The sequence below is a fragment of the Ascaphus truei genome, chromosome 5 (assembly GCF_040206685.1).
Source record: "Ascaphus truei isolate aAscTru1 chromosome 5, aAscTru1.hap1, whole genome shotgun sequence".
Lineage (NCBI taxonomy): Eukaryota > Metazoa > Chordata > Amphibia > Anura > Ascaphidae > Ascaphus > Ascaphus truei.
In genome coordinates this window covers 5,958,902-6,030,990 of record NC_134487.1, presented here as the reverse complement: position 1 = coordinate 6,030,990, position 72,089 = coordinate 5,958,902, and the positions used below count along the sequence as shown (strand labels likewise).

At 45.2% G+C, this 72,089-nt stretch overlaps 2 protein-coding genes across 2 annotated transcripts; both read left to right on the top strand.

Annotated features, from left to right (window-relative positions):
- Window positions 1-32,287: 32,287 nt before the first annotated feature.
- Window positions 32,288-44,019, top strand: LOC142494802 (keratin, type II cytoskeletal cochleal-like). Its single transcript, XM_075599276.1, has 7 exons — window positions 32,288-32,797; window positions 33,498-33,706; window positions 33,876-33,936; window positions 42,249-42,344; window positions 42,975-43,139; window positions 43,256-43,381; window positions 43,777-44,019. Exons 1-7 carry the CDS (start codon window positions 32,378-32,380, stop codon window positions 43,999-44,001), a joined length of 1,302 nt encoding a protein of 433 aa, XP_075455391.1. The 5' UTR covers window positions 32,288-32,377; the 3' UTR covers window positions 44,002-44,019.
- Window positions 44,020-55,232: 11,213 nt separating this feature from the next.
- On the top strand, window positions 55,233-60,340 carry LOC142494801 (keratin, type II cytoskeletal cochleal-like). Its single transcript, XM_075599275.1, has 9 exons — window positions 55,233-55,749; window positions 56,436-56,644; window positions 56,808-56,868; window positions 57,482-57,577; window positions 58,291-58,455; window positions 58,572-58,697; window positions 59,070-59,290; window positions 59,566-59,594; window positions 60,018-60,340. The coding sequence occupies exons 1-9, from the start codon at window positions 55,330-55,332 to the stop codon at window positions 60,203-60,205; spliced, it is 1,515 nt and encodes a 504-aa protein (XP_075455390.1). The 5' UTR covers window positions 55,233-55,329; the 3' UTR covers window positions 60,206-60,340.
- Window positions 60,341-72,089: the final 11,749 nt, after the last annotated feature.

Genomic DNA, 72,089 nt, shown 5'->3' with positions numbered 1-72,089 from the left:
TACTGCCTCTCTTGACGTTCTTGGGCAGATTTGAGGTTTTCCTTAGCAAACCGACCTATCATGTCTAGGCGGTTTCTAAGGTCTATGACATACTGAAGGGTATTCTTGGAGGGGGAGGGCTCCTCCTCCCAGTATTCCTTCAGTAGGTCGAGAATACCCCGAGGTTGGCGTCCATATAGGAGCTCAAACGGGGAGAAGCCTGTGGATGATTGGGGAACTTCTCGTACCGCAAACAACAGGAAAGGGAGAAGTTCATCCCAAGCTCGCTTTTCAATGTCCACAAACTTCCTAAGCATGGTTTTTAAAGTACGGTTAAACCTCTCTACCAATCCATCAGTCTGAGGATGGTAGACTGAGGTCCAGACGGATTTTACCTCCAATAACTTCAGGACATCCTGCATTAACTTTGCCATGAAATTTGTTCCCTGGTCAGTTAACATTACTTGGGGAAGTCCTACCCTAGAGAACAGTTCTAACAGCCTGTGAGCAACCTGTTTAGCAGTGGCTGATCTCAGAGGGAAGGCCTCAGGATATCTGGTGGCATAATCTACCACAACGAGTATAAATTTATGTCCCTTCGCAGAGGGTTCTAAAGGTCTGACCAGATCTACCCCAATTCTCTCGAATGGGACGGCTACCAAGGGCAGAGGAACCAAGGGCGTCGGCTTCTGTCCTTTTTGGCTAGTTAACTGGCATTCAGGACATGTCTCACATAGTTTCATGATGTCACCATGTATGCCTGGCCAGTAAAACCGGGACGAGATGCGGTCCGTGGTTTTATCTCTGCCCAAATGACCACCCCATGGGATGGGGTAGGGTGAACACTGTTTTAATCAACCCTTTAGGGACTAGCATCTGTCGAATGACCTCCCCTGTTTGTGTAACCTTATTCACACGATATAGAATGTCATTCAACAGTTCAAAATGTGGAAACACTTTTACACCCTGGTCATCCATTATCTTGTTGTTGACCTGTACCACCTTCTCATATTGTCTAGCCAGAGCTGGGTCCTCCCTCTGCTTCTGACGGAAGTCAGGAAGATCCAGGTCTGGCAAAATTCCCGTATCTATCTGTTCCCCACCCTGGTCATCCCCGGCCATGACCTGCAGTCCTTTGGGCTGACTAATGTTACCAAGAGTCCCAGACTTTCTTAACCAGTCCTCTTTTTCCGCACGTCTCTGTTTACGTGTCTTTGGGACATGGTGTCTACGGGGAAAAATCTCTGGGGAAAAAGGGAACAAGTCTCCGGGCTTCTCCGGTACCAGAGAAGTAGGCTCCGTAGGAGTAGGGGCCAACAATGTTTCGAGGTAGGGCCAGTCTCGGCCAAGTAGAACAGGAGCAGGTAGCCAGGGAGCAACTCCCACTAGTAGGCTAGCCTCTTGATCCTGGATACGCAGTAGAATGTTCACCGTCGGTTATCTCTTTGTATCCCCATGGATAAGCTCAGTGAATGTTTGTGTGTGGCTAGTGTCCCACACAGCTGAAGCCCGACCCTCCACTCCTTCTCTTGACAAAAAATCAGCATTTCCATGGTCTTTTCCAGGTCTATGCTGAATATCAAAAGAGAAGGGTTGGAGGGCCATATACCACCTGGTCAACCTTGGATTTGTATCCTTCATGGTGTTTAACCACTTCAAGGGCGCATGGTCAGTGACCAGGGTGAAGTGTACTCCGGCGACATAATGTCTCAAGGCCTCAATTGCCCATTTTACAGCGAGGCACTCCTTCTCAAAAACGGAATACCTCACTTCCCTTGGGAACAGCTTCCGGCTCATGAACAGTATGGGGTGTTCAACACCATCAAATTGCTGAGACAGCACTGCTCCCAGTCCTACCTCTGAGGAATTCGTCTGGATGATGAAGGGCTCTTTAAAATCTGGGCTCCGAAGAGCGGGGTCCTCTGACAGGCACTTTTTTAGCATGTCAAAGGCGTCTTGGCACTCCCAAGACCATTTAAATTGGGTCGGGGCACTCCTTTTTGTAAGATCTGTTAGGGGTGCAGATATTTCTGAAAAATTGGGGATAAACCGCCGGTAATACCCTGCTAACACCAAAAGGGAGTGGACCTGTGTCTTTGTCTGTGGGGTGGGGACTTCCTGTATGGCGGCCACCTTGCTAGCTAGTGGCCTTACTATCCCTCCCCCAACGGCATAGCCCAAATAGTTTGTAGTGGATTTACCCAGGGCACATTTTTTTGGATTTGCAGTGAGCCCTGCTTCTCTTAAGGACGTTAGGACTGCCCTTAACCTTTTTATATGAGACTGCCAGTGTCTGCTATAGATGACAATGTCATCCAAGTAGGCCGCGGCATATGCCCTATGGGGTCGTAGTACCTCTTCCATTAACCTTTGGAATGTGGCTGGAGCCCCATGTAACCCAAATGGCATAGTGACGAATTGGTATAACCCGAGAGGGGTGGCGAAGGCAGTTTTGCATTTACTGCACCGACACACTTTATTCGAGCAAATACCCAGTATGTACCTGGCAGATACCTGGAATGCGCCGCTCCTCACCTCCGACAAGCCCCGTTGCGTTTGCCTTCCCAGCCTGGGTTCATGCCTGGCTGACGGGCGGCTGATCTGTTAAATGATAATGATTAGGATTTAATAGGCTGCAATGCTTCGCGTGTCTACCAGATGGCATAAATTCATGAATTGTAATGCAGTATATATATATATATACTGTGCAGTATTGCAGCCAGCGGGAATAAAATGCTTCAATCCCTGCCTGGAAAATACCTCAATGCACTCGGGCAGAAAACAGTCACAAACCTCAATACACCCGGGTATACCCGAATTCGTGGGACTAGCCGAGCTCGAATAAAGTGTGTCGCCAGTGTAGATTCTTCCGCTAGAGGTATCTGCCAATATCCTTTCGTGAGATCTAGGGTAGAGATATACTCTGCTTTACCAAGCGAGTCAAGCAATTCATCCACCCTAGGCATTGGATATGCATCAAATCTGGATACAGCATTTACCTTTCGCAGATCCACGCAAAACCTCACCTTCCCATCTGGTTTAGGGACCAACACGATAGGGCTACACCATTCGCTGTGGGACTCCTCGATCATGCCCAATTCCAACATGTCTATTATCTCCCTCTCTACCAGGTCTTTTCGGCCCTCTGGCAATCTATAGGGACGGGACCGTACTTTTACGCCAGGTTCTGTCTCAATCCTATGGGACACTAAATTAGTCTGCCCTGGCAGCTCCGAAAAAACATCTGGGAACTGGTCACATAATTCTAGTAGGTCTGACCTTTGTTCCATTGTTAACTGCCCTCCCATGGGAACCTGATGGTCATTGTACGTACTACCCTTTGGAAGCTGCGGACCCAAATCCGTCTCTCCTTCCCGAGTGTGGATGAACAGCGATCTCATCGTTTTCCAGGGTTTCAGGAGGTTCACGTGGTAGATTTGTTTACCCTTCCTGGACCCTGGTTGAGAGATCTCATAGTTCACCTCCCCGGTGCGGCGGAGAACTTGGAAAGGACCGTGCCACTTCGCAAGGAGTTTACTCTCTGATGTCGGTAGTAGTAGTATCACTTGGTCCCACGGTTGGAAGACCCTCAAGCGAGCATTTTGGTTGTACTGCCTCTCTTGACGTTCTTGGGCAGATTTGAGGTTTTCCTTAGCAAACCGACCTATCATGTCTAGGCGGTTTCTAAGGTCTATGACATACTGAAGGGTATTCTTGGAGGGGGAGGGCTCCTCCTCCCAGTATTCCTTCAGTAGGTCGAGAATACCCCGAGGTTGGCGTCCATATAGGAGCTCAAACGGGGAGAAGCCTGTGGATGATTGGGGAACTTCTCGTACCGCAAACAACAGGAAAGGGAGAAGTTCATCCCAAGCTCGCTTTTCAATGTCCACAAACTTCCTAAGCATGGTTTTTAAAGTACGGTTAAACCTCTCTACCAATCCATCAGTCTGAGGATGGTAGACTGAGGTCCAGACGGATTTTACCTCCAATAACTTCAGGACATCCTGCATTAACTTTGCCATGAAATTTGTTCCCTGGTCAGTTAACATTACTTGGGGAAGTCCTACCCTAGAGAACAGTTCTAACAGCCTGTGAGCAACCTGTTTAGCAGTGGCTGATCTCAGAGGGAAGGCCTCAGGATATCTGGTGGCATAATCTACCACAACGAGTATAAATTTATGTCCCTTCGCAGAGGGTTCTAAAGGTCTGACCAGATCTACCCCAATTCTCTCGAATGGGACGGCTACCAAGGGCAGAGGAACCAAGGGCATCGGCTTCTGTCCTTTTTGGCTAGTTAACTGGCATTCAGGACATGTCTCACATAGTTTCATGATGTCACCATGTATGCCTGGCCAGTAAAACCGGGACGAGATGCGGTCCGTGGTTTTATCTCTGCCCAAATGACCACCCCATGGGATGGGGTAGGGTGAACACCGTTTTAATCAACCCTTTAGGGACTAGCATCTGTCGAATGACCTCCCCTGTTTGTGTAACCTTATTCACACGATATAGAATGTCATTCAACAGTTCAAAATGTGGAAACACTTTTACACCCTGTTCATCCATTATCTTGTTGTTGACCTGTACCACCTTCTCATATTGTCTAGCCAGAGCTGGGTCCTCCCTCTGCTTCTGACGGAAGTCAGGAAGATCCAGGTCTGGCAAAATTCCCGTATCTATCTGTTCCCCACCCTGGTCATCCCCGGCCATGACCTGCAGTCCTTTGGGCTGACTAATGTTACCAAGAGTCCCAGACTTTCTTAACCAGTCCTCTTTTTCCGCACGTCTCTGTTTACGTGTCTTTGGGACATGGTGTCTACGGGGAAAAATCTCTGGGGAAAAAGGGAACAAGTCTCCGGGCTTCTCCGGTACCAGAGAAGTAGGCTCCGTAGGAGTAGGGGCCAACAATGTTTCGAGGTAGGGCCAGTCTCGGCCAAGTAGAACAGGAGCAGGTAGCCAGGGAGCAACTCCCACTAGTAGGCTAGCCTCTTGATCCTGGATACGCAGTAGAATGTTCACCGTCGGTTATCTCTTTGTATCCCCATGGATAAGCTCAGTGAATGTTTGTGTGTGGCTAGTGTCCCACACAGCTGAAGCCCGACCCTCCACTCCTTCTCTTGACAAAAAATCAGCATTTCCATGGTCTTTTCCAGGTCTATGCTGAATATCAAAAGAGAAGGGTTGGAGGGCCATATACCACCTGGTCAACCTTGGATTTGTATCCTTCATGGTGTTTAACCACTTCAAGGGCGCATGGTCAGTGACCAGGGTGAAGTGTACTCCGGCGACATAATGTCTCAAGGCCTCAATTGCCCATTTTACAGCGAGACACTCCTTCTCAAAAACGGAATACCTCACTTCCCTTGGGAACAGCTTCCGGCTCATGAACAGTATGGGGTGTTCAACACCATCAAATTGCTGAGACAGCACTGCTCCCAGTCCTACCTCTGAGGCATTCGTCTGGATGATGAAGGGCTCTTTAAAATCTGGGCTCCGAAGAGCGGGGTCCTCTGACAGGCACTTTTTTAGCATGTCAAAGGCGTCTTGGCACTCCCAAGACCATTTAAATTGGGTCGGGGCACTCCTTTTTGTAAGATCTGTTAGGGGTGCAGATATTTCTGAAAAATTGGGGATAAACCGCCGGTAATACCCTGCTAACCCCAAAAGGGAGTGGACCTGTGTCTTTGTCTGTGGGGTGGGGACTTCCTTTATGGCGGCCACCTTGCTAGCTAGTGGCCTTACTATCCCTCCCCCAACGGCATAGCCCAAATAGTTTGTAGTGGATTTACCCAGGGCACATTTTTTTGGATTTGCAGTGAGCCCTGCTTCTCTTAAGGACGTTAGGACTGCCCTTAACCTTTTTATATGAGACTGCCAGTGTCTGCTATAGATGACAATGTCATCCAAGTAGGCCGCGGCATATGCCCTATGGGGTCGTAGTACCTCTTCCATTAACCTTTGGAATGTGGCTGGAGCCCCATGTAACCCAAATGGCATAGTGACGAATTGGTATAACCCGAGAGGGGTGGCGAAGGCAGTTTTGCATTTACTGCACCGACACACTTTATTCGAGCAAATACCCAGTATGTACCTGGCAGATACCTGGAATGCGCCGCTCCTCACCTCTGACAAGCCCCGTTGCGTTTGCCTTCCCAGCCTGGGTTCATGCCTGGCTGACGGGCGGCTGATCTGTTAAATGATAATGATTAGGATTTAATAGGCTGCAATGCTTCGCGTGTCTACCAGATGGCATAAATTCATGAATTGTAATGCAGTATATATATATATACTGTGCAGTATTGCAGCCAACGGGAATAAAATGCTTCAATCCCTGCCTGGAAAATACCTCAATGCACTCGGGCAGAAAACAGTCACAAACCTCAATACACCCGGTTATACCCGAATTCGTGGGACTAGCCGAGCTCGAATAAAGTGTGTCGCCAGTGTAGATTCTTCCGCTAGAGGTATCTGCCAATATCCTTTCGTGAGATCTAGGGTAGAGATATACTCTGCTTTACCAAGCGAGTCAAGCAATTCATCCACCCTAGGCATTGGATATGCATCAAATCTGGATACAGCATTTACCTTTCGCAGATCCACGCAAAACCTCACCTTCCCATCTGGTTTAGGGACCAACACGATAGGGCTACACCATTCGCTGTGGGACTCCTCGATCACGCCCAATTCCAACATGTCTATTATCTCCCTCTCTACCAGGTCTTTTCGGCCCTCTGGCAATCTATAGGGACGGGACCGTACTTTTACGCCAGGTTCTGTCTCAATCCTATGGGACACTAAATTAGTCTGCCCTGGCAGCTCCGAAAAAACATCTGGGAACTGGTCACATAATTCTAGTAGGTCTGACCTTTGTTCCATTGTTAACTGCCCTCCCATGGGAACCTGATGGTCATTGTACGTACTACCCTTTGGAAGCTGCGGACCCAAATCCGTCTCTCCTTCCCGAGTGTGGATGAACAGCGATCTCATCGTTTTCCAGGGTTTCAGGAGGTTCACGTGGTAGATTTGTTTACCCTTCCTGGACCCTGGTTGAGAGATCTCATAGTTCACCTCCCCGGTGCGGCGGAGAACTTGGAAAGGACCGTGCCACTTCGCAAGGAGTTTACTCTCTGATGTCGGTAGTAGTAGTATCACTTGGTCCCACGGTTGGAAGACCCTCAAGCGAGCATTTTGGTTGTACTGCCTCTCTTGACGTTCTTGGGCAGATTTGAGGTTTTCCTTAGCAAACCGACCTATCATGTCTAGGCGGTTTCTAAGGTCTATGACATACTGAAGGGTATTCTTGGAGGGGGAGGGCTCCTCCTCCCAGTATTCCTTCAGTAGGTCGAGAATACCCCGAGGTTGGCGTCCATATAGGAGCTCAAACGGGGAGAAGCCTGTGGATGATTGGGGAACTTCTCGTACCGCAAACAACAGGAAAGGGAGAAGTTCATCCCAAGCTCGCTTTTCAATGTCCACAAACTTCCTAAGCATGGTTTTTAAAGTACGGTTAAACCTCTCTACCAATCCATCAGTCTGAGGATGGTAGACTGAGGTCCAGACGGATTTTACCTCCAATAACTTCAGGACATCCTGCATTAACTTTGCCATGAAATTTGTTCCCTGGTCAGTTAACATTACTTGGGGAAGTCCTACCCTAGAGAACAGTTCTAACAGCCTGTGAGCAACCTGTTTAGCAGTGGCTGATCTCAGAGGGAAGGCCTCAGGATATCTGGTGGCATAATCTACCACAACGAGTATAAATTTATGTCCCTTCGCAGAGGGTTCTAAAGGTCTGACCAGATCTACCCCAATTCTCTCGAATGGGACGGCTACCAAGGGCAGAGGAACCAAGGGCGTCGGCTTCTGTCCTTTTTGGCTAGTTAACTGGCATTCAGGACATGTCTCACATAGTTTCATGATGTCACCATGTATGCCTGGCCAGTAAAACCGGGACGAGATGCGGTCCGTGGTTTTATCTCTGCCCAAATGACCACCCCATGGGATGGGGTAGGGTGAACACTGTTTTAATCAACCCTTTAGGGACTAGCATCTGTCGAATGACCTCCCCTGTTTGTGTAACCTTATTCACACGATATAGAATGTCATTCAACAGTTCAAAATGTGGAAACACTTTTACACCCTGGTCATCCATTATCTTGTTGTTGACCTGTACCACCTTCTCATATTGTCTAGCCAGAGCTGGGTCCTCCCTCTGCTTCTGACGGAAGTCAGGAAGATCCAGGTCTGGCAAAATTCCCGTATCTATCTGTTCCCCACCCTGGTCATCCCCGGCCATGACCTGCAGTCCTTTGGGCTGACTAATGTTACCAAGAGTCCCAGACTTTCTTAACCAGTCCTCTTTTTCCGCACGTCTCTGTTTACGTGTCTTTGGGACATGGTGTCTACGGGGAAAAATCTCTGGGGAAAAAGGGAACAAGTCTCCGGGCTTCTCCGGTACCAGAGAAGTAGGCTCCGTAGGAGTAGGGGCCAACAATGTTTCGAGGTAGGGCCAGTCTCGGCCAAGTAGAACAGGAGCAGGTAGCCAGGGAGCAACTCCCACTAGTAGGCTAGCCTCTTGATCCTGGATACGCAGTAGAATGTTCACCGTCGGTTATCTCTTTGTATCCCCATGGATAAGCTCAGTGAATGTTTGTGTGTGGCTAGTGTCCCACACAGCTGAAGCCCGACCCTCCACTCCTTCTCTTGACAAAAAATCAGCATTTCCATGGTCTTTTCCAGGTCTATGCTGAATATCAAAAGAGAAGGGTTGGAGGGCCATATACCACCTGGTCAACCTTGGATTTGTATCCTTCATGGTGTTTAACCACTTCAAGGGCGCATGGTCAGTGACCAGGGTGAAGTGTACTCCGGCGACATAATGTCTCAAGGCCTCAATTGCCCATTTTACAGCGAGGCACTCCTTCTCAAAAACGGAATACCTCACTTCCCTTGGGAACAGCTTCCGGCTCATGAACAGTATGGGGTGTTCAACACCATCAAATTGCTGAGACAGCACTGCTCCCAGTCCTACCTCTGAGGCATTCGTCTGGATGATGAAGGGCTCTTTAAAATCTGGGCTCCGAAGAGCGGGGTCCTCTGACAGGCACTTTTTTAGCATGTCAAAGGCGTCTTGGCACTCCCAAGACCATTTAAATTGGGTCGGGGCACTCCTTTTTGTAAGATCTGTTAGGGGTGCAGATATTTCTGAAAAATTGGGGATAAACCGCCGGTAATACCCTGCTAACCCCAAAAGGGAGTGGACCTGTGTCTTTGTCTGTGGGGTGGGGACTTCCTTTATGGCGGCCACCTTGCTAGCTAGTGGCCTTACTATCCCTCCCCCAACGGCATAGCCCAAATAGTTTGTAGTGGATTTACCCAGGGCACATTTTTTTGGATTTGCAGTGAGCCCTGCTTCTCTTAAGGACGTTAGGACTGCCCTTAACCTTTTTATATGAGACTGCCAGTGTCTGCTATAGATGACAATGTCATCCAAGTAGGCCGCGGCATATGCCCTATGGGGTCGTAGTACCTCTTCCATTAACCTTTGGAATGTGGCTGGAGCCCCATGTAACCCAAATGGCATAGTGACGAATTGGTATAACCCGAGAGGGGTGGCGAAGGCAGTTTTGCATTTACTGCACCGACACACTTTATTCGAGCAAATACCCAGTATGTACCTGGCAGATACCTGGAATGCGCCGCTCCTCACCTCCGACAAGCCCCGTTGCGTTTGCCTTCCCAGCCTGGGTTCATGCCTGGCTGACGGGCGGCTGATCTGTTAAATGATAATGATTAGGATTTAATAGGCTGCAATGCTTCGCGTGTCTACCAGATGGCATAAATTCATGAATTGTAATGCAGTATATATATATATACTGTGCAGTATTGCAGCCAGCGGGAATAAAATGCTTCAATCCCTGCCTGGAAAATACCTCAATGCACTCGGGCAGAAAACAGTCACAAACCTCAATACACCCGGATATACCCGAATTCGTGGGACTAGCCGAGCTCGAATAAAGTGTGTCGCCAGTGTAGATTCTTCCGCTAGAGGTATCTGCCAATATCCTTTCGTGAGATCTAGGGTAGAGATATACTCTGCTTTACCAAGCGAGTCAAGCAATTCATCCACCCTAGGCATTGGATATGCATCAAATCTGGATACAGCATTTACCTTTCGCAGATCCACGCAAAACCTCACCTTCCCATCTGGTTTAGGGACCAACACGATAGGGCTACACCATTCGCTGTGGGACTCCTCGATCATGCCCAATTCCAACATGTCTATTATCTCCCTCTCTACCAGGTCTTTTCGGCCCTCTGGCAATCTATAGGGACGGGGCCGTACTTTTACGCCAGGTTCTGTCTCAATCCTATGGGACACTAAATTAGTCTGCCCTGGCAGCTCCGAAAAAACATCTGGGAACTGGTCACATAATTCTAGTAGGTCTGACCTTTGTTCCATTGTTAACTGCCCTCCCATGGGAACCTGATGGTCATTGTACGTACTACCCTTTGGAAGCTGCGGACCCAAATCCGTCTCTCCTTCCCGAGTGTGGATGAACAGCGATCTCATCGTTTTCCAGGGTTTCAGGAGGTTCACGTGGTAGATTTGTTTACCCTTCCTGGACCCTGGTTGAGAGATCTCATAGTTCACCTCCCCGGTGCGGCGGAGAACTTGGAAAGGACCGTGCCACTTCGCAAGGAGTTTACTCTCTGATGTCGGTAGTAGTAGTATCACTTGGTCCCACGGTTGGAAGACCCTCAAGCGAGCATTTTGGTTGTACTGCCTCTCTTGACGTTCTTGGGCAGATTTGAGGTTTTCCTTAGCAAACCGACCTATCATGTCTAGGCGGTTTCTAAGGTCTATGACATACTGAAGGGTATTCTTGGAGGGGGAGGGCTCCTCCTCCCAGTATTCCTTCAGTAGGTCGAGAATACCCCGAGGTTGGCGTCCATATAGGAGCTCAAACGGGGAGAAGCCTGTGGATGATTGGGGAACTTCTCGTACCGCAAACAACAGGAAAGGGAGAAGTTCATCCCAAGCTCGCTTTTCAATGTCCACAAACTTCCTAAGCATGGTTTTTAAAGTACGGTTAAACCTCTCTACCAATCCATCAGTCTGAGGATGGTAGACTGAGGTCCAGACGGATTTTACCTCCAATAACTTCAGGACATCCTGCATTAACTTTGCCATGAAATTTGTTCCCTGGTCAGTTAACATTACTTGGGGAAGTCCTACCCTAGAGAACAGTTCTAACAGCCTGTGAGCAACCTGTTTAGCAGTGGCTGATCTCAGAGGGAAGGCCTCAGGATATCTGGTGGCATAATCTACCACAACGAGTATAAATTTATGTCCCTTCGCAGAGGGTTCTAAAGGTCTGACCAGATCTACCCCAATTCTCTCGAATGGGACGGCTACCAAGGGCAGAGGAACCAAGGGCGTCGGCTTCTGTCCTTTTTGGCTAGTTAACTGGCATTCAGGACATGTCTCACATAGTTTCATGATGTCACCATGTATGCCTGGCCAGTAAAACCGGGACGAGATGCGGTCCGTGGTTTTATCTCTGCCCAAATGACCACCCCATGGGATGGGGTAGGGTGAACACTGTTTTAATCAACCCTTTAGGGACTAGCATCTGTCGAATGACCTCCCCTGTTTGTGTAACCTTATTCACACGATATAGAATGTCATTCAACAGTTCAAAATGTGGAAACACTTTTACACCCTGGTCATCCATTATCTTGTTGTTGACCTGTACCACCTTCTCATATTGTCTAGCCAGAGCTGGGTCCTCCCTCTGCTTCTGACGGAAGTCAGGAAGATCCAGGTCTGGCAAAATTCCCGTATCTATCTGTTCCCCACCCTGGTCATCCCCGGCCATGACCTGCAGTCCTTTGGGCTGACTAATGTTACCAAGAGTCCCAGACTTTCTTAACCAGTCCTCTTTTTCCGCACGTCTCTGTTTACGTGTCTTTGGGACATGGTGTCTACGGGGAAAAATCTCTGGGGAAAAAGGGAACAAGTCTCCGGGCTTCTCCGGTACCAGAGAAGTAGGCTCCGTAGGAGTAGGGGCCAACAATGTTTCGAGGTAGGGCCAGTCTCGGCCAAGTAGAACAGGAGCAGGTAGCCAGGGAGCAACTCCCACTAGTAGGCTAGCCTCTTGATCCTGGATACGCAGTAGAATGTTCACCGTCGGTTATCTCTTTGTATCCCCATGGATAAGCTCAGTGAATGTTTGTGTGTGGCTAGTGTCCCACACAGCTGAAGCCCGACCCTCCACTCCTTCTCTTGACAAAAAATCAGCATTTCCATGGTCTTTTCCAGGTCTATGCTGAATATCAAAAGAGAAGGGTTGGAGGGCCATATACCACCTGGTCAACCTTGGATTTGTATCCTTCATGGTGTTTAACCACTTCAAGGGCGCATGGTCAGTGACCAGGGTGAAGTGTACTCCGGCGACATAATGTCTCAAGGCCTCAATTGCCCATTTTACAGCGAGGCACTCCTTCTCAAAAACGGAATACCTCACTTCCCTTGGGAACAGCTTCCGGCTCATGAACAGTATGGGGTGTTCAACACCATCAAATTGCTGAGACAGCACTGCTCCCAGTCCTACCTCTGAGGCATTCGTCTGGATGATGAAGGGCTCTTTAAAATCTGGGCTCCGAAGAGCGGGGTCCTCTGACAGGCACTTTTTTAGCATGTCAAAGGCGTCTTGGCACTCCCAAGACCATTTAAATTGGGTCGGGGCACTCCTTTTTGTAAGATCTGTTAGGGGTGCAGATATTTCTGAAAAATTGGGGATAAACCGCCGGTAATACCCTGCTAACACCAAAAGGGAGTGGACCTGTGTCTTTGTCTGTGGGGTGGGGACTTCCTGTATGGCGGCCACCTTGCTAGCTAGTGGCCTTACTATCCCTCCCCCAACGGCATAGCCCAAATAGTTTGTAGTGGATTTACCCAGGGCACATTTTTTTGGATTTGCAGTGAGCCCTGCTTCTCTTAAGGACGTTAGGACTGCCCTTAACCTTTTTATATGAGACTGCCAGTGTCTGCTATAGATGACAATGTCATCCAAGTAGGCCGCGGCATATGCCCTATGGGGTCGTAGTACCTCTTCCATTAACCTTTGGAATGTGGCTGGAGCCCCATGTAACCCAAATGGCATAGTGACGAATTGGTATAACCCGAGAGGGGTGGCGAAGGCAGTTTTGCATTTACTGCACCGACACACTTTATTCGAGCAAATACCCAGTATGTACCTGGCAGATACCTGGAATGCGCCGCTCCTCACCTCCGACAAGCCCCGTTGCGTTTGCCTTCCCAGCCTGGGTTCATGCCTGGCTGACGGGCGGCTGATCTGTTAAATGATAATGATTAGGATTTAATAGGCTGCAATGCTTCGCGTGTCTACCAGATGGCATAAATTCATGAATTGTAATGCAGTATATATATATATATACTGTGCAGTATTGCAGCCAGCGGGAATAAAATGCTTCAATCCCTGCCTGGAAAATACCTCAATGCACTCGGGCAGAAAACAGTCACAAACCTCAATACACCCGGGTATACCCGAATTCGTGGGACTAGCCGAGCTCGAATAAAGTGTGTCGCCAGTGTAGATTCTTCCGCTAGAGGTATCTGCCAATATCCTTTCGTGAGATCTAGGGTAGAGATATACTCTGCTTTACCAAGCGAGTCAAGCAATTCATCCACCCTAGGCATTGGATATGCATCAAATCTGGATACAGCATTTACCTTTCGCAGATCCACGCAAAACCTCACCTTCCCATCTGGTTTAGGGACCAACACGATAGGGCTACACCATTCGCTGTGGGACTCCTCGATCATGCCCAATTCCAACATGTCTATTATCTCCCTCTCTACCAGGTCTTTTCGGCCCTCTGGCAATCTATAGGGACGGGACCGTACTTTTACGCCAGGTTCTGTCTCAATCCTATGGGACACTAAATTAGTCTGCCCTGGCAGCTCCGAAAAAACATCTGGGAACTGGTCACATAATTCTAGTAGGTCTGACCTTTGTTCCATTGTTAACTGCCCTCCCATGGGAACCTGATGGTCATTGTACGTACTACCCTTTGGAAGCTGCGGACCCAAATCCGTCTCTCCTTCCCGAGTGTGGATGAACAGCGATCTCATCGTTTTCCAGGGTTTCAGGAGGTTCACGTGGTAGATTTGTTTACCCTTCCTGGACCCTGGTTGAGAGATCTCATAGTTCACCTCCCCGGTGCGGCGGAGAACTTGGAAAGGACCGTGCCACTTCGCAAGGAGTTTACTCTCTGATGTCGGTAGTAGTAGTATCACTTGGTCCCACGGTTGGAAGACCCTCAAGCGAGCATTTTGGTTGTACTGCCTCTCTTGACGTTCTTGGGCAGATTTGAGGTTTTCCTTAGCAAACCGACCTATCATGTCTAGGCGGTTTCTAAGGTCTATGACATACTGAAGGGTATTCTTGGAGGGGGAGGGCTCCTCCTCCCAGTATTCCTTCAGTAGGTCGAGAATACCCCGAGGTTGGCGTCCATATAGGAGCTCAAACGGGGAGAAGCCTGTGGATGATTGGGGAACTTCTCGTACCGCAAACAACAGGAAAGGGAGAAGTTCATCCCAAGCTCGCTTTTCAATGTCCACAAACTTCCTAAGCATGGTTTTTAAAGTACGGTTAAACCTCTCTACCAATCCATCAGTCTGAGGATGGTAGACTGAGGTCCAGACGGATTTTACCTCCAATAACTTCAGGACATCCTGCATTAACTTTGCCATGAAATTTGTTCCCTGGTCAGTTAACATTACTTGGGGAAGTCCTACCCTAGAGAACAGTTCTAACAGCCTGTGAGCAACCTGTTTAGCAGTGGCTGATCTCAGAGGGAAGGCCTCAGGATATCTGGTGGCATAATCTACCACAACGAGTATAAATTTATGTCCCTTCGCAGAGGGTTCTAAAGGTCTGACCAGATCTACCCCAATTCTCTCGAATGGGACGGCTACCAAGGGCAGAGGAACCAAGGGCATCGGCTTCTGTCCTTTTTGGCTAGTTAACTGGCATTCAGGACATGTCTCACATAGTTTCATGATGTCACCATGTATGCCTGGCCAGTAAAACCGGGACGAGATGCGGTCCGTGGTTTTATCTCTGCCCAAATGACCACCCCATGGGATGGGGTAGGGTGAACACCGTTTTAATCAACCCTTTAGGGACTAGCATCTGTCGAATGACCTCCCCTGTTTGTGTAACCTTATTCACACGATATAGAATGTCATTCAACAGTTCAAAATGTGGAAACACTTTTACACCCTGTTCATCCATTATCTTGTTGTTGACCTGTACCACCTTCTCATATTGTCTAGCCAGAGCTGGGTCCTCCCTCTGCTTCTGACGGAAGTCAGGAAAATCCAGGTCTGGCAAAATTCCCGTATCTATCTGTTCCCCACCCTGGTCATCCCCGGCCATGACCTGCAGTCCTTTGGGCTGACTAATGTTACCAAGAGTCCCAGACTTTCTTAACCAGTCCTCTTTTTCCGCACGTCTCTGTTTACGTGTCTTTGGGACATGGTGTCTACGGGGAAAAATCTCTGGGGAAAAAGGGAACAAGTCTCCGGGCTTCTCCGGTACCAGAGAAGTAGGCTCCGTAGGAGTAGGGGCCAACAATGTTTCGAGGTAGGGCCAGTCTCGGCCAAGTAGAACAGGAGCAGGTAGCCAGGGAGCAACTCCCACTAGTAGGCTAGCCTCTTGATCCTGGATACGCAGTAGAATGTTCACCGTCGGTTATCTCTTTGTATCCCCATGGATAAGCTCAGTGAATGTTTGTGTGTGGCTAGTGTCCCACACAGCTGAAGCCCGACCCTCCACTCCTTCTCTTGACAAAAAATCAGCATTTCCATGGTCTTTTCCAGGTCTATGCTGAATATCAAAAGAGAAGGGTTGGAGGGCCATATACCACCTGGTCAACCTTGGATTTGTATCCTTCATGGTGTTTAACCACTTCAAGGGCGCATGGTCAGTGACCAGGGTGAAGTGTACTCCGGCGACATAATGTCTCAAGGCCTCAATTGCCCATTTTACAGCGAGACACTCCTTCTCAAAAACGGAATACCTCACTTCCCTTGGGAACAGCTTCCGGCTCATGAACAGTATGGGGTGTTCAACACCATCAAATTGCTGAGACAGCACTGCTCCCAGTCCTACCTCTGAGGCATTCGTCTGGATGATGAAGGGCTCTTTAAAATCTGGGCTCCGAAGAGCGGGGTCCTCTGACAGGCACTTTTTTAGCATGTCAAAGGCGTCTTGGCACTCCCAAGACCATTTAAATTGGGTCGGGGCACTCCTTTTTGTAAGATCTGTTAGGGGTGCAGATATTTCTGAAAAATTGGGGATAAACCGCCGGTAATACCCTGCTAACCCCAAAAGGGAGTGGACCTGTGTCTTTGTCTGTGGGGTGGGGACTTCCTTTATGGCGGCCACCTTGCTAGCTAGTGGCCTTACTATCCCTCCCCCAACGGCATAGCCCAAATAGTTTGTAGTGGATTTACCCAGGGCACATTTTTTTGGATTTGCAGTGAGCCCTGCTTCTCTTAAGGACGTTAGGACTGCCCTTAACCTTTTTATATGAGACTGCCAGTGTCTGCTATAGATGACAATGTCATCCAAGTAGGCCGCGGCATATGCCCTATGGGGTCGTAGTACCTCTTCCATTAACCTTTGGAATGTGGCTGGAGCCCCATGTAACCCAAATGGCATAGTGACGAATTGGTATAACCCGAGAGGGGTGGCGAAGGCAGTTTTGCATTTACTGCACCGACACACTTTATTCGAGCAAATACCCAGTATGTACCTGGCAGATACCTGGAATGCGCCGCTCCTCACCTCTGACAAGCCCCGTTGCGTTTGCCTTCCCAGCCTGGGTTCATGCCTGGCTGACGGGCGGCTGATCTGTTAAATGATAATGATTAGGATTTAATAGGCTGCAATGCTTCGCGTGTCTACCAGATGGCATAAATTCATGAATTGTAATGCAGTATATATATATATACTGTGCAGTATTGCAGCCAACGGGAATAAAATGCTTCAATCCCTGCCTGGAAAATACCTCAATGCACTCGGGCAGAAAACAGTCACAAACCTCAATACACCCGGTTATACCCGAATTCGTGGGACTAGCCGAGCTCGAATAAAGTGTGTCGCCAGTGTAGATTCTTCCGCTAGAGGTATCTGCCAATATCCTTTCGTGAGATCTAGGGTAGAGATATACTCTGCTTTACCAAGCGAGTCAAGCAATTCATCCACCCTAGGCATTGGATATGCATCAAATCTGGATACAGCATTTACCTTTCGCAGATCCACGCAAAACCTCACCTTCCCATCTGGTTTAGGGACCAACACGATAGGGCTACACCATTCGCTGTGGGACTCCTCGATCACGCCCAATTCCAACATGTCTATTATCTCCCTCTCTACCAGGTCTTTTCGGCCCTCTGGCAATCTATAGGGACGGGACCGTACTTTTACGCCAGGTTCTGTCTCAATCCTATGGGACACTAAATTAGTCTGCCCTGGCAGCTCCGAAAAAACATCTGGGAACTGGTCACATAATTCTAGTAGGTCTGACCTTTGTTCCATTGTTAACTGCCCTCCCATGGGAACCTGATGGTCATTGTACGTACTACCCTTTGGAAGCTGCGGACCCAAATCCGTCTCTCCTTCCCGAGTGTGGATGAACAGCGATCTCATCGTTTTCCAGGGTTTCAGGAGGTTCACGTGGTAGATTTGTTTACCCTTCCTGGACCCTGGTTGAGAGATCTCATAGTTCACCTCCCCGGTGCGGCGGAGAACTTGGAAAGGACCGTGCCACTTCGCAAGGAGTTTACTCTCTGATGTCGGTAGTAGTAGTATCACTTGGTCCCACGGTTGGAAGACCCTCAAGCGAGCATTTTGGTTGTACTGCCTCTCTTGACGTTCTTGGGCAGATTTGAGGTTTTCCTTAGCAAACCGACCTATCATGTCTAGGCGGTTTCTAAGGTCTATGACATACTGAAGGGTATTCTTGGAGGGGGAGGGCTCCTCCTCCCAGTATTCCTTCAGTAGGTCGAGAATACCCCGAGGTTGGCGTCCATATAGGAGCTCAAACGGGGAGAAGCCTGTGGATGATTGGGGAACTTCTCGTACCGCAAACAACAGGAAAGGGAGAAGTTCATCCCAAGCTCGCTTTTCAATGTCCACAAACTTCCTAAGCATGGTTTTTAAAGTACGGTTAAACCTCTCTACCAATCCATCAGTCTGAGGATGGTAGACTGAGGTCCAGACGGATTTTACCTCCAATAACTTCAGGACATCCTGCATTAACTTTGCCATGAAATTTGTTCCCTGGTCAGTTAACATTACTTGGGGAAGTCCTACCCTAGAGAACAGTTCTAACAGCCTGTGAGCAACCTGTTTAGCAGTGGCTGATCTCAGAGGGAAGGCCTCAGGATATCTGGTGGCATAATCTACCACAACGAGTATAAATTTATGTCCCTTCGCAGAGGGTTCTAAAGGTCTGACCAGATCTACCCCAATTCTCTCGAATGGGACGGCTACCAAGGGCAGAGGAACCAAGGGCGTCGGCTTCTGTCCTTTTTGGCTAGTTAACTGGCATTCAGGACATGTCTCACATAGTTTCATGATGTCACCATGTATGCCTGGCCAGTAAAACCGGGACGAGATGCGGTCCGTGGTTTTATCTCTGCCCAAATGACCACCCCATGGGATGGGGTAGGGTGAACACTGTTTTAATCAACCCTTTAGGGACTAGCATCTGTCGAATGACCTCCCCTGTTTGTGTAACCTTATTCACACGATATAGAATGTCATTCAACAGTTCAAAATGTGGAAACACTTTTACACCCTGGTCATCCATTATCTTGTTGTTGACCTGTACCACCTTCTCATATTGTCTAGCCAGAGCTGGGTCCTCCCTCTGCTTCTGACGGAAGTCAGGAAGATCCAGGTCTGGCAAAATTCCCGTATCTATCTGTTCCCCACCCTGGTCATCCCCGGCCATGACCTGCAGTCCTTTGGGCTGACTAATGTTACCAAGAGTCCCAGACTTTCTTAACCAGTCCTCTTTTTCCGCACGTCTCTGTTTACGTGTCTTTGGGACATGGTGTCTACGGGGAAAAATCTCTGGGGAAAAAGGGAACAAGTCTCCGGGCTTCTCCGGTACCAGAGAAGTAGGCTCCGTAGGAGTAGGGGCCAACAATGTTTCGAGGTAGGGCCAGTCTCGGCCAAGTAGAACAGGAGCAGGTAGCCAGGGAGCAACTCCCACTAGTAGGCTAGCCTCTTGATCCTGGATACGCAGTAGAATGTTCACCGTCGGTTATCTCTTTGTATCCCCATGGATAAGCTCAGTGAATGTTTGTGTGTGGCTAGTGTCCCACACAGCTGAAGCCCGACCCTCCACTCCTTCTCTTGACAAAAAATCAGCATTTCCATGGTCTTTTCCAGGTCTATGCTGAATATCAAAAGAGAAGGGTTGGAGGGCCATATACCACCTGGTCAACCTTGGATTTGTATCCTTCATGGTGTTTAACCACTTCAAGGGCGCATGGTCAGTGACCAGGGTGAAGTGTACTCCGGCGACATAATGTCTCAAGGCCTCAATTGCCCATTTTACAGCGAGGCACTCCTTCTCAAAAACGGAATACCTCACTTCCCTTGGGAACAGCTTCCGGCTCATGAACAGTATGGGGTGTTCAACACCATCAAATTGCTGAGACAGCACTGCTCCCAGTCCTACCTCTGAGGCATTCGTCTGGATGATGAAGGGCTCTTTAAAATCTGGGCTCCGAAGAGCGGGGTCCTCTGACAGGCACTTTTTTAGCATGTCAAAGGCGTCTTGGCACTCCCAAGACCATTTAAATTGGGTCGGGGCACTCCTTTTTGTAAGATCTGTTAGGGGTGCAGATATTTCTGAAAAATTGGGGATAAACCGCCGGTAATACCCTGCTAACCCCAAAAGGGAGTGGACCTGTGTCTTTGTCTGTGGGGTGGGGACTTCCTTTATGGCGGCCACCTTGCTAGCTAGTGGCCTTACTATCCCTCCCCCAACGGCATAGCCCAAATAGTTTGTAGTGGATTTACCCAGGGCACATTTTTTTGGATTTGCAGTGAGCCCTGCTTCTCTTAAGGACGTTAGGACTGCCCTTAACCTTTTTATATGAGACTGCCAGTGTCTGCTATAGATGACAATGTCATCCAAGTAGGCCGCGGCATATGCCCTATGGGGTCGTAGTACCTCTTCCATTAACCTTTGGAATGTGGCTGGAGCCCCATGTAACCCAAATGGCATAGTGACGAATTGGTATAACCCGAGAGGGGTGGCGAAGGCAGTTTTGCATTTACTGCACCGACACACTTTATTCGAGCAAATACCCAGTATGTACCTGGCAGATACCTGGAATGCGCCGCTCCTCACCTCCGACAAGCCCCGTTGCGTTTGCCTTCCCAGCCTGGGTTCATGCCTGGCTGACGGGCGGCTGATCTGTTAAATGATAATGATTAGGATTTAATAGGCTGCAATGCTTCGCGTGTCTACCAGATGGCATAAATTCATGAATTGTAATGCAGTATATATATATATACTGTGCAGTATTGCAGCCAGCGGGAATAAAATGCTTCAATCCCTGCCTGGAAAATACCTCAATGCACTCGGGCAGAAAACAGTCACAAACCTCAATACACCCGGATATACCCGAATTCGTGGGACTAGCCGAGCTCGAATAAAGTGTGTCGCCAGTGTAGATTCTTCCGCTAGAGGTATCTGCCAATATCCTTTCGTGAGATCTAGGGTAGAGATATACTCTGCTTTACCAAGCGAGTCAAGCAATTCATCCACCCTAGGCATTGGATATGCATCAAATCTGGATACAGCATTTACCTTTCGCAGATCCACGCAAAACCTCACCTTCCCATCTGGTTTAGGGACCAACACGATAGGGCTACACCATTCGCTGTGGGACTCCTCGATCATGCCCAATTCCAACATGTCTATTATCTCCCTCTCTACCAGGTCTTTTCGGCCCTCTGGCAATCTATAGGGACGGGGCCGTACTTTTACGCCAGGTTCTGTCTCAATCCTATGGGACACTAAATTAGTCTGCCCTGGCAGCTCCGAAAAAACATCTGGGAACTGGTCACATAATTCTAGTAGGTCTGACCTTTGTTCCATTGTTAACTGCCCTCCCATGGGAACCTGATGGTCATTGTACGTACTACCCTTTGGAAGCTGCGGACCCAAATCCGTCTCTCCTTCCCGAGTGTGGATGAACAGCGATCTCATCGTTTTCCAGGGTTTCAGGAGGTTCACGTGGTAGATTTGTTTACCCTTCCTGGACCCTGGTTGAGAGATCTCATAGTTCACCTCCCCGGTGCGGCGGAGAACTTGGAAAGGACCGTGCCACTTCGCAAGGAGTTTACTCTCTGATGTCGGTAGTAGTAGTATCACTTGGTCCCACGGTTGGAAGACCCTCAAGCGAGCATTTTGGTTGTACTGCCTCTCTTGACGTTCTTGGGCAGATTTGAGGTTTTCCTTAGCAAACCGACCTATCATGTCTAGGCGGTTTCTAAGGTCTATGACATACTGAAGGGTATTCTTGGAGGGGGAGGGCTCCTCCTCCCAGTATTCCTTCAGTAGGTCGAGAATACCCCGAGGTTGGCGTCCATATAGGAGCTCAAACGGGGAGAAGCCTGTGGATGATTGGGGAACTTCTCGTACCGCAAACAACAGGAAAGGGAGAAGTTCATCCCAAGCTCGCTTTTCAATGTCCACAAACTTCCTAAGCATGGTTTTTAAAGTACGGTTAAACCTCTCTACCAATCCATCAGTCTGAGGATGGTAGACTGAGGTCCAGACGGATTTTACCTCCAATAACTTCAGGACATCCTGCATTAACTTTGCCATGAAATTTGTTCCCTGGTCAGTTAACATTACTTGGGGAAGTCCTACCCTAGAGAACAGTTCTAACAGCCTGTGAGCAACCTGTTTAGCAGTGGCTGATCTCAGAGGGAAGGCCTCAGGATATCTGGTGGCATAATCTACCACAACGAGTATAAATTTATGTCCCTTCGCAGAGGGTTCTAAAGGTCTGACCAGATCTACCCCAATTCTCTCGAATGGGACGGCTACCAAGGGCAGAGGAACCAAGGGCGTCGGCTTCTGTCCTTTTTGGCTAGTTAACTGGCATTCAGGACATGTCTCACATAGTTTCATGATGTCACCATGTATGCCTGGCCAGTAAAACCGGGACGAGATGCGGTCCGTGGTTTTATCTCTGCCCAAATGACCACCCCATGGGATGGGGTAGGGTGAACACCGTTTTAATCAACCCTTTAGGGACTAGCATCTGTCGAATGACCTCCCCTGTTTGTGTAACCTTATTCACACGATATAGAATGTCATTCAACAGTTCAAAATGTGGAAACACTTTTACACCCTGTTCATCCATTATCTTGTTGTTGACCTGTACCACCTTCTCATATTGTCTAGCCAGAGCTGGGTCCTCCCTCTGCTTCTGACGGAAGTCAGGAAGATCCAGGTCTGGCAAAATTCCCGTATCTATCTGTTCCCCACCCTGGTCATCCCCGGCCATGACCTGCAGTCCTTTGGGCTGACTAATGTTACCAAGAGTCCCAGACTTTCTTAACCAGTCCTCTTTTTCCGCACATCTCTGTTTACGTGTCTTTGGGACATGGTGTCTACGGGGAAAAATCTCTGGGGAAAAAGGGGAACAAGTCTCCGGGCTTCTCCGGTACCAGAGAAGTAGGCTCCGTAGGAGTAGGGGCCAACAATGTTTCGAGGTAGGGCCAGTCTCGGCCAAGTAGAACAGGAGCAGGTAGCCAGGGAGCAACTCCCACTAGTAGGCTAGCCTCTTGATCCTGGATACGCAGTAGAATGTTCGCCGTCGGGTATCTCTTTGTATCCCCATGGATAGGCTCAGTGAATGTTTGGACTGGGGCGCTCCCTGGGATGTTTGGCTGAAAAATGTTACAATGCCTGTACTGTATTAAAATATTAAAAAATGTGAAAATTATGTTGCGGTGTAAAAGAGTATAAAAATATATACTGGCCCTTTTGATGGGTTTTTTGGCTGCTGCTTGACCTTGAAGAAGGGAACCCCGTGTCCTTCTTAACGTGGCAAATGGAAGTATGAAGACGGTCAGCGCAAAACTCATGGACCTCACGATGTTGATGGATCAGGATAAAGTTGAATTAAAATGGAGTAAAAAATGGAATAAAGCACAGTATTAATGTATATCATCCACATGTGCGGAGGATGGGAGGGGGGGGGGTGTGGGTGGAGGATAAGGTGGGAGGGATGAGAGTGGAATTCCACTAAATACAATCAATGAAACATAGACATATAGTTTCAATGACTCACTTAACCAGTCCTCTTTTTCCGCACGTCTCTGTTTACGTGTCTTTGGGACATGGTGTCTACGGGGAAAAATCTCTGGGGAAAAAGGGAACAAGTCTCCGGGCTTCTCCGGTACCAGAGAAGTAGGCTCCGTAGGAGTAGGGGCCAACAATGTTTCGAGGTAGGGCCAGTCTCGGCCAAGTAGAACAGTGCTTTCTGTTTATTCATTTTGTCCACCTTGTTTTATAACGTTTATGTTTTTATAACGTCCATGCTTGTCTATGTTCATATTTCACCTGTTACCAATAAAGACTTGTTATATTGCTAACCCTGGTTTTGCACACATTTTTGGTCTTTGGGCAACGGGGAGAGGAGCCACTCACACACCACACCTATTGGGAGATTTTTTGCTGTGACGATTCCACATCACCTATACAGGCTGACATCACCCTCTGAGGGCAAGAACTCACATTAGGCCGTGTGAGTTTTATGTTTACTGTGACTCCATTATAGGAGTCTGCACTTACCAAACTACAGTCTGCGTTGAGGGCGAAGTCTCACACAAGCCAGTGTGAGTCATTGAAACTATATGTCTATGTTTCATTGATTGTATTTAGTGGAATTCCACTCTCATCCCTCCCATCCTCCACCCACACCCCCCTCCCCCCCCTCCCATCCTCCGCACATGTGGATGATATACATTAATACTGTGCTTCATTCCTTTTTTTACTCCATTTTTATTCAACTTTATCCTGATCCATCAACATCGTGAGGTCCATGAGTTTTGTGCTGACCGTCTTCATACTTCCATATCCCCATGGATACACTCGATATTCCAAGGAGAGTCATAAGATAGTCTATTGCTTGGAATTAGGCCCTCTAGGATCAGGGTTTTTCCAGAGCCCGAGTCCAGCATGGCGTTTACTTTTGTCCCCTCCAGAGATGCTGGGACTAACCACGGATTGTGGTCCCCTCGGAGACAAGCTGTGGCAGTGGTTCTGCCATATGAACAGTCCATCTCATCATCTCCTGAATCCGCAACCTCGGTCGTCAGCGGAAGCTCTCGACGGGGCTCGGTGTTTGGACCTCTCCGCTGTTGGATGGGGTCCTCCCTTCTGGTTGGTGGGGTTATCCTCTCCACCGGGTGGGTGACAGGAGTCCAGGTTCTCGGGGAATACTGTGGGTGGCGGCCTCCCTTGAGTGATCCAGTGGCCTCGGACCCAGGATGGGCATCTCTGCGGGAGTTTGTACGAGGAACCCTCCGAGATGGGAAAGGGTCTTCCGATCGGGTTGACTGGATCTCCCAAGCTGGCGGGTTGTAGACCCCTCGATTGTCTGCTCTCCTGCCTCTAACATCACCGGTAGCAACTGGTGTTTGCACCGGCCGTTCCCAGCTATCCTGTTGGGTGTCGTCGCCCAGGAAGTTTTCCACCAAGCGGACCGATGAATCCAGGGAAAATGCAGCGTGTCTTTTTACCCAGGAGCGGGAGGAGGGGGGCAGTATCTGTATGAACTGCTCAAGCACAAACTGTTCAAGGATCTCTGCCTTGTCATGTTTTTCCGGTTGTATCCACCTGGTACATATGTCTACTAAGCGGTGGGCTACGACCCGGGGTCTGTCTCTGTTTGTATATTTAACTGTCCGGAACCGCCGTCGGTAGGTCTCTGGAGTGAGGCCTAGGCGATCCAGAATAGCAGCCTTTAGTTGCTGATAGTCCATGGCCTTGTCTGCTGGAAGAGCCTGGTAGGCTGCCTGAGCTTCCCCTATGAGGAGTAGAGCCAGAGTCATTACCCAGCGATCAACTGTCCAGCCGTGGGCCGTGGCTACCCTTTCAAAAGTGAGGAGAAATGCCTCTGGGTCTTTGTTTGGCTTCATTTTATGCAGCATCACTGGTGGGTTATTTGGAATCCCTGGTCTGCCTGGGGCTGGGCCTTCGGCCAGCAATTGGAGTAGCTTTTCCTCTCGCCGGGCCTGTCGCTCAGATTGCTGGGCCTGTTGCTCAGCTTGTTTCTCTGCTAGCTGGAGCTGTTGCTCAAGGAACTGAGAAAAATTGTCTCCATTTTTTTTTCCCCTTCTGTGTGTGTGTGTGGCCCTTCAGATACAGGGCCCGTCCAACATCCCACTTCTGACACCACCTGTGGCAGGACGGCCTGTAGCCGAGGTCAGGGAACAGTCCACACGTGTAGTTTCAGGATAAATGAAAACGTTCAGTGGCTTTATTTCTCCACAGCAACATAACATGCGGGTACGCTGTCCCTTTAAGCAAATAAATCCTGCTCCACGTTGGGAGAAAACTGACTAACACAGCAGTCCTAGCTAGCAGGCTGGCTGGCTAAACCATACCCAAACCGTAAGAGTCTTTTTAAGCAGTCATGCAAACAAATGAAAGAAATCTTACTTTGGCTGCAGTAAGTAGTGTGCTGTATCCTTCTGGCTAGCAGCACATCTATCCATGTGCTCTCATCTGAGACAGGCAGCTACTGCTGGTAACAAGATCCTTATCTACCTTGCTGGCTCTCAGGTGTCAGCTTACATCATGATTACCTAGCTTCCACCTGAGTTAACCCTTATGAGTGCTGGATGAAGCACTCAGACATATGTTTCCCAGGCATAACTGATAGGGGTTAACTTCACCCTGTCACACCCCCTTTATTTGAAATCATATATCCGGATCTCTGTCTGGATTGATTTAACCATTTCTCTATTACAGTTACAGTATTAGCTTCTGACCAGTTTAAGTGAATTCTGTACTATCTGCCTGTTTTACTTGTCAATGGTATTGACTATATTTAGTAAATGCTGTAATAAAATTATACCATAATTAGTGACTATACTACTAGAGATATAAACCTGTTTGGTTTATTTCTGTGTGTAACTGATGTATACATGCTACGTACTGTGATAAGATCTTTTCATAAAATAACAAATTATTAGCGTGTATTTATATTATTTTATTTAATTCTAGTCATCGTCACTGTACTCTGCTGACACCATTGCGTATTTATATTGAGGGAAGCCATATGTTAGCATTAAATCTGTGTGGCGTTGTTATAGGTACAGTACCACTATTAGTTGCAATGGCATTATCCCTGGTTAAAGCCTCTCAGTTCTATCTTTAGAGTGAATGTAATTGCAGGCTCTATCTCCGTGCACATGCGCCGTGTAAACCATTCATTGCGCTATGTATTAGGAGAGTAGAGTCTATCTGCTCACACTTGCGCATTCCAGCGAGGAACTGACCGCTAGGGACGCATGCGCAATGGCTAGAAGGGGACTCTTGGTACTACGGCAAGAATCTATTTCCCCACGCATGTGCGATAGCGTTATAGGGCAAGTTCGGTTTGAAAGTTGCCACATTTCAATAGACTTGATCGTAATGGCTGCCGGACATTATCAAGGGTAATTTGCCACACTGTATTCTTTGGATTGATGGTACCTATGCCCTCTATCATTTAGATTTGGTCGGTTTTATTATATTACAAGGTGTATATGCGCATGCGCAATGGCGGACCTTGATTAGCGTCGCTATGGAGATGACGGGCTATAAATAAGTTCTGCTCCCTCTCCACTGCAAAATTGTCCCTGACGAAGCTCCGTAGCTGGAGGGAAACGTGCGTTGGGCACGTGATGTCGTCATTAGGCTCCGTTAGTACAGTGTTAGCAGCTTGTCAGTGTTCATAGCCTATATATGTTGGAGTTTTAGTGTATTCCACCAGGGAGGGAATTTCACCTTCACCCAGTGCTACAAGGGATCCAATGATACTTATGTGCTTATTAGCAACTTCTCGGTAGCACCCTGTCATTGTGACACATTATATTAAATACTAAGTACTCTATTGGTGATGAAATCAAAGTAGTGCTGTAATATCTACCACTAATCTCTCCACTGTTAACACCATCACCACACTAATTGTGCTATCCACTGATCTGGTGGTTTTCCACCTTGCTGATTGCAGCATTTAGCCCTCATCACCCTACCACTATGTACTGAGTAGGAGTGTTTATATATGAGAGGGACTCTGGTGCATGTGTTATTTGATTTAATTTATTTTTAAACACAGTTATTCACTCTCGGTAATATATGTTTTAAGTAATAATAAATAAAAGTTTTTTTTAACTAGTCGTGTGCATTTAAGTGAATTTTCTTTGGGGTACAATCATTTTGTACCCTTCATTTCACTGATATCAGCATACTCCCCTTAACTGAATGGGATAACCCGTGCGCCATTCGCAAAATATATGGTTCCAAAGAGGGAGGTAAGACTGGTTTGTTATTTGGGCCGTACCAGAAATCTCCTATCTGTTGATAACCTTGTTTTGTCCAGTCAGCGAGTATCTCCCCAGTCAAGTCCTTGTAAAAAAAAGTTAAATCCAAAGGTAATGATATACGTTTTTTGGATCATCGTGCTGTAATAATGCATAGGCTTCTACGTATGGCCTTGAGGCTGCCTGTTTGGCGGTGGAATCTGCAAATGCATTACCCTTGGGAAATCTGTCTGTATGATTAGTATGTGCTGCGACCGTTACAGCAGCGAGAGCTCTAGGAAGTAGCATAGCTTCCAGCAAATGCTGAACCTGCTGTGCAGGATCATGCGCTTCCTTTTCTTGCTGTTTTAGAGAACTGTAAAACACTGTACATATTAGCAGCACTATCGGAATAAAATGCATAATTATTACGATACACATAACAGATTCTTTATCACGTAGGGATGGATGGAGGCAGCACCTTGTGCCGTGGCTTAGCTGGTTAAAGCGTCTGTCTCAGCAGCGCCTGAATTTGCTGAGTCCACTTCATAGGCCAGTCACCATGTGCAGCTCCTCTTATCAGGAACGGATTTCTGTTCTGTATAGCTATTACTTTCCCAGTCTGCATCTTATGTTCCACTGTGAAGTTACCCGTCGGGTTTCTGTTCTGGGGAAATATTGTAATAAAAACATCTGATTTACTGACATTAATAAACTGAGATCAGAGTCGTGGGACAGGACTGGGACCCGGAGCCTCTCACCCCCAACACGAGAATTCAATCCCAAGACCAACAACCCAGCGTTAACCCCTTCAGTGCCAAGTGTTTGCCACCTGTGTGGTCACCCACATGTTCAAACGTTTTGTATACATTTGTTGAAGTATGATTCCTGTGACCCGCTTCATACAGTATGTACAGTACCTACTGTATAAAAATGATATATATATTTTTTCGGCACAAATTGAGGATTGGTATCTGTTTCGGGTACATTGCATATCATGTGACCAAGATAATATGTCATAAATATGACAATAATAAACTCTTACTATTTTCCCAGATATCTCTAAAATGCATTTATTTCATTAGAATGAAAACTAAAAAGTATAGCCCTGTCTCCCTTGATTGCGAGTGATATCTATGCAGAAAGGTCCGATAAATCAGTTATCGGCAGCTTATCAGCTAAAAAGCCTACTGATATTCAGCAAGCCCTGATAATTCTGCGATATGACACATTTTCGGCAATTTTTTTTTCTGCAAAAAAAAATCGCCAAATGCGCGGCGATAAGACACTTTTCGCCACTTATTGGCAGTTTTTCTAACTCGCTCAATTCTAGTAGCCACGATCAGCTTATCAAGGCTGATCCGCACTCTAGAATTGAGAATTCCTCTCCAAATCGTCCCGTCACAAAAAGTTGGCAAGAAGGTGGTGAGAAGCGGCTAATATCACCACCGGAGACCCCCGGCTTGAATCCGATCCAAAAACAAATGCATTTACAGGCAACTTCATTACCGTAGCCGCTAACCGCTAAGGCAATGAAAGGGTTATATATACACATTCCATTTTGGCCAAAAAAAGGCCCCAAATGAGTAATATCGCATAAAGCTCTTCCCCTGTAACTTTATCCTCACTAAACGCAAAATGTGCTCACCATCACAGGAAAAATAGCCCCATAAAAGTATATATTTTCTGAAAACACATTTTACAAGGAGTTTAGACTAGAATAACGTTTCCACAAAATCATGTCTGACCGAGAATTTTCGTTGAATATAGCGATAGTTACATTTTTATCAAAAGTAGGAAACGGTATTCAGGGCCGTATAACAGGGGAAAATGCTGCTAAGAAGGGGAGGTAAGAAGGGAAAAGTTTTGGTGTTCTGGAGTAAGGTGAGGAATATGTTTAGCGGAAAAGAAAGGTAGATTTAACCAACGTTATTGCAACCGGTGACGAGCTTCAGTGGGACACACAAAAAGCACCATCGGGAGAAGCAGCCAATGTCTTGAATTAACCACACTTGAGAAGGAGTGGCGGGTTTATCACACTAATTTACCTACGGGAGAATACCACGTGCGGCAATAACTATGAAAGCAACCACTATAAAGGTGCTGTCTGCAATTAGAATGAGGCAGGAATGTGTCCGTTATCTCACGATGTGGGAGGCGTCACTGTTTGTCTAGCTGTGGTTTTGTGAGAATAAATTAATGCATCCAGAAAGAGAAGCACAAGGCTACAAGTTTGCTGAATGCAAATGAGAGATGCCACGGCTAACTGTCACAATGGTTGAGAAATGTAATAAGTTTGAGGTGCTGGAGCTCAATGATGCTGGGCCAGATGCAGCGGATCTTGCCAGTGACACAGAGGAGACAGCACAACGCATGGAAGAACTGGTTCCACAGGGTTGTGGAGGTGAAGACCATGATGGAACAGCAGTAGTTCGATAAACTCGAGCGACAGAGGCAGGCCGAGCTAGCGGCACAAAAAGCCAGACAGGAAGAAGAAGCACAGTGGGAGGAGCTCGAGCGAAACTTGGTAAAACACATTGCACCAAGGAAAACCATGAAGGTCCAGAGTCAGAATGTTCAAAGATTATAAATGAAAAGCGGTGAAATTCAGCACCAGCATCAAGCAAGGAGAACCAGATCCAAGGGTCACTTCTTAAGTAAAACACTGTGAAAGACACAAAAGATTAAAAAAAAGGAATGGAAGTCAAAGAAGAAGAAAAAAAGGGGAAATACATTGAAGTAGAAGTTCTCTGGCAGTGATGGAGAGACACTGTTTGAGTGCACCGGTCACTGGGAGTCTGTCACCTGTGTCCTCTTCAACCAAAACTGCACATAGAGGTCTGGGATTTATAAAGAATCAGGGGGTTACACGTGTAAGTGCCAAAGTAGTCAGGTGGCAGCAGTAAACTGGGAAACCCCCTAGCATGCCTCCTGGCAAGATTCTTCTAGCTGGTATTTTATAAGGAACTTTTTCTGAGAATTTCGGTGCTTCTTGCCCCCGTGCACCAGTTAGTGCTTCCAAAGGGGAAAAACAAATTTAATTTGGTACCTATTCCAAGTGTAGGCATCAATTTTGAAAATATAGGTGTTGAAATGATTGGTCTCCCGCAGAAAAGTTCTGGTTCAAATTAAATTCTGGGTTGGATTTCCTACCAAAATTTGTAAGGCCACGGAGACAAATGTTATGTGTACAAAATGCTCAGGAAATACTTTATAATAGAGGGGCCCTGGTAAGAGAATTTCTTCCAGGAGATAAGGAGTTAGATGTGCAGTCACAGGCAAACAAAAACAGGAAGGTGTCAAACTATGAGAGAATCTTTCCTTAGACCAGAAATTACAGGCACAGAATACGGTTAGACAATGTTTGGATGTGTTCTCTCCATTGTCTAGGAGACTCCACCGCAAGGTCGGGTTTTGTCCCATGAAAGGGGGAATATTTAAAATAACGAGCATGTTTGGAACAGCACTCTAAAGGTGGAGGGAGTGAAGAGGTTAAATCACTCACTGCACCAGACATACAGGAGGAGACCCCATCCTCGTTTCCAGGTCTGGTAGGGTGTTTCAATCAACTGTTTATTTGAACTAAAAGTCTTTAAGACAAAACAGCATCCCTGTTCCAGTGTTCAGAAGCCTGCTAGGAAGTAGGAATTCAGTTCCCAGAATGATTGCCTGGGAACAGATCGGTCTCACCCCCAATACCAGAACCAGGCACACCATAACCTGAAAAGCAGCAGCGTCACAGAGTTTCACAGGTCACAGAGGCACTCTGATTATACTCCTCTCTAATTTTATTTACAAAATACTATTATATATTTTTACAAATATTCCATCACAAAACCAATATTTTCAAAAATGTCCCAAATAAATTGTGGGTTGAGTTTTTGCCCCTCTCTACACATGACAAACAGGTTCAATCCATCCTCTCTACACATGACAAACAGGTTCAATCCATCCTCTTGTCAAGGGGGAGAGAAATAACTCAGAGAAAATGTGTGCGGCCGACCCAGGGCCGTGAGGGAGAATGTTCCGCAGAGTCAGAAGGCTGAAGAACTGCAGATCCATGTCCCGGACCACATGTCTCACTGGGCCCAAGGCACCAGCATTGTCTCTATCCCCTGTCACTGATCCTGTCCTCTCAGGCCTTGCAGATTATTTTGATGCTAGTAAAAGGTGATAAAATGACACAGAAACACAGAATAGATACAATGAATTATAATATGCGCGTCATGTAACTCCTCAGTGACTCCTCCTACTGACATTCTATAAATGGGAATCACAGGGCAAAGGTTTTGGGCAAAGAACCGGATACATTGTCACACAGAGATTTCACATGAAAATTAGGAACTTTTGCGTAAGTAAAACACAACAGAAATGTTAAATAAGGCCACTCCTATTATAATTACTGATTTATATGTTATCACAGAGGCTTCTTTCTATAATCTCTCATACATTGTTTCTGTAAATGAGACATTTAATGCAATGTTTTATGGGGAAATAGGTAGCCACTAGTAAAAGCGTTGCTGCTTTGATAATGTGGCTGGGTTATTGTACCCTATGACAGTAGGAGGAAATGATGCCACCAAACATCAATCATAACAATGGTCTTTTACGTGAGCGGCAACACCCACTTCCAGTATAAAAGGAGCAGATACTGTATCTGTTCTAAAAGAAAAGGACTACTTTACACCTGCTGTGCAGACTGCACTTCCTATTATCTCTATATCGCCCCCTACAGAGGAAGCAGCATGCCTCATCAATCTACCCACTGCAGCTCTGGGCCCCAGCACTCCAGCTCACACTCAGCTGTATTACCTAAGCATGGCGGCACACACAGCATCTGCTCATATTCTTCTAACAAAGTCGCTTCTTGTCACCAGGCAAAGTCTGGCTTTAGCAGTAAAAGTGCCTGTAGTGCTGGCTCCAGGGGACATAAGATCTCAGGTGGAAGTTGCCATTCAGGGAGAAGTGGACACGGATATGGATCTGGTAGTGGATATGGCATTGGGGGATCATTTTGCTCTGGAGGCATCACCCCTGTTACCGTGAACCAAGGTCTCCTGTCACCACTCAACTTGGAGATTGACCCAAACATCCAGAGAATGAGGACTGATGAGAAGAATCAAATCAAGGGTCTCAATAACAAATTTGCCTCCTTTATTGACAAGGTAAGGTCATGTTACATCACACATATATGGGGACAGACTGTAGCATGTATATGTCCTAATAACTCTGGTTAGAGAACGTGTAGCATGAAATCAGTGTGACACAACATGCAACAGGGAGATACATAGTTACTGACGGTTATATGGAAAATAATCTGTGGGGTCAAAACATTCACGTTGCTGCAGTATATCATGTAAGGTCACTTCATATTTCTGTAACTTAGTGGGACGGTGTCATTAATCAAACAGGCGAACAGACTGTGGTGTGGCTCTTACTGATGGTACTGGCCCATATTTACTAAGTGGTGCAATTCCATAACACATCTTCACTTAAATAGACCATAAGGTGTCTCCCAGCACCAGAAGGGACCTTATAGAATAACGCTGCTCAGTAAGTAAGAACTGTATGTGCCACTTTCTCAGCGGTTCCAACCCAGTGACAGTGTCACACATTTGATGCATGTTTCTTACTTGGCTGCAGTGTTAAACTCAAACATATGCGGAAATATACAAAGTAACACAATTACAGAGGCAGTTAGGGCTTAAATAGTATATTCTTAGCCCATTTATATGTAACAGAACCCGTTGTCTTAGGTGCTAAAACAAAACATTATTGCTGCATCTTCCAGGCAAACTGCAGAATATTTTGCTGAGAATGTTTGGACATTTTTATGATTATTATTGTTTCTCCTACTTGCTTTAGGTGCGATTTCTGGAGCAACAGAATAAAATGCTTGAGACCAAGTGGGCTTTGTTACAGGATCAGAACACTGCGAGGTGTCAAATGGAACCTCTCTTTGAGGCTTTTATCAGTAACCTCAGGAGACAGCTGGACAGTCTAACATGTGAGAGAGCGCGCCTGGATGCAGAAAGGAACAGTATGGAGGAGACCGCAGAAAACATGAAGAGAAGGTAAGTACTAACTTACCCTCAGTATGGGGTATTTATGTACTAATGTGTTTAATAAAATCATACATAATATATCTCAGCAAAAATAATAATAATAATAATAATAATAAATATTCCTCCCGAAGGAAAAGACAGCCTGCAATATGATAAAATCTAACCTGTAATTCCCCAGATATGAGGAAGAAAACAGCAGGCGCATCGCTGCAGAGAATGAATTTGTTGCGCTAAAGAGGGTAAGGCAATAGGGAGATTTGTCACAATGTTGCTGAATTACATTATTTGAAACTAAACACATGTAGCCCTTTTTGTGAACCCCTGCACAAAGGAGCTACTAATGCTGTGTTTTACCTGTGGCTCCAGGAGCTCTAAGCCTCCGCTGTTGGGGAACCTGGGGTCTTACCCTCTCTTATCATGGTGCAGCGCCTCCACTTACCCAGGATCCCCATTGTAGAGAATCTGCCCTGAGTAAGAAACATAACAACTGTATTGTGCAACAAGCAACCTTTTACTATGATACTAACTAATACGATAATGCAGCGTACACATAACATGCATAGAACCCTTACACTTTATAATCAAACATTACACACTGTGGCTCGGCCACACCTTTATAGGGTTAATGTCCTGTACACAGGTGGCTCTGCCACTCTTCCAAGGAGTATGTCCTGCAACTAGTAGTTGTATTGAATAGTTTACTGGCACACTAGTGCCCCCAATTAGTTAGTGGGAGGCGGGATCAGCGCCTGGTGACCGGTGTAGGTGCACTTGATGACTAACAATACCTCCCGGTCACTGCGGTGACCACACCACTTCACAAAGGGTCCGTAGTGTTGCTCCAGCCTTGCGCCGACACTCTGCTCTGCTGTGCGGTCTGTTCTCCAGACCAAGATGGCGTCCGCAACTCTTGCAGCTGAACCAGCACTAATGGGATGCTTCCCTAAATGCTACGGCCGTCCATACAAAAGCGGCACCCTACAGTGACAGGGGTTATACTCCTGGGGGCTGGGGAATGTATCTGTCCTAAGCGGAAGGGTCACTGACCCTCCACTCGCACACACGAGGTTCCGCCACCTTCCTCCTTCTCTCTCTCACTCGTGTGTCCGCCCACACGCTTCCTGTCTCTTCCCTATCCAGAGTCTCACGCCCTATTGGTCCCCAGCCTCAGCTGACTCCTCCACAGTTCACAGTTCAGAGTTCAACCCCCCAAAGTCCCGCCGGATTGGTTGCCGTTCGCGCGCTTTCCTCGCGCATGCGCAGCCTTGCTATTCACACAGTGATCTTACTGGCAAAAGAACAGTATGGCGCTTCCAGCATTAGTAACAGCGCGGAACCCACACATATATGTACACATCCTTACATTCTCCCCTCTCCAGAATCCAACGTCCCCGCTGGACTACCTACATGTATGAACTTATTTACACAGCCCTTCTCCCTTAAATTAGGTTACACATTTCATTGAACAGTACCACCATAGATTGCATTCTATGCCGAGCCCACTGCTGAGCCTCATAATGGGGTGCCCCAAATTGATCGTACGCCATTCTCATGGGAGGCTGACTGGTTCTTTGACTTCGCCGAGGTTGGTCCTCCTCGGCTTCCTCCGCGGAGTATCCAGTCTCAACTGGTGTTTTCATCTCTACCCTTGAGGGGTTTTCAGCATTAGTAAAGTCTCTCTGGGGTGTGAAACATGGGCTTTGTGGATCTAATGACTGACTCATTGGAGTCAGATTGTCAAGTTTCGGGCCAAGAGGCTCTTTACCCGTAGCTCCTTCGGGAGATGCCCCCGCGGCCGGAAGGCCCCTTTGAGAGGTTCCTTCCATCGGATCCTCAGAGGTGGCAAGTTTTACAGTCTCTAGGCCATCCTCTGGGTTTCCAACTTCTCCATCTATTGGTGTAGCGGGTAGTTCCAACTCGTCGTTCCCTACTTGAGGTATGGGAAGCAGGTGATTCCTATGCCACACTTTTACACGGCCTTCGGAGTCCTTGATCCGATACACGGGAAGGCCAGGCATCTGTGACTCCACCTCGTACACACCTTCCCGCCAACGGTCAGCCAATTTATGTTTCCCAGGTACACCTAAGTTGCGTAAGAGAACCGCATCCCCGGAGTGAATTTCCTTGTGACGCACTTTGTGATCATAGCGTCTTTTATTTCCCGCATTCAATTGCGCTGTCGCTCTTTCAGCCAATTTATAGGCCTGCTGCAGACTATCCCATAACCGCTGTACGTATCGAAAGTGCGTTCTGTTGGATACCCCATCGGTAGATATCCGCAGTCGCACATCCACCGGTAATCGGGCTTCTCTTCCGAACATCAAAAAGTACGGGGTGTACCCGGTGGACTCATGCCGGGTACAATTATAAGCATGTACCAATGTCTCCACGTGCTTACTCCACTCCGTCTTTTGTGAGCCTGTCAGGGTTCCTAACATATCTAATAAAGTGCGGTTGAACCGTTCGGGCAAAGCATCCCCTTCGGGGTGGTACGGGGTGGTACGTGACTTGGCAATGTTCAGTAGTGTTAGCAATTCCTTTATCAGTGTACTCTCAAAGTCCCTGCCCTGATCAGAGTGAAGGCGATTTGGTAATCCATAATGAATTAAATACTTTTCCCACAGGACTCGGGCCACCGTTACGGCCTTCTGATCTTTCGTAGGGAATGCCTGGGCGTACCTGGTGTAGTGGTCAGTAATCACTAGTACATTGCTAATGCCCCGGCTGTCGGGCTCAATACAGAGAAAATCCATACACACCAGATCCATGGGGCCCGAACTTTTCAAGTGCGCCATGGGAGCCGCCCTGGTGGGCAGTGTTTTCCTTTGTAAGCAGCGATTACACCTTCGACAATGCTCTCTCATCCTAGGCCAGTAGAATCTATCCTGTAGTAGCCCGAATGTCTTATCAATGCCCAGATGGCCATGGTCATCGTGGAGGGCCCGAAGGACCATATTCCTCAAGCGCTCCGGCAGGAACAGCTGACGCCGATCGGGATGGTTGTGATATGGGATCACCCGATATAACAAACAATTGTCCATTTCGAACTTTCCAAACTCATTCAACAGGAGTTTCACCAAGTTTTTGGGGGCTTGCTTAAGTATAGAGGGATTTTCTTGTTGTACCGCTTGACGGGCCAGCTCCACTATCGGGTCTTGAGTCTGGTAATGCACTAGATCCCTCCACGAGATGATGTTATCTTCCGTGATATTCATCCCTTCTCGACCCTGATAGGCCCGGGGAATGGCTCGTGAGTGGCATCCCAAAGAATCAGCAACCCGTAGTTCCGAGAATGCCACCTGATTATTGACTACCGCAGCCACAGAGCAGAGAGCACGGATTCCGGGACCTGGTATTTCTTCCCATACTTCCTCATCAGGGGTGGATTGAAGGCCGGGTCGACGAGACAGGGCGTCGGCCCCTATGTTGGTGGGTCCTGGTTTGTATTTAAGATTGAAACTGTAGTTGGCCAGGGCAGCTAACCAACGGTGTCCCGTAGCGTCCAATTAGGCGGACGTATTTATATAGGTCATGGGATTATTGTCCGTGCGTACTTCGAACTGTACCCCATACAGGTAGTCATGCAGCTTGTCCACCACTGCCCATTTCAAGGCCAAAAATTCCAGTTTATGGATCGGATAGTTCTGCTCACTAGGTGTCAAGCTTCGGCTCGCATATGCCACTGGGCGGAGCCCCGTCTCATACTTCTGATGCAGGACAGCCCCCAGCCCACTAAGGCTGGCGTCTACATGTAGGACGTATTCACGTTCCGGATCTGCATAGGCCAAGACCGGGGCCTGGGTGAGGCTAGTTTTTAAGTTCAGGAATGCCTGTTCACATTCTGGGGTCCATTTCTCCCCAAAGGGTGTTTGCGCCGTGACCCCTTTTTGTTCTGTCTCTCCCGGATAGATCTTTAAAAGATTGTTCAACAGCTTGGCTTTGCTGGAATAGCCTTCCACGAACCGCCGGTAGTAGCCACAAAATCCCAAGAATGACCGCAACTCTTGGACATTATGGGGTCTAGGCCAATTCACCACAGCCTCTATCTTCCCTGGATCGGTGGACACTCCTTCAGCCGACACGATGTGGCCCACATACGTCACGGAGGACCGACAGAACTTGCATTTGTCTAGAGACAGTTTGAGGCCCTCCTCCTGAAGTCTATCCAGTACCTTCATCAGCCTCTCGGAGTGTTCCTCTAGAGTTCGCCCGAACACTATAATGTCATCCAGGTACACTAAGCATTCTTGCGGGTTCAGGTCTCCAAGAGTCTTTTCCATCAATCTCTGGAATGTGGCCGGGGCCCCTCAGATCCCTTGGGGCATGCGGGTAAATTGATAAAATCCTAATGGGCAGATGAAGGCAGTCTTTTCTTGGTCCTCCTGGCCCATGACCCGGACCTAAGATCGAGCACACTGAACCATTTACTTCCCGTCAGAGCGTTCAAGAGATCCTCGATTCGGGGCAGTGTGTACTGATCGGCGATGGTGCGGGTATTCAGGGTTCTGTAATCCACACAGAGACGGACCGTCCCGTTCTTTTTGCGGACTACCACGATGGGTGAGGCATAAGGGCTACGAGATCCTTGCACGATGCCAGCCCCCTCCATCTCGGCGAGTAATCTCACCTCTTCGACGTCCCGGGGTGCGAGCCGGCGGGAGCGCTCCCGGAAGGGGGTAGCGTCGCTCATTCGGATGGTATGGTGGGCGCTGCGACTGCACCCCACATCCATATCACTAGTGGAGAACACGCTCCTTCGGTCTTGTAGCTCGACATGCAGTCTCTTCCTCCATTCATCCGGGAGCGGAGAGTCTCCGAAGTCGAATTCCATCAACGAATCAGAGGTAGGAGGAGAGTAATTGGGTCGTTTCGTCGAGGCCTTCTCTTCGGGAGTCACGGGGTATATTCTCCCCAGCAGCTGACGCCGATCAATATTCATGGGATAAGGGGAGATATTCCGCACGTACACCCAGGTGCGATCCGGAATCTTCCCGGGCCATTTCTTTACGGAGGCCAGTACTTCGTAGCCCAACCGTTGTTCGTCTTGGGCCACGCTTTCCAAGGCGAAGAGCTGATCCTCCGGCCGTCGTCGGGGGTAGTGGCAAGCAGCGACCATCATTCGTCCTTCCCCCGGGGGAATTTGAGTCAGTCCCCATTCTTGACTGTAGAGTACGCCATGCTCCTCTTCGGTCGCAATCTTACCGCAGACCTCTTGGAGGGCGGGGCAGGCTGCTAGGGCCAGCAGCGGGGCTTCTCCCGCTTCTTGCAAATACATGCGGAACACCGCGCGCACAATGTCAGCGTTAGTCCCCAAGATGATTGGAGCGCTGGGGTGATCCTGAGGTTCGGGGCACACTAAGGCCTCCACTTCCATGGGATGATGTTTACCAGTGTTCAGTTGGGGAATATCTAACTGCACCTTTACTACTCCGTCTATGGGGTAATCTTCATGACTCAATCCCCTCAGTCGCAAGGCATCCGCAGAGAGCAACGGTAATCGATGTAGGTGTTGGTCGTAGAAGGGCCGGTATACGATGGTCACCTGGGATCCCGTGTCCAGCAATGCGGCGGCGGCGTAGATGCCCTCGATAACTACCCGAATAATGGCGGCGGGGCCGATTCGGTTGCTTGGGGAGGGCGGCGACGCCTCTCCATCTTCCAGGGTTTTGCACGGCATCGACTGCGCTGGCCGGGATGCCGTTTTCCGCAAGGTGGGGCAACGGGCACGCAGATGTCCCATCTTTCCACACGCGTAGCACTGCGTTTGGCTGATGTAATTCTCGCTTCTCCCGGTTGGTGAACTTCGCCCGGTCGGGGGACGAGATCTGGGCGTCACTGGTGCGCTGGCATCCTCGGGGTCGGGATCCCCAGGTTCGGGCACGTCGGCCTTGGGTTCCACTTTCTTGACTTCCTTACTCCCGGGCTGGGGCTTTTTCCCAGGGGCTAGGTCACGTCCTAACAACACCGTCTCGTGCGCTTGGACCCGGTCCATTAGGTCGTGAAACGATAAGGCTTGCCCGGGCGTTAGGCAGCTACTGACCCGCACCGACACGGGGTGCAGGGGTAGGAGCCCCCTCAACAGCTGGGTGGTGCGCAGTCCATTGGCTTCCATTCTTGGCAACACGCCCTTCCGCACTAGGTTCCATAAGTCCAGGTGTAGTTGCCTGAGGAAGTCTGATACCATCTCCCCTTCCTTCTGGGCTAACGCATGGAATTTGGCCATCAACGCATAAGTATCCACCGGAGCCCCATACGCCTTCGTCAGGCAGTAGATGAGATCCGCTGCATCAGCCTCCGGGTTGTCATCTCAGTAGTAGTGCACCATGTGGGACGCAGGGGGTCGTAAGCACTCAACGATGCGCTGTCTTCGGACCGCTTCCGTGCAGGTCCATTCAGGCAGCACCTGTTCTGTATGATCCAACCAGTCCTCTATCCCTACTTCCCCTTGGGGCGTGGGTTTCTCACCGGAGAAGGCCTTTAACTTCCTATATTGAAGCGACTGGGTGGTATTGTGGAGAGCGGCTGCTATTGCGGGAATAGAGGTGTCTCCCGGTAAGTTATCCCCGACTGCGGGGTAGGTATCCAGTCTTGATAGGCTAAGTCGGTTGAGGCCAGACTGCAGGCCGGGCGGGGTGGACGATGAGCCTAGGCCCAGGGCTGCCGGCCAGCGAGGTTGCAGGCCACGGTCGGGGGAGTGGTCTGGGCCCCCAGCCGCGGCACCTACTGTGGGTGTATACTCTCTCTGTGGGGTGGAAGTGGCTCATGGGGCAGCATACCCCCGGGGCCTCGGGCAGCAGCAGTATACGGGGCAAGGCCTCGGGGCATATGTCTTGTTCAGTGGCATACAAGACCCGGCGCCAGGCCTGGTCGCAGTCGTAGAAATGGTGTTGCACTTGGGCATTGTCCAGGAGTGGGAGCTTTCGGACCTGCTCGGTCACAGTACCTAACGAGATCGTGGCGGGAACATGGCCCAGCGCGAAAACACGATTCAAGGGAATCCCGCGCCGCTGGGCCCACTTGCGCACCTCGAGCACCGAGGGCACTGACATGATGTGGGTTGGTTGCACAAAATAGAGAAAAAAATGTGGGGGCACCCCAGGTCTAAAATCTCAGCAGCGCCTCCAAATGTAGCCCTTTTTGTGAACCCCTGCACAAAGGAGCTACTAATGCTGTGTTTTACCTGTGGCTCCAGGAGCTCTAAGCCTCCGCTGTTGGGGAGCCTGGGGTCTTACCCTCTCTTATCATGGTGCAGCGCCTCCACATACCCAGGATCCCCATTGTAGAGAATCTGCCCTGAGTAAGAAACATAACAACTGTATTGTGCAACAAGCAACCTTTTACTATGATACTAACTAATACGATAATGCAGCGTACACATAACATGCATAGAACCCTTACACTTTATAATCAAACATTACACACTGTGGCTCGGCCACACCTTTATAGGGTTAGTGTCCTGTACACAGGTGGCTCTGCCACTCTTCCAAGGAGTATGTCCTGCAACAAGTAGTTGTATTGAATAGTTTACTGGCACACTAGTGCCCCCAATTAGTTAGTGGGAGGTGGGATTAGCGCCTGGTGACCGGTGTAGGTGCACTTGATGACTAACAATACCTCCCGGTCACTGCGGTGACCACACCACTTCACAAAGGGTCCGTAGTGTTGCTCCAGCCTTGCGCCGACACTCTGCTCTGCTGTGCGGTCTGTTCTCCAGACCAAGATGGCGTCCGCAACTCTTGCAAATGAACCAGCACTAATGGGATGCTTCCCTAAATGCTACGGCCGTCCCTACAAAAGCGGCACCCTACGGTGACAGGGGTTATACTCCTGGGGGCTGGGGAATGTATCTGTCCTAAGCGGAAGGGTCACTGACCCTCCGCTCGCACACACGAGGTTCCGCCACCTTCCTCCTTCTCTCTCTCACTCGTGTGTCCGCCCACACGCTTCCTGTCTCTCTCCTCTCCAAAATCCAATCCCCCTATTGGTTCCCAGCCTCAGCTGACTCCTCCACAGTTCACAGTTCAGAGTTCAACCCCCCAAAGTCCCGCCGGATTGGTTGCCGTTCGCGCACACAGTGATCTTACTGGCAAAAGAACAGTATGGCGCTTCCTGCATTAGTAACAGCGCGGAACCCACACATATATGTACACATCCTTACACACAAATTGTACAAAATACTGTACACACACACACACATATCCACACACACCTATAAAGACACAAATACAAACACACACACATACACACACATACACAAACACACATACAGGTGTGCACACACATAAACATACATACCCACACACACATATAAAGACACACACACACACATACACACATATAAAGACACACACACACACACACACACACACACACAGATACACACACACACACACACACACACATACAGGTAAACACACACATACAGGTGCACGCACTCACACACACACACACACGCACACACACATGCACGCACACACACACACACACACACGCACACACACACACACGCACACACACACACGTCCCCATTTCACGTGTCTCTTCCCTGTAGGATGTTGATGCTGCTTTTATGAACAAAGCGGAGCTGCAGGTTAAGGCGGATTCCCTGACTGATGAGATCAACTTCCTGCGAGTTCTGTTTGATGCGGTAAAACCTCTAACACGTTTCTGTTACTTTCTTGTTTAACGGACAATAGGTTATTGATATCCAGCTACTGTACATAAGCATTATTTATGTGAGACAGAGGAGGTTATTGATTATATTGGGATAGTGCTGATCGGGGCACTAACACGTGGAAACTCCAACTGAAGGCAATAAGAGTTTCTGTGTAATAGTTCCCCGATCGGCACTATCGCAGTTGAATGAATGACCCCCATAGGGTTATATTTATCAATAAGTCTCCCAGCTACAAACCTTTCCCAAACCCAGCGCAATAACACAGCACAAGGTTTATAAAAGGAGAAAATACCATCGGTTTGAGTGAGAATATTTTATTTTATCTTTTTTTATTTTATTTTATTTTATTTTAGTTTTTCATAAAACTATTTCCTGTATCGATTACTTTCCCTTTAAAAATGTATTGAACTCGATGGAACTTACTAATTATCATAATAAGATTACATTTTACAAAGAATAATTGACCGAACACGATGGAACTTGCTAGAAGTTTGATTACATTTATGGAACGTGTGATGGGAACAGCAGCAAAGTGACGCTTGTCAGGTTCTCCTATCTCTAATCTTATATACACAATATTATCATGTGTCTACGTTACAGGAAATATCTCAGCTTCAGGCCCAGATCTCAGATACCTCAGTCATTGTCTCCATGGATAACAGCCGGGACCTGGACATGGGCGGTATCATTGCTGAGGTCAGAGCTCAATATGAGGACATTGCTAACAGGAGCAGAGCTGAAGCAGAATCCATGTACCAAACAAGGGTGAGTCTATTACAGGCAGATAACATCACAACTAAAACCAATCCTCATGCACATCGGGCGCACAAAATCCTGTGATATAATTTCCAGATCTATAACCAGTCCTGTTTTATCTCCAGTTTGAGGAGCTGAGCATGACTGCCGGGAGAAATGGGAATGATCTGCAGAACACCAGGAATGAGATCGCTGACCTCAACCGAGCAATTCAGCGGCTTAAGGGAGAGATAGAGAGTGTGAAAGCGCAGGTAACACACACAGATATTACACAGACACACGCACTAATAGCTTTACAGATGCAGATAAAATATTTCTTTAATGTTTCTTATAAAGCGATCTAGCTGTATTATTACCTTTTATTAGCAATAGTTGAATGTGAAGAAAATGTATATTATTCAATAATATGTTAAAGGAAAAAAACAAAAACTGAAATCATATGACCCGATAGTTGATGCTGAGCTGATCTCATTTTAACTTTTTGTTTAAATCTTCATTTTCGGTTGATATTTCACTAGAGATTTGTGTAACGTTCAAATAAACAGTTACGCCGGCTACATCTGTACGTGTAACCGAGAGACGTTTTGGAGTAACTAATTAGAAACTTGGTTTGATTTTTCTGCAATTCTCACCATGTGTTCCCCAGCGTGCTGCACTGGAAGCCGCTATAAGTGACGCTGAGGGACGGGGAGAGGCGGCTGTCAGAGATGCCAAGAATAAACTGTCTGAGCTGGAGAATGCTCTGCAGAAAGCTAAGCAGGACATGGCTTGCCAGCTGCGGGAATACCAGGAGCTGATGAATGTGAAGCTGGCTCTGGATATTGAGATTGCAACTTATAAAAAAATGTTGGAGGGAGAAGAGTGCAGGTAAATGTAATATCTATACACACCCCTTTATTCCTCTTACTGTGAGCATAGAAAGAACTTACACACGTCTCACACATTATATTGTAATACCCCCCTGCTGCCAATCTCCCCAATTATATACATTGTGTACTATTAAATACAAGCCTAAGCATGCCTGAGAAATGGGATAAAACACTTTAATAAACATTCACTCATCTACAACAGAAGACACACATCATAATGCTTAATCTTCATGGACCAATATTCCTACTAATAATTATTATGTTTTGTTTCAGGTTGGGTAAAGACAGCTCTGTTAACATCTGTAAGTGACTCAATGTTCTCTTGTGTGTATGTGCTAAGGGGGTGTAAGATTATTCCTAAACTTGGGGTTAAGTTTGGCCTCTTAACTTCTCCATAGTCTTCTAATTTGTTATATCACTGAGTTTCTGTTATACTCTTTTATAAGCACAATAACCGGATAACAGATTAATAAGGAAGCAATTTACATTCTGTTTTCTTCTATTAACCCATTACTAAAATCTAACTTCCTATTATTACAAGTAAAGAAGTTTAATAGCTCACTGACTCCCATTTAATTAATTTGTGGCATAAGCAAGAACAAACTGTCCTTAAGCATGAATACCCGTCACTGTAATTATAATAATAATAATAATATGTTACGTTATGTCCCACACATTCCCAATCACACTGTTACTAAGTGACACGTACGTTACATTTCTTACAGCCGTGCTACACTCTAGCACTGGGGGAAAACACTGTGCTGGGGGAATGTCCCACGGTGGAAGTGGACATCACCATAAGAGCGGATGCAGCTCAGGCAGCGGAAGAAGCATCAGCCATGTCTCCAAAAGCAACCATTGCTCAGGGCCTGGATACAGCTGTTACACTGGGGGCATCGCTTCCAAGCACTGACAGTAACTGCCGGGCTCATTATTTACCTGCCATTGCTGCCCCAGTGCAGGAAATCTTCTATATAGCTAAATGTGTCTCTATTTAATGACTCTGCTTGTATCTATATTACATGACACAGCGGGCTCTGCTGAATACTTTACTTGCACATAATGTAAATGTAATCATCGCGGCTTTTCTGTTTCTCTGTCTCTTCAATAAACTGCTGTTTATCACCAATGTTTCACAAACTTATTTCCTGATATATTTATTATATGATATAAAAACTGAAAAAGTAATAATTATTACAGACTTGTGACTAGGAACACATTCTGTACAGATGAAAGAATTTGGTTGACTGTTCCTTTAAGAAATTCCATTCTGCAGAAATCTTTGTCGTATTTCAGTTACTGGACTGTACTTTTAGGGGTTTTTTGAGGGCGTGATACACCTTTGCAGCAAGGCTTTACTGCATGTGACACAAATATACAACACAACAAAAACTGCAAGCACACAAACAAGACCATTCATTAGCTTCGCTCCCAGGGAATCGACCCACCCGCTAATTCCCAGTGGATACCATTGTTCTCCTCCGTGTTTTCTGAGTTTTTCCTGTAGTTCACTTATGGAGTCTAAATAATGCTGCACCTGCCCACTATGGTCGTTGATAAAAACACAACACTGTTCCTTGATTAATGCACAGACGCCACCCTTGGATGCGAAAATAAAATCTAAAGCCATACGATTCTGCAAAACCATCATACGAATCTGTATTTGTTCCTGATTTAGTGTACAGTATCAATTGCAGAGGATTTGTGGTTTAGTACATCATCTAAAACATCGACCAGAGTGTAGAATTTGTTATACAGTAGACCGACCCCAACGTTTGGGAAGATACTACCCCATAATTGCTCCTCATGTCCCCATTTTCATTCCCTCCGTCTGATCCTTAATAATAGTTAAATCACGTTTATTCCTAAGTCTACCAGTGGGTAAATTCTTAGTAACAGTAAGAGCGGGGAGAACCTTTCCCAGATAATATGAGCCTGTCCAATTACAAGGTAGAATTCTATAAGCCCATCTGCCTCACAACCAATAAATTCCTCTGGGCAAACTTGCATTTTTACAGGCCCTCTGTATATCACTGAAAAAAATGTGTCACATTGTGTTTGCCACATCCCCCTTGAATTCTTATAAATCTGGGGTATTTGGCACATTGTATATACATTTTCATACATGTTTCGTTAGTGGGAGGAGCGACTTCCACTAAAGATTGTGTCTTCCTTCCGGTGAAATTAACATACCCGCCTCCTACGGGAATATCATTTAGCAATGGGATATGGTTCAGTTGGGCAGTATTGTTTCCTGTAAACAGAGTCAAATTAGTATTTCTGTCTTTTAACTCTTTGGTTGTATAAGGGATTCCCACCGAAGGGACTTCTGGGGTGTGTGGAATATGTCCGCACACCCAGCAAGATTCAATAGTTTCTAATTTGTTGTAGACAGATCTACACATATTGACATATGCATTGTCTTGTTCCCAGGGGGTCAAGTGCAATTATCCCCTTGTTCTTGTGGAGGTAACATTGTGTGTGGTTAAAACATGCGTATTGTTTACCAAAGTACCATTACATGATAAGAGAGTGTGAATAACAACAATATATAGAACAAATATAAATTCAAACAAAAGGAACATGGCTAAGCAAGCAATAGCTACTACTATTTTGTCAATCTTATGGGGACGCCACTTATGCAAATTTAATGGAGCATACATTGTAACTAAAATAGTAATAAAACCCGCAAAGAAAGATTAGTAAAAAAAAAGTTCAAAGTTTGTGTATTGCGGCCTGGACTTTTGCCTGTGACCTTTCTCCCTCGATGGTTAGTGGTCAGGGAGTTTTTTCCCCCCGTCAAAACACTGACTTGACGCGGCTGTAGGTGGTGGTGGGACTATCATCACGTGTGTTATGTGGATCCAGGAAGAAACCTCTGCCACTTTAATTGCTGTATTGGTGGTGAGCAGAATCTGGAATGGACCTCTCCACCGTGATTGGAGGGCGTTCTTGCGTAGAAAGTGCTTGACCATTACCCAGTCGCCTTCATTGAAATGATGCTGCTTTACGTTGTCTTTGGTATTCTGGACAGCTTTCACCTGAGAGTAGAGAGACTTAAATAATTTCAGTAATTTCACACAATAAACGCTGATCACATCATCAGTCATAGCATGATCATGCGACAGTAATTCTAACCCTCCTGCAGTAAGCATGAATCTGCCCATTAGGATTTAATCGGGGGTTAACTTGGTTTTACCTTGAGGAGTATTTCTTATAGACATAAGCGCCAATGGTAGCGCATCTGGCCACTGTAATTTGGTATTTGCACAAATTTTACTGATTTTATTTTTCAGAACCCCATTGGTTCTCTCCACTTTCCCTGCACTCTGAGGATGATAAGGGAAGGGCAGATGGTTAATGAGGCCTAAAACCTTGGCCAGTTCCTGGACTATAGTGGCCGTAAAAAGTGTTCCTTGTTCTGAAAAATGTGTTGTGGAATTCCATATCTCGATATGAACTCATGCAGCAGCTTCTTAGCCACTGAGCGCGCGTCCGCGTGCTGACAACAACAAGAACAAACAAACAACAACAAGAACATATTGGTAATAAAGGCTGCGAGGCATCTCAATAAAATCAATTTGCTAATTGAGAAAAGGCCTTGGGGACACGGGATTATTTATACCTGACCCAACCTTTGCATGTTTTCCAATATTGTGCAGTTGGCAGATATGACATGTGGAACAGTATTCTTCCAACTTAGGGCCAATATTAGGCGCAAACCAGTCATTTCTGATGGATATCAGCATACTCCCCTTATGCAAATGGGATAACCCGTGCGCCATTCGCAAAATGTATGGGTCCAAAGAGGGAGGTAAGACTGGTTTATTATTTTGGCCGTACCAGGAATCTTCTATCTGTTGATAACCTTAACAGGGCTTATCACAGGGCTTTGCATAGTGACAGAGATCATCTTCTGTCCTCCAATACACCAAAAACCAAGGACAAAACTATAAGATGTATTGGCACCTATAATAAAAGATGGTGGGCAATAAAAAGTATATTTGCCCGACATTGGCACCTCCTTTTATCAGATGTTGATCTGGCCAAGGTCATCGGTCATAGACCAACTATCACCATTAGGCGATCTAAGAACTTGCGGGATACCCTTGTTCACAGTCATCATCAGCGGGCAATGGCTCAATGGCTGAGTCCCATTAAGGGGATGTATCGTTGCCAAGGCTGCAAGGCATGCAAGCATGTCATCATAGTCAAGACCTTCATGAATCATGATAACACGCAGCATTTCACTGTGGATAGTTTCATCAATTGCAGGACCACCAATGTGATATACCTCATCACTTGCAACTGTGGGAAGAGATATGTAGGTAAGACTACTAGACACCTTCGTAGACGCATACTTGAACATGTCAACTCTGTTAAGCACTCTACTGAAGCCCCAGTTGCAAGACATATTACACAGTTTCACAATGGGGACATAAATTGTTTGAAATTCATGGGTATATATCAACTAAAATGTCCTGCTAGAGGTGGTGACATAGACCAGATGCTACTGCGCATTGAAGCAGAGTGGATTTATAAGCTTAAAACCAGGAGCCCTAATGGGCTCAATGAAGGTTTAACTTATACCCCCTTTATTTGAAATCCTATATCCGGATCTCTGTCAGAATTGTCTAGGCTCTGTCTGGATTGATTTAACCATTTCTCTATTTCAATTACAGTAATAGCTTCTGACCAGTTTAAGTGAATTCTGTACTATCTGCCTGTTTTACTCGTCAATGGTATTGACTATATTTAGTACATTTTGTAATAAAATTATACCATAATTAGTAACTATACTACTAGAGATATAAACCTGTTTGGTTTATTTCTGTGTGTAACTGATGTATACATGCTATGTACTGTGATAAGATCTTTTCATAAAATAACAAATTATTAGCGTGTATTTATATTATTTTATTTAATTCTAGTCATCGTCACTGTACTCCGTTGACACCATTGCGTATTTATATTGAGGGAAGCCATATGTTAGCATTAAATCTGTGTGCTGTTGTTATAGGTACAGTACCACTATTAGTTGCAATGGCATTATCCCTGGTTAAAGCCTCTCAGTTCTATCTTTAGAGTGAATGTAATTGCAGGCTCTATCTCCGTGCACATGCGCCGTGTAAATCCTTCATTGCGCTATGTATTAGGAGAGTAGAGTCTATCTGCTCACACTTGCGCATTCCAGCAAGGAACTGACCGCTAGGAACGCTTGCGCAATGGCTAGAAAGGGACTCTTGGTACTACGACAAGAATCTATTTCCCCACGCATGCGCGATAGCGTTATAGGGCAAGTTCGGTTTGAAAGTTGCCACATTTCAATACACTTGATCGTAATGGCTGCCGGACATTATCAAGGGTAATTTGCCACACTGTATTCTTTGGATTGATGGTACCTATGCCCTCTATCATTTAGATTTGGTCCGTTTTATTATATTACAAGGTGTATATGCGCATGCGCAATGGCGGACCTTAATTAGCGTCGCTATGGAGATGACGGGCTATAAATAAGTTCTGCTCCCTCTCCACTGCAAAATTGTCCCTGACGAAGCTCCGTAGCTGGAGGGAAACGTGCGTTGGGCACGTGATGTCATCATTAGGCTCCGTTAGTACAGTGTTAGTCAGCTTGTCAGTGTTCATAGCCTATATATGTTGGAGTTTTAGTGTATTCCGCCAGGGAGGGAATTTCACCTTCACCCAGTGCTACAAGGGATCCAATGATACTTATGTGCTTATTAGCAACTTCTCGGTAGCACCCTGTCATTGTGACACATTATATTAAATACTAAGTACTCTATTGGTGATGAAATCAAAGTAGTGCTGTAATATCTACCACTAATCTCTCCACTGTTAACACTATCACCACACTAATTGTGCTATCCACTGATCTGGTGGTTTTCCACCTTGCTGATTGCACCATTTAGCCCCCATCACCCTACCACTATGTACTGAGTAGGAGTGGTTATATATGAGAGGGACTCTGGTGCATGTGTTATTTGATTTAATTTATTTTTAAACACAGTTATTCACACTCAGTAATATATGTTTTAAGTAATAATAAATAAAAGTTTTTTTTAACTAGTGGTGTGCATTTAAGTGAATTTTCTTTGGGGTACAATCATTTTGTACCCTTCATTTCACTGATATCAGCATACTTTCCTTATCTGAATGGGATAACCCGTGCGCCATTCGCAAAATATATGGTTCCAAAGAGGGAGGTAAGACTGGTTTGTTATTTGGGCCGTACCAGAAATCTCCTATCTGTTGATGACCTTGTTTTGTCCAGTCAGCGAGTATCTCCCCAGTCAAGTCCTTGTAAAAGAAAATTAAATCCAAAGGTAATGATATACGTTTTTTGGATCATCGTGCTGTAATAATGCATAGGCTTCTACGTATGGCCTTGAGGCTGCCTGTTTGGCGGTGGAATCTGCAAATGCATTACCCTTGGGAAATCTGTCTGTATGATTAGTATGTGCTGCGACCGTTACAGCAGCAAGAGCTCTAGGAAGTAGCATAGCTTCCAGCAAATTCTGAACCTGCTGTGCAGGATCATGAGCTTCCTTTTTCTTGTTGTTTTAGAGAACTGTAAAACACTGTACACATTAGCAGCACTATCAAAATAAAATACATAATTATTACGATACACATAACAGATTCTTTATCACGTAGGGATGGATGGAGGCAGCACCTTGTGCCGTGGCTTAGCTGGTTAAAGCGTCTGTCTCAGCAGCACCTGAATTTGCTGAGTCCACTTCATAGGCCAGTCACCATGTGCGCCTCCTCTTATCAGGAACGGATTACTGTTCTGTATAGTTATAACTTTCCCAGTCTGCATCTTATGTTCCACTGTGAAGTTACCCGTCGGGTTTCTGTTCTGGGGAAATATTGTAATAAAAACATCTGATTTACTGACATTAATAAACTGAGATCAGAGCTGTGGGACAGGACTGGGACCCGGAGCCTCTCACCCCCAACGCGAGAATTCAATCCGAAAACCAACAACTCAGCCTTAACCCCTTCAGTGTCAAGAGTGTTTGCCACCTGTGTGGTCACCCACATGTTCAAACGTTTTGTATACATTTGTTGAAGTATGATTCCTGTGACCCGCTTCATACAGTATGTACAGTACCTATAAAAATGATATATATATTTTTTCAGCACAAATTGAGGATTCATTGGTATCTGTTTCGTGTGCATTGCATATCTTGTGACCAAGATAATATGTCATAAATATAACAATAATAAACTCTTACTATTCTACCAGATATCTCTAAAATGCATTCATTTCATTAGAAGGAAAACGAAATAGTATAGCCCTGTCTCCCCTGATTGCGAGTGATACTACGGGGCCTATGCAGAAAGGTCCGATAAATCAGTTATTGGCAGCTTATCGGCTAAAAAGCCTACTGCTATTCTGTAAACCCTGATAATTCTGCGATACGACACATTTTCGTCAATTTTTTTTTCTGCAAAAAAAAAATCGCCAAACGCGCGACGATAAGACACTTTTTGCCACTTATTGGCAGTTTTTCTAACTCGCTCAATTCTAGTAGACACGATCAGCTTATCAAGGCTGACCACCGCTCTAGAATTGAGAATTCCTCTCCAAATCGTCCCGTCACAAAAGTTGGCAAGAAGGTGGTGAGAAGCTGCTGAGAAGCGGCGAGACGGCACTTAGAAAAAAAAGGAATTTTTCCTGCATTGGATTCATGCCGGGAGACTCCGGAGCTGATATCCATTAATATCACCACCGGAGACCCCCGGCATGAATCCAATCCAAAAACAAAAAACAAATGCATTTACAGGCAACTTCATTACCGTAGCCGCTAACCGCTAAGGCAATGAAAGGGTTAAATATATATATACATTCCATTTTGGCCAAAAAAAAGGCCCCAAATGAGTAATATCGCATAAAGCTCTTCCCCTGTAACTTTATAATGGCTAAATGCAAAATGTGCTCACCATCATAGGAAAAATAGCCCCATAAAAGTATATATTTTCTGAAAACACATTTTACAAGGAGTTTAGACTAGAATAACATGGTTCCACAAAATCATGTCTGACAGAGAATTCTCGTTGAATATAGCGGTAGTTACATTTTTATCAAAAGTAGGAAATGGTATTCAGGGCAGTATAACAGGGGAAAATGCTGCTAAGAAGGGGAGGTAAGAAGGGAAAAGTTTTGATGTTCTGGAGTAAGGTGAGGAATATGTTTAGCGGAAAAGAAAGGTAGATTTAACCAACGTTATTGCAACCGGTGACGAGCTTCAGTGGGACATACAAAAAGCACCATCGGGAGAAGCAGCCATTGTCTTGAATTAACCACACTTGAGAAGGAGTGGCGGGTTTATCACACTAATTTACCTACGGGAGAATACCACGTGTGGCAATAACTATGAAAGCAACCACTATAAAGGTGCTGTCTGCGATTAGAATGAGGCAGGAATGTGTCCGTTATCTCGCGATGTGGGAGGCGTCACTGTTTGTCTAGCTGTGGTTTTGTGAGAATAAATTAATGCATCCAGAAAGAAGCACAAGGCTACAAGTTTGCTGAATGCAAATGAGAGATGCCACGGCTAACTGTCACAATGGTTGAGAACTGTAATAAGGTTGAGGTGCTGGAGCTCAATGATGCTGGGCCAGATACAGAGGATCTTGCCAGTGACACAGAGAAGACAGCACAATGCATGGAAGAACTGGTACCGCAGGGTTGTGGACGCGAAGACCATGATGGAACAGCAGTAGTTCGATAAACTCGAGCGACAGAGGCAGGCCGAGCTAGTGGCACAAAAAGCCAGACAGGAAGAAGAAGCAAAGTGGGAGGAGCTCGAGCCAAACTTGGTAAAACAAATTGCACCAAGGAAAACCATGAAGGTCCAGAGTGAGAATGTTCAAAGATTATAAATGAAAAGCGGTGAAATTCAGCACCAGCATCAAGCAAGGATAACCAGATCCAAGGGTCACATCATAAGTAAAACACTGTGAAAGACACAAAAGATAAAAAAAATGGAAGTCAATGAAGAAGAAAAAGGGAAAATAAATTGATGTTGACGTTCTCTGGCAGTGATGGAGAGACACTGTTTGAGTGCACCGGTCACTGGGAGTCTGTCACCTGTGTCCTCTTCAACCAAAACTGCACATGGCGGTCTGGGATTTATAAAGAATCAGGGGGTGACACGTGTGGAATTGTTACCTTTCATGGAACCAGCGTTGCTTCTCTCCCTGATCCACCCACGAAAAAACTAAAATCTGCATTGGTTAGAGGAAAAGCAGGTGCATCCCAGGTAGGAAGGGTTTGTGCAACACGACAGAAAGTGCCAAAGTAGTCAGGTGGCAGTAGTAAACTGGGAAACCCCCTTCCATGCCTCCTGGCAAGATTCTTCTAGCTGCTATTTTATAAGGAACTTTTTCTGAGAATTTCTGTGCTTCTTGCCCCCGTGCACCAGTTAGTGCTTCCAAAGGGGAAAAACAAATTTAATTTGGTACCTATTCCAAGTGTAGGCATCCATTTTGAAAATATAGGTGTTGAAATGATTGGTCTCCCGCAGAAAAGTTCTGGTTCAAATTAAATTCTGGGTTGGATTTCCTACCAAAATTTGTATGGCCGCGGAGAAAAATGTTATGTGTACAAAATGCTCAGGAAATACTTTATAATAGAGGGGCCCTGGTAAGAGAATTTCTTCCAGGAGATAAGGAGTTAGATGTGCAGTCACAGGCAGACAAAAACAGGAAGGTGTCAAACTATGAGAGAATCTTTCCTTAGACCAGAAATTACAGGCACAGAATACGGTTAGACAATGTTTGGATGTGTTCTCTCCATTGTCTAGGAGACTCCACCGCAAGGTCGGGTTTTGTCCCATGAAAGGGGGAATATTTAAAATAACGAGCATGTTTGGAACAACACTCTAAAGGTGGAGGGAGTGAAGAGGTTAAATCACTCACTGCACCAGACATACAGTAGGAGACCCCATCCTCGTTTCCAGGTCTGGTAGGGTGTTTCAATCAACTGTTTATTTGAACTAAAAGTCTTTAAGACAAAACAGCATCCCTGTTCCAGTGTTCAGAAGCCTGCTAGGAAGTAGGAATTCAGTTCCCAGAATGATTGCCTGGGAACAGATCGGTCTCACCCCCAGTACCAGAACCAAGCGCACCATGACCTGAAAAGCAGCAACGTCACAGAGTTTCACAGGTCACAGAGGTAGTGCATGGGAATAACTGGGACTCACACCCAGCACCAAAGATAAGGACATTTTATGTTGTTGCAGTTCTGTGCTCTTTATGTTGATCTTCCATACTTGGATCAGCAGAGTAGAAAATAAAGGACTTTTTCTTTGTATCAGGGGTTATATACTGTTATATACTGTATAGCACTTGTCACTCTGATTATACTCCTCTCTAATTTTATTTACAAAATACTATTATATATTTTTACAAATATTCCATCACAAAACCAATATTTTCAAAAATATCCCAAATAAATTGTGGGTTGAGTTTTTGCCCATCTCTACACATGACAAACAGGTTCAATCCATCCTCTTGTCAAGGGGGAGAGAAATAACTCAGAGAAAATGTGTGCGTCCAAACCAGGGCCCTGAGGGAGAATGTTCCGCAGAGTCAGAGGGCTGAAGAACTGCAGATCCATGTCCCGGACCACATGTCTCACTGGGCCCAAGGCACCAGCATTGTCTCTACCCCCTGTCACTGATCCTGTCCTCTCAGACCTTGCAGATTATTTTGATGCTAGTAAAAGGTGATAAAATGACACAGAAACACAGAATAGATACAATGCATTATAATACGCGCGTCATGTAACTCCTCAGTGACTCCTCCTACTGACATTCTATAAATGGGAATCACAGGGCAAAGGTTTTGGGCAAAGAACCGGATACATTGTCACAAAGAGATTTCACATGAAAATTATGAACTGTTGGAAAAGTAAAACACAACAGAAATGTTAAATAAGGCCACTCCTATTTTAATTACAGATTTATATGTTATCACAGAGGCTTCTTTCTATAATCTCTTATACATTGTTTCTGTAAATGAGACATTTAATGCAATGTTTTATGGGGAAATAGGTAGCACTAGTAAAAGCGTTGCTGCTTTGATAATGTGGCTGGGTTATTGTACCCTATGAAAGTAAGAGGAAATGATGCCACCAAACATCAATCATAACAATGGTCTTTTACGTGAGCGGCAACACCCACTTCCAGTATAAAAGGAGCAGATACTGTATCTGTTCTAAAAGAAAAGGACTACTTTACACCTGCTGTGCAGACTGCACTTCCTATTATCTCTATATCGCCCCCTATAGAGGAAGCAGCATGCCTCATCAATCTACCCACTGCAGCTCTGGGCCCCAGCACTCCAGCTCACACTCAGCTGTATTACCTAAGCATGGCGGCACCCACAGCATCTGCTCATATTCTTCTAACAAAGTCGCTTCTTGTCACCAGGCAAAGTCTGGCTTTAGCAGTAAAAGTGCCTGTAGTGCTGGCTCCAGGGGACATAAGATCTCAGGTGGAAGTTGCCACTCAGGGAGAAGTGGACACGGATATGGATCTGGTAGTGGATATGGCATTGGGGGGTCATTTTGCTCTGGAGGCATCACCCCTGTTACCGTGAACCAAGGTCTCCTGTCACCACTCAACTTGGAGATTGACCCAAACATCCAGAGAATGAGGACTGATGAGAAGAATCAAATCAAGGGTCTCAATAACAAATTTGCCTCCTTCATTGACAAGGTAAGTTCATGTTACATCGCACATATATGTGTATATGTCCTAATAACTCTGGTTAGAGAACGTGTAACATGAAATCAGTGTGACACAACGTGCAACAGGGAGATACATAGTTACTGACGGTTATATGGGAAATAATCTGTGGGGTCAAAACATTCACTTTGCTGCAGTATATCCTGTAAGGTCACTTCATATATCTGTAACTTAGTGGGACGGTGTCATTAATCAAACAGGCGGCACAGACTGTGGTGTGTGGCTCTTACTTATGACACTGGCCCATATTACTAAGTGGTGCTATACCATAAGACGTCTTCCCTTGAATAGACCATAAGGTGTCTCCCAGCACCAGAAGGGACCTTATAGAATAACGCTGCTCAGTAAGTAAGAACTGTATGTGCCACTTTCTCAGCGGTTCCCACCCAGTGACAGTGTCACACATTTGATGCATGTTTCTTACTTGGCTGCAGTGTTAAACTCAAACATATGCGGAAATATACAAAGTAACACAATTACAGAGGCAGTTAGGGCTTAAATAGTATACTCTTAGCCCATTTATATGTAACAGAACCCGTTGTCTTAGGTGCTAAAACAAAACATTATTGCTGCATCTTCCAGGCAAACTGCAGAATATTTTGCTGAGAATATTTGGCCATTTTTATGATTATTATTGTTTCTCCTACTTGCTTTAGGTGCGATTTCTGGAGCAACAGAATAAAATGCTTGAGACCAAGTGGGCTTTGTTACAGGATCAGAACACTGCGAGGTGTCAAATGGAACCTCTCTTTGCGGCTTTTATCAGTAACCTCAGGAGACAGCTGGAGAGTCTAACATGTGAGAGAGAGCGCCTGGATGCAGAGAGGAACAGTATGGAGGAGACCGCAGAAGACATAAAGAGAAGGTAAGTACTAACTTACCCTCAGTATGGGATATTTATGCACTCATGTGTTTAATAAAATCATACATAATATATCTCAGCAAAAATAATAATAATAATAATAAATATTCCTCCCGAAGGAAAAGACAGCCTGCAATATGATAAAATGTAACATGTAATTCCCCAGATATGAAGAAGAAAACAGCAGGCGCATCGCTGCAGAGAATGCATTTGTTGGGCTAAAGAGGGTAAGGCAATAGGGAGATTTGTCACAATGTTGCTGAAATGCATTATTTGAAACTAAACACAAATTGTACAAAATACTGTACACACACACACACACACACACACACGTGTGCACACACACACACACACACACACACACACATATCCACACACACCTATAAAGACACAAATACAAACACACACACATACACACATATACACAAACACACATACAGGTGCACACACACACAAACATACATACCCACACACACATATAAAGACACACACACACACATACACACATATAAAGACACACATACACACAGACACACACACATACATATATATAGACACACACACATACAGATACACACACACACACATACATACACACAGACACACAGACACAGACACACACACACACACACACACACACACACACACACACACACACACACACACACACACACACACACACACACACACACACATATATATATATTGACACACATACACACACACACACACACACACACACACACACACACACATACACACACACACACACACACACACGCATACACACACACACACACACACACACATGTCCCCATTTCACACGTTTCTTCCCTGTAGGATGTTGATGCTGCTTTTATGAACAAAGCGGAGCTGCAGGTTAAGGCGGATTCCCTGACTGATGAGATCAACTTCCTGCGAGTTCTGTTTGATGCGGTAAAACCTCTGACACGTTTCTGTTACTTTCTTGTTTAACGGACAATAGGTTATTGATATCCAGCTACATAAGCATTATTTATGTGAGACATAGGAGGTTATTGATTATATTGGGATAGTGCTGATCGGGGCACTAACATGTGGAAACTCCAACTGAATGCAATAAGAGTTTCTGTGCGATAGTTCCCCGATCGTCACTATCGCAGTTTAATGAATGACCCCCATAGGGTTATATTTATCAATAAGTCTCCCAGCTACAAACCTGTCCCAAACCCAGCGCAATAACACCGCACAATAACACCGCGCAATAACACCGCGCAATAACACCGCGCAATAACACCGCGCAATAACACCGCGCAATAACACCGCGCAATAACACCGCGCAATAACACCGCGCAATAACACCGCGCAAGGTTTATAAAAGGAGAAAATACCTTCGGTTTCATTGAGAATATTTTAGTTTATCTTTGTAGGAAATCTATTTCCTGTATCGATAACTTTCCCTTTAAAAATGTATTGAACTCGATGGAACTTACTAATTATCATAATAAGATTACATTTTACAATGACAAATTGACCGAAATCGATGGAACTTGCTAGAAGTTTGATTACATTTATGGAACGTGTGATGGGAACAGCAGCAAAGCGACTCTTGTCAGGTTCTCCCATCTCTAATCTTATATACACAATATTATCATGTGTCTACGTTACAGGAAATATCTCAGCTTCAGGCCCAGATCTCAGATACCTCAGTCATTGTCTCCATGGATAACAGCCGGGACCTGGACATGGGCGGTATCATTGCTGAGGTCAGAGCTCAATATGAGGACATTGCTAACAGGAGCAGAGCTGAAGCAGAATCCATGTACCAAACAAGGGTGAGTCTGTTACAGGCAGATAACATCACAACTAAAACCAATCCTCATGCACATCGGGTGCACAAAATCCTGTGATATAATTTCCATATCTATAACCAGTCCTGTTTTATCTCCAGTTTGAGGAGCTGAGCATGACTGCCGGGAGAAATGGGAATGATCTGCAGAACACCAGGAATGAGATCGCTGACCTCAACCGAGCAATTCAGAGGCTTAAGGGAGAGATAGAGAGTGTGAAAGCGCAGGTAACACACACAGATATTACACAGGCACACGCACTAATAGCTTTCATTATAAAGCCATCTAGCTGTATTATTACCTTTTATTAGCAATAGTTGAATGTGAAGAAAATGTATAATATTCAATAATATGTTAAAGGAAAAAAACATAAACTGAAATCATATGACCCGATAGTTGATGCTGTGCCGATCTCATTTTAACTTTAACTTTTTGTTTAAATCTTCATTTTTGGTTGATATTTCACTAGAGATTTGTGTAACTTTCACATAAACAGTTACTCCGGCTACATCTGTACGTGTAACCGAGAGACGTTTGCAGTAACTAGTAATTAGAAACTTGGTTTGATTTTTCTGCCATTCTCACCACGTGTTCCCCAGCGCGCTGCACTGGAAGCCGCTATAAGTGACGCTGAGGGACGGGGAGAGGCGGCTGTCAGAGATGCCAAGAATAAACTGTCTGAGCTGGAGAATGCTCTGCAGAAAGCTAAGCAGGACATGGCTTGCCAGCTGCGGGAATACCAGGAGCTGATGAATGTGAAGCTGGCTCTGGATATTGAGATTGCAACTTATAAAAAAATGTTGGAGGGAGAAGAGTGCAGGTAAATGTAATATCTATACACACCCCTTTATTCCTCTTACTGTGAGCATAGAAAGAACTTACACACGTCTCACACATTATATTGTAATACCCCCCTGCTGCCAATCTCCCCAATTATATACATTGTGTACTATTAAATACAAGCCTAAACATGCCTGGGAAATGGGATAAAACACTTTAATAAACATTCACTCATCTACAACAGAAGACACACATCATAATGTTTAATCTTCATGGACCAATACTCCTACTAATTATTATTATGTTTTGTTTCAGGTTGGGTAAAGACGGCTCTGTTAACATCTGTAAGTGTCTCAATGTTTTCTTGTGTGTATGTGCTAAGGGGGTGTAAGATTATTCCTAAACATGGGGTTAAGTTTGGCCTCTTAACTTCTCCATAGCCTTCTAATGTGTTATATCACTGAGTTTCTGTTACACTCTTTTATAAGCACAATAACTGGATAACAGATTAATAAGGAAGCAAGTTACATTCTGTTTTCTTCTATTAACCCATTACTAAAATCTAACTTCCTATTATTAGAAGTAAAGAAGTGTAATAGCTCACTGACTCCCATTTAATTAATTTGTGGCATAAGCAAGAACAAACTGTCCTTAAGCATGAATACCCGTCACTGTAATAATAATAATAATAATAATATGTTACGTTATGTCACACACATTCCCAATCACACTGTTACTAAGTGACACGTACGTTACATTTCTTACAGCCGTGCTACACTCTAGCACTGGGGGAAAACACTGCGCTGGGGGGATGTCCCACGGTGGAAGTGGACATCACCATAAGAGCGGATGTAGCTCAGGCAGCGGAAGAAGCATCAGCCATGTCTCTAAAAGCAACCATTGCTCAGGGCCTGGATACAGCTGTTACACTGGGGGCATCGCTTCCAAGCACTGACAGTAACTGCCGGGCTCATTATTTACCTGCCATTGCTGCCCCAGTGCAGGAAATCTTCTATATAGCTAAATGTGTCTCTATTTAATGACTCTGCTTGTATCTATATTACAGGACACAGTGGGCTCTGCTGAATACTTTACTTGCACATAATGTAAATGTAATCATTGCGGCTTTTCTGTGTCTCTGTCTCTTCAATAAACTGCTGTTTATCACCAATGTTTCACACACTTATTTCCTGGTGTATGTTCATAACTGGAAAAGTAATAATTATTACTGACTTGTGACTAGGAACAAATACTGTACAGACACATAATGAATCACTGCACAGAATGTAACATTGTTATCAGGTGATGTGTCTCGTGTGGTACACCAGTCAGTAACAGCTGAGAATGGGCACGTTCGTGGGGTTGGAATCTGACACCGGGGAATGAAGATTTGCTCATTAAATAAATGTCCCACCTTTCAATATATATTAAATAGCCCACGGTCCAGTTCTTTTCTCAATTTAATCAGAGACAATAGAAAGCATCTGTCACAGCCTCATCTTTCAGACGTATAGAATTTAGATATAGAGCTGAGAATCGTTAGCTGCTTGTTCTTAGCTTGGTGGTAAAAGATTCTGAATTAAATCAATCCAAATGCAATCTCTATACATTTCTCTTAGCCAGTCTAAACATAGCAATCACCCGTTTTTCTCAGTCAGCTCAAAATGTCCTTAGTCTTTCATCAATGTTTAAACCAATGTTCCTTCATTTCGCTATATTTACTGTGATTTAAAAGAACCGCTTTGTTCCGTCACTAAGGAACGTTCATCCTATGTTCCTTATCTTTTAAGACCTCTCTCTATTGTACTGTCTTTTAACACTATTTATTAATCTTTGATTCCAAACTCTTGACCACATACTATTCAGCTCACAGGAATTAAACATTCCACGTTTCTAAAATCCCATAAAACATTTCTACACCTTCCTGCCTTCAGCTTATCTTTGCAGAGGCAGCTAATCATTTTCCAATATGATTTCTAAATTAATACTAAATTACTTATTTTAACTAGTTACATGCTGAATATATGTGTATAGAAAGAACATAGCATAATTAATATTTAGGCTTGAAATCATCCTCTCTTCATTCCCCCTTTATTTATGAACTATTTACCAACGGGTGGCTTTCAATACAAGAGATCCGTGGGTCTCATGGGCCTCAGCGATTAAGCTTCAAGTACGTCCCACTAGGCCTTTCAATTTACAGTTCTTTACCGTATCTTTCTGGTAGAGTCTAGTCAGGAATGAATGAGGTCCCTTCTAGATTACTTTGTCCAAAAAGGTGATCTAGGTACGACTAAAGCACATTGTGAACATGATAGTCAAAGGGATATTATTAAGGTATTCTTCGAACTGTAACAGTTCAGACTCTGTTCCACCCCATAGCATGAACATGTCGTCAATGTATCTCAAGTACTGAACAATACAATGAGAAAAAGGAGAGTCTTTGAGAATATGAGTTTGTTCATATTGGTCCATGTATAGGTTAGCGTACGATGGGGCCTTACTGGACTCCATCGCAGTGCCCATCAACTGCAAATAAAACTTTTCCCAAAATTTAAAAAAAAAATTGTGTAACACGATGTCCATGAGAAGAATCAAGAACTCTGAAGGTGGGCCAGTGTACTAACTGTAGCTACTAAAGTGATCCTTGATGGCCTCCATCCCATCTGTATGGATAATGTTGGTGTAGAGGCTGGCTACGTCCATGGTAACCAGCATAATTTCCTCCAAGCCATTGATCTGACCCTTGAGTTTATTGATGAAATCTGTGGTATCCGTATGTAGCTGGACATTCTCACCACCATCGGTTGCAGATAAAAGTCTATAAGAGATGGCAAAGTGATCCCTGCGCCGATATAATTGATCTACCTGGCGGGTTCCGTGACAGATGTATTTTCGGGAGGATATACATAACCGGTATGATAGGGTATTCCTGGATCAAGAACTTCCCCGTGTCTCCGGAGATCCATCGGTTATGTACCCTTAACTGCACAGCAGCGTTGATCTCCCGTTTGAAGGGGACCATAGGATCACCACTCAGGGCTTTGTAATGTTGGGTAACTCCTAATTGCTTTAGGATTTCAGTCCTATACTGAACATAGGACATAACAATCCCTCTCCCTTTGTCCGCTGATCGAATAATAATATCTCTGTTATCCCGTAATGCCTTAAGTGCTTGTCTTTCATCAATAGTTACATTGATATAGCTGTAACGGTGATGTTGGTGTCACGGTAGACCAGGTCTTACTAACACATTATTGTGTGTGTGTGTGCGTGTGTGTGCGTGCGTGTGTGTGCGTGCATGCGTGCTGTGTGTATGTGTGTGTGTGTGTAGATATATATATATGTAGACACAGTCTGTGAAATTTATGACTATATAATGACTATATGACTATATATATGACTATATAATTGAGAACTACCCATACTACAAAGAAGCAACATACCCAAAGAATTGGAAAAATTCTGTTAGACACAACTTAGCCATTCAAGAATGCTTTATTCGAATAATACCACGTCCTAGACAGAGGTACTGTTGCGGGGAAGTACTCGAATCGTGTAAGGGTATTTTCGATCATTGCACCTATCAGATGAGAAATAGATTATTCTTCAGCTATCCCAGAGAGGTGTTTTGTATCAGACTCCAGCACAGTGCCTCACACAGTATGATTGGAAAGCTGGAGATAACTACTATGGGAACATGCAAAACTTCCCTGCCCAATACTAGTGTGCAGTGATAAACATTAGCCAAGCTCTGTACATTGCTCAGTCCGTGTACTGGGCACAAAACGAGGTGTACGAACAAAGCAACGCTGGCAACAAGATATATATATGCATCAGGATTGACTCAACCATGGACGTACAGTAGACTGTATGGCTGCGTGGAACAGTGGATACCAGCAAGGACATTGTTGACTTATACACTAAAGGTAAAAATCATGTAATATGATTTTAAGTACATTATTGTCAAGGACTTAATTAAATATGAGAACATAATCTGCATAATATACATTACGCATGCGCTAAACTACACAGACACGACTATGCCTAGCATTGAAAAATTTAGAACATATATACCGTATGTGTAAATCTGCATTTGAAGATGCCGCGTAAAAATAACATTAATGTTATTACATTCTAAAGGTGCCTCAATACAATCTGCACATTGACAAGTGATTAGCTAAATTGACGATCGATCCGTTCACATAGAATTGATTGTTTACTATTCAGCATCTCATAATATCGATGTCACGTCCGCATGTGACGTCGGTACGTGGTCATGTGACGATGCAGACTCGGCACTATGAGAAGAAGCATGAAGACGCCCAGCTCACGGGCACACGCAAGATAGCTTGCGCGCGGACATTATCATGGCCGCCGTGAAAGATGCTCAAAGCCAGATAAAGATGAGCAGTACTTTTTTACAGCTATTCTAATTAAATTATTCGGATCTCTAAGCATATGTCTACCTTTTGTGTTAAGCTCTAAAATATTATCTAACGAATATTAGTGCTCACGCCAGCTTAAAGCAGCATATTTATTAGTGTACCATTTTTTAACATGATGTTATTTATATTTCAGATTTCAACTTTTTACATCGACAATCGTAAGATATGATTTGACGTGTCATAAAGAACCGCTTCAAAAGATCGTTTTATAATGCTTTCATATACTGTATAGATGATTAATACAGTGATGCTTATTTCCGCTAGTGAGATATATTTTTATAATACTACATGATATCCGTAAAAAAAATTACATAAATAGTTACTCATACTGATAGTGAAAGCTCAATTCCTAAATATCAAAGCTAATATGTAGTTGATGGTTTCATTATATTAACAAAGAATTAAAAAATAATATGTTTGAAATGCACTGAGTAGGTATATCCCTGATAATAGTTACACGGTTTTGATAATAGCTATTTGACAGTTGTGTCATTAAAATTACTTTGATCAAATAGCATATACCAAGTCTATATTATTATTTTTTCTCCAAAAAACAGTCCTATGTGTTGAGACAGATGGTGGGTTACTTTCGTACTATATCCATACCATAAATGTTGAAATATATTATTTTAAAGTATGAGAAGTATGTGAAAATGTATTTAACAAACAAGCATCTGTAATATGTACATTGCTAACAATTAAAATACATTATAATAACTAATTAACACAAATCTCATGTCAACAACAAGAAGTTCAACCATGAAAGATGGGCATAAATATTACACTATTTTTTTTTACAATATAATACATTTTATAATAAAGTTATTATCAATACATACAGCATTGACAGAAGAAAACATGTATTGAAAAGGTTAGCCATGTTTGCTAAACATTTAAATGTATGTAACATGTGAGACCATATCTCACTACTGTCACAATAATTTACTTTATATGTGTAATGGTGTTTCCCCCCTCCCCCAATCACAGATAGGGGCCATTACGGGGTGTGTGTGGTGCATACCTGCTGGTAACAAGAGGGCTGAGTCGCCCGCGGTGACTTTGGGACACAGAATCAGGCTTCTGGGGTCCATACCCCACGTAATACTTAGCAGAGCAGCGCCTCCATCTGCCGTAGGCTCCAGGGATGTATGGAGATCATCTCCCATGGTACAACTTGTACTCTCCCCCTTGAACTCTCCTCTCACACACCAGGCCGGAGGTATATTGCAAACAGGAGCGGTTTATTACTACTCACTTTGCAGCAACCAACAGCTACTCAGCAGTCTTCTGTCGGATACAGTCTCCTTAGATCAGCTCACTGGAGATGGTACCTGGACCACCACTACAGGCCACGGGCACCCGCAGCCGTCCTATCTCTTCCCCACCTCCCTAGCGGAGGCAGAGGTATGATCACACTCACTCCTCCCCTGAGGGAAGAGCACATGGGTAGGCCCCAATCTCAGGCTCCCAGTCTTGTTACCTGCCTTCCTCAGAGGGAAGGAACAACCTCCAAATTTAGGGCGGTCCTGCCCTAAAGTACAGCCAGAAGGCGGGCACCCCGTTGTCCCAGCTACAACAGGATGTCACTCAAGTGCAGCACCAAAGGTGAGGGGGGGAACCACATGATAACTACTGGCAAGCATGTAAATACCAGGGTTTACTGCCAGCCCATTGGGTAGAGTAGTAGCCTGGGGGTACCCCCCTACATATGTTAAACCTGCAGTTTAAATTTACGTTTTGACTAAAATTAAATGTATTTTCTCTCTTAATAAATATGTACAACAATCAAATCTGCGCACTGACAAGTGATTAGCTATGCTGCAGATCGATCAGTTCTCCTGTAATCGATCGCTTGGTCGGGTTCTTAAATAATTTTCTTGCACCGCATTGTGTGAAATTTAGTCCATCAATATAATATGACTGGCCAGTTTCTAGATCCAGTTGGTGCCCTGCTAGAGAGAGACCGGGGATGAAGAGGCCGAGCCAATCAGAAGAGGAAGGGGATGTCACTTTGCTAATGCTTTATACATTATAAACATTGTACATTTATATTAAAAGTGTATGGCATGATTATTTGTTTAATTACAAACTATTTTGCCATTGCACATAAATGATTTATTCTTCTTTACACACATGTTGGATATTGTTTGAACTGCACCTTTAAGACGTCATGATAGGACTATCCAGCGACCCTGCTGAACGTAAAAATTCATGTCCCCCCTATATAACCATAACATCACCAAGTCATATCTTAACACATTCATAATGTAAGCAGTGACACAATAAGGTCAGAAATGTAAACGGTTATATTTATTAAAAGTCCTACTTCTCAAGACCACGGGATCACAAACACAAAGCAATACGTTTCAGCTCCAAACACTCCATGCTTAAAACATATATCTAAAAAAATGCATTCTTTTTTCTAAGTCCCGTCTCGCCGCTTATCGGCAGCTTCTCACCACCTTCTTGCCAACTGAATATTATCCCGTATTAAACCATCAAGTAGTTTCCCCACTATTGAAGTCAGGCTTACAGGTCTGTAATTCCCTGTTTGTGATCTAGCTCCCTTTTTAAATATAGGCCCCACATATGCTTTACGCCAATCTTGCGGAAATGGAGTTCCTGAATATTAAATGCAATGGTTTGGCTATTACTGAACTTAAAATGTATGGGGAATGAAACTGCAAGTGCACACACTTACCTCTTGATACATTTGTATCCCCCTATTTGTGTGCCAACCACTTTACCCTCCCCCTGTATAATGTTACAGTGTTAAAATAACCGGATACTGTTGGCAAGTATACTAGCGGAGAGCAGATGTTGATATCTGTAGGGTAACCAATGTGAGAAAAGTCCCTTAGTGTGTTCGGGCCTCGCTATAACACACAGTATTTTAGGGTGATGGTTTTCCAGGCTTTTGCCGGCTTTTATTCCCCCCACGGAGTGGGATTGCAACATACAACAAAAAAAAACGGGGACAAAATCCTAAATATACAGTCTGCTTGTCCATTTATCTATCAAACAAACATATCACGGTTACGCAGTAAGAAAAAGGCAGCAACATCTACCTTGCCATTTCAGACTCTCCCTCTGAGTCTCCTGACATCAGCCTCCAAGTTTTTAGGTTTGAGAGCACAGGGAGCAGTTAAGTACCTGCCTCTCTAATGATCAGAATAGAAGAATGATACATTGCTGCACACTATTATAATCAGAAAAAAGGGGATACAACTACCGGTGCTCCTGGTTCAGGATTCTCTGTATCAATCCAGGGTATAACGAAGGGGAGAAAATCAGGGCTCCACGGATTTGCTCAATAAATTAATTTATTGCCAATAGACTTAGGGCCTCATGCAGTAAGCGACGATTATGTGAAATCGGCAAGCTTATCGATTAGTCATGTTATTGGCGTTTTTCCCTCTCCGTATGCAGTAAGTGCCGAATACATTCAAAATCAACCAGAAAACAAATCCGCCCACTCTCACGATGATGAGCCGATCACACACAGGTGTATCGGCGTGCGTGGCGGGGTGCTGTTAGGTTGCACAATCACAAATCTTGCTGAATCAGGCGAAACAAGCATGTTTTTGATTGCGCGCCATATTTAAAGGCAACGTGTACTGCTAATCATTCTCTGTGTTGTTGGGAGTGAGAGAGAGAGAGAGACGCACAGAGCTGGACGATTGAAGATTTGCATATTGACTGAGAGACTTGTTGTGTATTGGGTGAGCTTTGTCCTTTGTTGTTTTGTTTACATCTTTGTCTTGTTTTATATGTGGAAGTGGGTCGTGTGATTGCCTGTACATTTCTTGTCTGTTTTTTGTGAGTGCTGGAAGTATGCCCGCAAAGCGTGGGAAGAGTGATGCTGGTGGGAGTGGGAGTGCTACTCGTGGGAGTACGCGTCGGAGTGAACGTACTGTTCAGGGGAGTGATGTTGCTGGTGCACCGAGTGGTGTTGCTGGGAGTGGGAGTGCTGTTGCTGGGAGTGGGAGTGCTGTTGCTGGGAGTGGGAGTGCTGTTGCTGGGAGTGGGAGTGCTGTTGCTGGGAGTGGGAGTGCTGTTGCTGGGAGTGGGAGTGCTGTTGCTGGGAGTGGGAGTGCTGGTGCTAGGAGTGTGAGTGCTGGTGCTAGGAGTGTGAGTGCTGGTGCTAGGAGTGGGAGTGCTGGTGCTAGGAGTGTGAGTGCTGGTGCTAGGAGTGGGAGTGCTGGTGCTGGGAGTGCTGCTGGTGGCGCAGTTGCTGATGGGGTGTCTGGTGGTGGCGTGCTTGCTGGTGGCCAGCTTTTGGAGGCTCTTCCATTGGAAGAAGGAGAGTCCAGTCAGCACCAGCCAAGCTCTGACCCTAAACCTGCTCGGAAAAAACGTGTGGAGAAGCCACGTAATCCTCGCTTCAATGACCAGGAAAATAGGGCTCTTGTCACTGGCATTCTGGAGCACTATGACAGTCTCTATGGACATTTAGTAGGTAAGTGTAACTTTACATTTATTATTCAAATACATGTGATCCTAGGTCATCTGAGTTTTGTTCATATGCAAATATGGGTACACAATATCTTTCTATGTTCATTAGTGTGGAAACACAGCTTTTTATCATGCCTTACAAGGACAAATAAACACAGGCGGTCAATTTGCCAGAACTGCATACAATATGAATGCAACCTTGCTTACATGTATAGGTTTAGTAGTGAATGCTCATGTGCTGCACATATTACACATAAAACAGCATGTTTGCTATCTCTTGGAACAGCTAGCAGTGTAGGAAACTGGTGCTTATATTATTATTAATTTACCTCATATCTTTTATATGTTTTTCAAGGGCGGACAAGTGCAGCAAGCAAAAAAGAAATGTGGGACACAATAGTCATTGGTGTCAATGCCTGTGGGAATAGTGTCAGGGACAAGTATCATTGTCGGAAAAGATTTGATGATATTAGGTCCAAATTGAAAAAGAAAATACAAGACCAACGCGTGCATGCTACTGGCACTGGAGGTGGGCCCACACCACAACGTCTCATATTGACTCCATTGGAGGAGCTGCTTCGGCCAAAATTACTTACCGTCGTCGTGGAAGGCTTGGCTGGTGACCGTGACATTGGAATTTATCCGTCACAATTTCCAGCAGGTGATAAATATTACTGTACTAGGCGTGTCGTTGCTTACAGTTATTTTGCATAGTTACACTGCTTTTTATACTGTCTTCACAATATAAGCATACCTGCATCTATATATGTATATGTCTGATTCTGTATATATATATCTCAAAATAGACATATATGTAGTAGTCCTACTTAAAGCAGTAACTAATATAGCACGTGCCATTGCGTGCTCATTTACATGTGAATTCCCAAAATGCATAGCTGCAGTGGAAGCAATTGATGGTGGGCGAAGATGGGGAACAACAGGGTAGTACACATGTGTAACACATGTTCATGAGAAATTATTAGTAGCTACAGGTACAGAACAGAAATATGTATCATATTATTGTGTATTTTATTGATTTTACTCCGACAAACATGACATTACTGCCTATTTTAAGCATGCATCAAAGAAATTGCATGTAACGGCCTACAAACATCACTGGCACTAACACATCTATAGTTGCTTATGAAAAGGTCCATTTTTGCTTTATGTCATATACAGACAGCATAATGAGGCACACGTAGCATATGTTATGTCATTGTTTTCATAACTTAAACACTGCAGATGACTACTTAGCTCATCTACCATTGTGTTAAAGCAGCTGCAATTAATATCTCATCACAGCATACACTTCAACAGAGGGGGTGGGGTTCAGCACACACACTAATTACAGCCTCATTTCACGGTCAACTTAGTTCACACCATTTGCACCTGTTTCAAGTCATTGAAAGGTGTGGCTGATTAGGCTTTTTGGGGAAGGGAATACCTTTCTTACAACCTGAATAGCACAACTGAAGTTAATCACACTCATTTGAAAGCTTAACTCTAGCTACTAAATGCCCCAACAACTCATTACTTATCAAAGCGTACGTCACACATTAGTTCACTCATATCTATAGTTGAACTACTATGAAAGACACATTATCACACACTGCATGTGTTGTCTTGTTGAGTCACAGCCACATTCAGGTGTGCCACATCTTCGATTAATGTACCACACATATCCTCTACCAAAAACAACACTTTTTGCAATATGACCACCTTCATGATAACCATTGTGAATGGTCATCTCATGATAGTTATGTACATTATGATACTGATATCACTACACAACATATGATTTTTAGGTACAAATTTAATGTATTTTTCCTCACGCATTACTGCAGAACCATAGTATGTTGTATGTTAGGGAACTCAAAAGTTCTAAGTACACAGGCATGTACATTGTTATTACAACTATTTATGTTCACTTTCACACACACATTTTGGGTTAAGGAAATGATGCTGTTAGATACTCATAAATACAGAACATACAATAACTGTTTGTTCAATATTTACACATGTAAATGTAAAACTAATGTTATTGTTATATATAGTTGCCCCTGGAGGACATGTGTCACCTGAGATGGAACAAGTGTCTTCACCTGGGTCAGCCAGCTCAACACTACTAGAAGGTGAGTGTATCATTTGCTGGCCATATAATATGTGCTCTTCTATATGTTATGTTGTCATGTGCATTATTTGTTTTGCACATCTTCTTTAAATAGGATTACTTAGTGTCAGTGAAAATTAAGTGTAAGGCAACATGTATTGTGTTAGTGATGTTAATTATCATGTAGGACTTCTGAGTTTAGAGCAACTTTTCATTCATTCATATTGCATACTGAGTCCAAACATTATTCGTAAGTCAAGGTAGTTTTTAATGAGGTTATAAAACGTATGCTAACATGTTAGGTGTTACTTAGGACACAGTACAATTACATAGTAACACAGCATACATTAACATGCCATTTAATAATGTGTACATTTCTTTTTAGAACATCATGGTGATGAGGATGATGAGTATGATGAGGATGACGCCACAGAAGAGACTGAAATACAATCATGTGACCATGAAGAGGTGCCAATAGAAACTGTTGTACCGCCAAATCGTCCATCAACTTCCACATACGATGCAATTGTAGCTTCAGAGGGATAAATAGTGGACGCAGAAAATCGTCGCCATTCAGACATGATGACAGTGCTGGAAAGGATGATTGGACTGCAGGAAGAAACAGTATCACAATTGGCACATCTCCACAGAGTCTTCATTGAAGTGCCTAAACAGTTGCAAAAAATCAACACCTCATTCGAAGCATTAGTTGTTCAGCAAACACAAGCTAATTACTGGAGAATGACTAATGTACCACAATTCAACACCTCCCAGCCAGGATCTGTTCATGCAGGTCAGTTTTCACCACATTCATCTGATATTCATTCACCAGGCCCAAATGTTACCGGTCAAGTAGCAGACATTGCTGTGCAGGTTCCTGATGACATCCTACCGCTGCCATCTGTACAAATTCAGCAGCAGACACCTACAAAGGAGGCGACAAAAACAAAACAAGACACACATGAAACAGACCAACCATCACTTGTGCAGTGTCTACCAACTTGCTCACATGTGTCACTGGGCACAAGCCCTGTCCGTGAACAGTCACTACCCAAAAGCCCTGTAGGTGAGTCGCTGCCCAAAAGCCCTGTAGGTGAATCGCTGCCCAAAAGCCCTGTAGGTGAGTCGCTGCCCAAAAGCCCTGTAGGTGAATCGCTGCCCAAAAGCCCTGTAGGTGAATCGCTGCCCAAAAGCCCTGTAGGTGAATCACTGCCCAAAAGCCCTGTAGGTGAGTCACTGGCCACAAGCCCTGTAGGTGAGTCACTGGCCACAAGCCCCGTAGGTGAACAGTCACTGGCCACAAGCCCTGCCCGTGAAGTGCCAGAGGCCACTCAAAGTGGCTCTGTTGTGCCTAAAGTTGGTGGCAAAAGAAAAAGGAAAATTCAAGAGACAACAAGCAGGCCTGTTACTCGCTCGCAAAAGGAACAAAAAAAATAAATGTTATAATTCAGAAAATATGTCTTTGGCCTTGTTTTGTTGACTTCAGATTATCTAATTACTATTGTATGTATGCTGAAGACTGTGTTGTTTCCAAACTTTCAACTATGTTCTTGTACACGTGAAGTTTTGGAAATGTTAACACTCATAATTAATTGTGTTATAAATATTTATGTTGTAATCGTCTGTTCAGTAATGGTCCACCAGGAGCCAGTTGCTAAGTTTAGAGAAGCTGCCATTGACTTTGCAGCAAAACATTGCATTTGGGTGTGTTAATTGATGTAAGAATTGCATATGCATATTAGTCACATGCAATTATTAAAACACCTAAGTAAGTGCAAACATCTTTCTTGTACGTGTACAGCAGGATTATGTGTAAATTATTACTT

Bases quoted from the DNA above. Each gene is read 5' to 3' on its own strand.
- LOC142494802 (XM_075599276.1), top strand. From the start codon at position 32,378: ATGCCTCATCAATCTACCCACTGCAGCTCTGGGCCCCAGCACTCCAGC. The intron at 32,798-33,497 runs GTAAGGTCATGT...TACTTGCTTTAG, and splicing joins TTGCCTCCTTTATTGACAAG to GTGCGATTTCTGGAGCAACA. The intron at 33,937-42,248 runs GTAAGGCAATAG...TCTTCCCTGTAG, and splicing joins AATTTGTTGCGCTAAAGAGG to GATGTTGATGCTGCTTTTAT.
- LOC142494801 (XM_075599275.1), top strand. From the start codon at position 55,330: ATGCCTCATCAATCTACCCACTGCAGCTCTGGGCCCCAGCACTCCAGC. The intron at 56,645-56,807 runs GTAAGTACTAAC...GTAATTCCCCAG, and splicing joins GCAGAAGACATAAAGAGAAG to ATATGAAGAAGAAAACAGCA. The intron at 56,869-57,481 runs GTAAGGCAATAG...TCTTCCCTGTAG, and splicing joins CATTTGTTGGGCTAAAGAGG to GATGTTGATGCTGCTTTTAT.